Raw genomic sequence first — 60,948 nt, forward strand, 5'->3', positions numbered from 1 at the left:
TGAAAAGGGCCTTTCCATTTCTTGGCATTTCTGGTTATAGAAACTAGAAGATAGATGGGGTGTAGGAATGTAGAGGTACTTTATTTTCAGGACTTCAATAAAAGGTTTGATCAGATACATCCAACACAGTCTGAAAATGAACAGCATATCTATCATGGGAACTGAAAGGCATCCTTACATTTTTTATCTTCTCTCCTGCGTAGCTCAAGTTTAACTTGGCAGGATTTCCAGAGATAACCTGTCACTGGGAAAGTTTACAGCCACACGCCTTACTTCTGCTCCGCAGCACCTAAAGAGGAAAAGGAGGTGGCTGAATTCATCTCTGTGTTATTTGGCTGCACTGAGAGCGGTTAGCAGAGAGAGCAAACCTGACCCATGGTTTTCTGTATCTGATGTTAGCTAAATCTGATCAGATGTGATCCAACTCCAGGCTTTGCAACTGCATAGGAAAAAAAGAAGTAAAATTGCATATAGGCATCCCAGGAATGAAGGGCAGAGCTGAGAAAGAGAGTCTTGCAGAAGAAACCTTGGAGAGCTGGATTTGCAGCTCCTCCTACTGCCAGGCAGGCGCTCTGAGAATCTGGCAGAAGCTGAACACACAGGGACCCATGCCTTGCTGCCAGCAGACCTCTCCCCATCACACTCACTGAGAGTGCTGTTCCAGCTATCGATTTGCCTTATGACTGGACTTAAGTGCCTGCAGCTTGAAACCATGATGTCCTTGCTCACTGCTTCCCTGCTTTGAATAGCTCTGTCAGCATGCAGCCACAGGGGCCATAGTTTATGCTGAACTGCTACAGTCAATAACAGAGACCCACCCACACCCTATGCTCTTTGAGCTCATTCTTGCAGTAGTTTTTTTTGGATGTAGCATAAAAGTGATTGCAACCTAAAGGCTTGTTACAGTGGGAGAAAATGCAGGAGATGCTCAGGAGGGAACATAGGCTGAGGACACGCAACGTTGCCTGTCAAGGAGAGCAAGCCCGGGAGACAGCAGCTCTGCTGCTAAAAGATGTGGCTGCCTGGAAAGCCTGCCAAAGCACAGCTCAGATACCTTAAGTCATGAACATCAGATAAGGCTTGTCATTTTAAATAGATACGGTAGGCTCCTGGAGCACTCTGCATTGAGAATAACCATGCAGCCCGTGCTCTTGGTTGCAATCCAAAACCAAACTGCCTCTTTATGCATGAGTCATGAGGCTGTGGACTTGTTCCATGGCCCCACACTATTTCTTCATCGCTTCACACACATTTAGGAAACCAGTGCATAATCCTTACAGCTGTATATTTGCACACACACACAAAAATTCACCCGCTGGTTTGTTAGGCTCTCCTTCCACACACATGTATACTCATAGATAGGCCATGCCAAATTTGCAAGAGCAAATCACAGACATTGCTTGCAATTAGCATACAAAACGCTCAAGAGCTGCAGCATGACAAACAACTGCCCATTGGTCAGGTACAGCACAGGGACAGAACCTGTCTGGATTTTCACACGGAAAGAAGCTGTGAGATGTTTCTGGGGAGGAAATACATCACTCATTCCAGGAAGCTGTTATCAGAAAGATGTTCGGAACCTCACTAACCTCTGGTCTCTATTATTCCCCTTCCTCTGACATCTCCAAGTTATTATTATCCATTTACCACAGATTTAAACCATAGCAAAGAAAACAGAATAGAATCAATATCTCTCTTTGCAGGTAGGAGGACAAAAATGTTCAGCTTCCCGGTGAGGAAAAATGGCCCTTTCTTTCTTTCTTCCTTTCTTCCTTTCTAATTTTAAACTTCACTTAAGGTTTAGTGATTGAACAAAAGCAGACAAAAAATATTGCAGTTATCTGACGTACAGAAGTGTAACACGAAGTCTGCTCATTATGGATAATATTTATGGCAGATCATAACATTAAATTACAACTCAGCCGCCTCAGCCAGAAATTTGTAACACCACACATGTGCTTCTAATTAAGGGCTTTTGAAGTTGCCCTGGATATTTATTTTCGGGGGATTTAGTGCACAGAACGATTAAAGTTTGCTCTTGTTAGGAGTTCTGCAATCTGAAAAAAAAAAGGAGAAAAACTGCAAACGGACCTCAAACTAATATATATGTTCATTTTCGCATGAGTGTGTATGTGTGCTTGTGTTTATATCTATAAAAAATAAAAATGTGTGTGTTAACATAGATAAAATAATATATTAAAAAGTGGGAGACAAAGGGTCCTTTATTTCAAATGTGGTCCAAGTCCAAAATTTGTGGCCGTAATTTTGTTTATAGGAAATCCTTTATAATGCTAGTTTAGTGTTTCCATATGGAATTCTCATAGGACTCTTTTTTCTCCCCTCCCTTTTTTATTTGGATAAGGCAAGAGAAAAGTGAATGTACATTCCAAAGATGCATAGTCATTCCGGATCAAATTCAATGGATTCTGGCAAGAGTTGAAAAACACAGATGCAGTGTTTTAGGTCTCCTGCTGTGCAGCCTCCAGCCGTGAGTGTCTGGTTGAAGCACTTTGTAAAATCATGAAAACCCTATTAAATTCATGAAATTTGATATACTGCATTTTCAAGCTAACTTTCCATTGAACTGTCCATGAAGATGGAATTTAACTGGCTTGCTTATACAGCGAGTGTGCACAAACACACTTAACCATCTGCACATGAGCAGCAGGAGTTGCAGCAGTCCTTTACAGGGGTCTTTTCCCTCCACTTCTACAGCTGAATGTTCCTCTCCAAACAGCAGAAACTAAACCCAACCTTGGGAGACATTTCCTATCAAGCTTGCTCTAACTTTTCTACCACCCAGCTCACCCAACAGCCTTCACACAATTAAAGGGCTGAAGAGGTCCCAATGTTTAGGTGAAGGGAAGCTGACCTCCGACACAGCTGCCTTCTTACAAGTGAAAACAAAATCCCTTGCTAGGAAACTACCCAAATGAAAGCAGGCTGATATTCTTACTTCATTTCCTATTGGATTTCACATAATAAAGCCATCATATGTTTAAGCTTGGGTTTCTTTTCTCCTTTTTTAAATAAGAAGTGAGAGTGGTCCCCTGAGGTGAATGGTCTTGCTGTTAAAATTGTCCTTGAGACACAGGCAATTGCAACCCCTTGCATGCCTGTCAAGGTGCAAGATGAATGTATTTTAGTAAAACCAATCTGGCCTTGCCAGATTGTCTAGGCACCCACTTGGCTGAAAGCTGTAACAGGTTCAATAAAATATGTGTGTACCTGAGTTCACTACACGACTGCGTGAGGTTTTCTCTACCTCTGCATGAGGCAAATGGGGCTTTCCTGTAAAATACGTTGTACTTCCAATTGTGCCTTTTATTCAAGGATCTGCAGGTACTTTAGAAACACTGAAATTCATAAAGATTCAGACCAGAAGGAACGTTTCAACATTCAACCCGTTTTATACAGGCTGTAAATTTTATCCTGTAGATGTTATATTGAGTGTAGTAGTGTTGACTTCCAGTGTTGAGATGAAAACTTCCAAGAAAAGTGGAATCCACTACTTTTCCTGATAGTTTGCTCCAAAAGCTAACCCGCCCTTCTTTTAAAAAAACATCATCCACAATAAATAAGCCCCAGGGTTTAAGACAGCATTGATAATTATTATAATTAAGATTGTCCAGAGGAGACTTACTTCCAACCTTTTTGAGCAAAACCAATGAAAATTTGCCTTCTTTTCTCTTCCTGGTCTCTATCAGTTCTGTTGCATCCCATCCTTCTAACAATTAGGATTTTGTGGAGAAATGCACAGCGTTGATGGCACATGAATATATCATCATAATTTTGGAACAATCTTTCCCCTTTCTGCTGTCTAAGCTTTGCATCAGCATGGGTTTGCAGCTTATTAAATAGGTTCGCACCTTTTGATGAAAGGTACTATTACTAGTAATACAGAAATTCAGAATTGGAAGTTCTTTGCAAAAGAAATATCCAGAAGTTTGTTGATTTATTTAAAAATCACAGAACCCTCTGGTTTGGAAATAAAGTCTTACATTTCAGGACCACAGTGCATATTTGACACATTTTCTGGCCTCGGATATGCCAAAACAGAGACAATAGGCTGTTTGCTGTTTCCCATTCAAAATAAGAAAGGCAAAGAAATTCCACAAGTCCCTTAGGTACTCACTTTTTTTATAAATAAAGTTCTAAACTTGAGCTTGTTTCAACGCTGATGTTTTTGTAAGAGTTAGACGTGAATTCTCTTAAGTTTGATCAGGTGAATTACTTTCTGGAGCTACCTGCTTATCTCTAGTGACCAAAAAGGAAGTCTAGTGCATCTCATTCAGACTTTTATGCCTTTTTAGATGTTTATTCTGGGTGATTTGCTCCTTTACAAAACACATTCAAATGAAGAAAATTGCCAAAGTCTTACATTTGCTGTGATTGTTCAGAAACGTAAGCACACAAACAGCAGAGATATGTTTTTTTTTATATTGGAGGATGGCATATTCCTGCTCTATGTGCCACTAGTGTCAAAGAGTAAGCTAAGCTATTTTACATGCCTTCAAATGATATTGATATAATGATCCGTAATACAATACTCTGTGGTCTTCCAATTTCCTTTAAAACACTGAATCATTCATTTGCAGATGCAAGGAACGTTAATTAATGAGGTTTATGTTAACAGACATCTTGAGAGGATTAACATGCAAAAATTAGATAACTGAGTGCAAGTCATTTAGGCTTAAAGTGCAACTCCTGCTGTGCTGTGTGAAAATTTTATGCAGAAAAGTACCTGTATTCTCCATGGTGCAACAAGCTAATGGGGGACGTATTAAGCTTTACTAATTCAATACACAAATCTTAATATGTGCCCCAAAGCTATGAGAGTCATGTATTTACTATTCTCTGCATTTTAGCAGGGAAGGCTGTCCAAAGAAGAAGAAAAAACAGTCTGAGAATATTGTGCTGGACATGCAGTAAGAAAAGAGAATCTGGGAGATTCTTGTCTTCATCCTGGCCTCTTCACTCCTATCCCAGCCCTTTCTGCCATCAACACGGGGTAACAGGGACACATCTGTGGACACATCTTATGTGGGACTCCCTTTGATCCCTGTTCTTTTGTGCCTTGTTCTTCCAAAGCCTCCTGAAATTTGGATTGATGCCTTTTTGTCAAACCATGATCCTATTTACCCCTGCGATTTATGATCGTTTTGTCCTTCGTCCCAATCACTGAAGTGATTGGAGAGATACGTCCTTTTGTAGTCTCATTCTCTCTGTCAGGTTGCCATCTCGTCAGGACCAGCAGATGACCATGTTCCTCACACATCCAGAGCTTTTATTCTTGAAAAGAGACTATTCTTTACTTGACTAGTATTTTCAAATGAGTAGAAAATATTGTAGATTTAACAGGTCTTTATAGTTTTCCCTATAACTCTCTTTTTTAAAATTTCAGACTACTACAAAAGCAAAAAATACAGAAGCAAAGCACTGCCACATTCAAAGCAGAGCTCAAAGTTAATAACTAAGGCTAATAACTTCAAAACAAGATTCATAAACCACTTTTCTCACTTGAACCCCTAATGTATTTAACTTGGACCACTGGACTGTCTGCAGACCACTTCCCTTGTAAGTCTCCTATCTAGCTGCACATTGCCACATATAGTCTCCAGCCTTATTGCATTTGAACTGTAAATTTTTTGGAGCAAAAATGACCATTTGTGCAGTCTCTTCCAGAGCATCCAACTCCCTGATCAACACCAAATGCCACCACTGCACAAGTAATACTACCTGGTGAAATACTCATCATCAGGCTTGGGAGCAACAGCCAAAGGCTCCATAAATTCACACTACCACAGCTATTCATTACCTCAAACAGTGTTTTGGATATCAATCTTCCTTCTCCCTCTCCAACAACAATAACATCTTTTAAAAAGGAGCACTGTGCTCATTGCTTAAATGTAATGAAATGTTTTGTCCACCACACAAGAAGCTAGGTCTCAAAGCCTTCTCTGTTTCCTCAGGCAAAACTCCAATAAGACAATTCAAAATGACCACACCATTACTAGCATTCTACTTAATAGGCACTGGGGGTTTCACTGAGGAGTAGCAGAGATGGACACAGTTCAACAATTCCTAAAAATCCAATTTAGAAGTCTGGAAATACAAATCTGTTGAAATACAGCTCTCCTGTCCTCTTGCAAATTCCAATGGGGGGGGGGGGGGGGGGGGGGGGGGGGGGGGAACCTTTAAATGAATGTTAATGTTTCTCTTGCTTGTGGAATTCTATTTTTAGATATAGGATTTGTATTAGATGTTCTATGACAAGCTTAGTTATCTTGCCTATTTTTATTCTTATTATTGTTCATATTGTGTTCTTTATGGAAGCCTTTATCTACCAGGAAAGATGTTATACATACCCCTCCCCCCCAAAAAAGATGGCTCTTCTCTAAAGAATGTTTGGATTAAGACATGAAGCAAAAGAAAAATTGATATAGACAAATAGATGGGAATCCATGAGCACAATACAAGGCAATACCAGTCAGACGAATACACAAGATCTCAATATGCCAGAAGCCTGATCATTACCAAATTCTACATTTCACTGCTCACTGGTTTATTTTTGTGCAACTCACTTCTAATCAGGTAATTTGTTTCCTTAGCACCAAGTCATTTTCCTAGTAGGCCTGGAGAGGACTGGCAGATAGATGGAAGCAGAGAAAATAGGAAGGAATGATTGATAGCAAGTCTGACAAAGCTCTAGGAGAGCCTTTATATGGAAATACCAGGGGAAAAAACCTGCCTAGTTCTCAGTTCCCCAAAGATGAGTCTGTATATGGAGTCATAGGATGGGTTGTGTGGTGGCAACTGTAAGACTGATTTTGATGACTTACTGATGGATTAATGATACTTCTGAAATACCAAAGTGAATTATGGGGCCCCATCTCATTAGCTTAGGAGGTACAAACTTCAGTTTACCTTGGAGATTTCCTTCACTTTACAGATAAGAGAAGCCCACATTTCCAAGAGACTGAGCCTGCTTGTGACCCAAGATGAGGCCAGAGGAGAGAGGTAGAAACATTGTGTTTCCCTGAAGGTATCATTAAAGGAGAACTGCAGCTTGAATGCATCTTAAACGCACCAGAAATATGACTCCTTTCTGGTGAAAAATTTCATACTTCCTGGAGTATATAGTAGCCTCTAGAAATAAATCAAAGTAACAGAATTAAAGCAAACCACAACCTCAGTCAACACCAGCACTCATGAAACTATAAAGCCAAGTCAGCCAAGACAGCCAGCACAACTTTGCCATGGGCAGATCATCCCCAACCTACCCAGTAGCCTTCTGTGATGGAATGACAGCATCAGTGGACAAAGGAAGGGCAATTGATGTCATCTAGCTAGACATTTGACAAGGCCTTTGACATGGTCCCACATCACATCCCTACATCTAAACTGATGAGATACGAATTTGAAGGGTGATCTATTTGGTAGATAAAAAAATTGGTTGGATGGTCACAGCTAAAGAGTTGTGGTCAGTGGCTCTATGTCCAGACCAATGACTAGTGCTGTTTCCCAGAGGTCAGTCTTGGGACAGTTGCTCTTTAAAATCTTTATCAGTCACATAGACAGTGAGGCTGAGTACATCCTCAGCAAGTTTGCGGATGACACCAAGCTGAGTTGAGACATTAGAAGGAGGAAGCTCCATTCAGAGGAACCTGGACAGTCTTGAAAACTGGTTCCACATGAACCTAACGAGATTCAGTAAGGCCAAGGTGTTGCACTGGGGTTGCAGAAATCCCAGGTAATTGAACAGCCTTGTGGAGAAAGACTGGGCAACCTGATCTAGTGTCTGATTTAATGGTTGACAGCCCAACATACAGGAGGAGATTTAGGACTGGACCAGCTTTTCAGAAGCTTCTAACTCAAGCCATTCTATGATTATATCATACTATGATTCCATCATTCGATGATTAATCAAGAGTACAATAGCAACCAGTTCACAGAGTTATTACAAATACTTCTGTCTTCATCATGTCTTTCTCTATAGCCAGGGATTATTTTCATAATAGGAGCAACAATAAATATCCATAGTTGTTTGATCAGGCACAGAATTCCATAATGCTGACATATGTGACAGTATTAGGACAGTTGAGCTAAATCTGTGTTTCCATTTACACAGTGGCCATCTGGTTGCTGAGTGTTTCCATTTTTTCCTCCCATCACTTTGGCTTGATGGTTTGTGTATTCAGATCTATTTTGTTCCATGACAGCCCTTTTCAACCACAGGTCTCACACGCATCAGTCCAGTTCCACAGTGGACAACCATTGGCTGAAATCTGCACAGCACTTAAGAGTGCCATGTACACTGTGGTAACGAAGGTCCTCGTCAAGAATGTATTGGAGCCAAGAGACTTTTAACTGACTTCAGTAATCTTTGTATCTAGCTTGTGAGGATTCAGTTTCTGAGGCTGTTGATCTGTCGCCTTTCATGAGCACTAATTTAACTAATGCATTTTTCAACGCAGCTCAACTATCTCTTGGATAATTTCAAATGTGCAAAGTCAGATGCGTGTGCTGTATGGCATGGTCCATAAAAATGAAAGGTCAGCTACCAATTGTCTTCAATTGAAGCTTAGTGACTTCAGAAAAGTCCCTTTCACAGCCATGATAATTTATGGGCAGATATATTTCCACCTATTTCTTCCAACAACAAAATTCTCTGGTTTGCGGCCATTGATTTTATAAAAGAGATAATAAAAGTGTAATGAGTATGGAGATGCAAAAGTGGAAATGACACTGAGAAAGTAATAAACATTAAAATGAATATATAAACAAGTCTATAAACGAAACCCTCGAGACATTTGCCATGTGTAATGTAACTTTTATACCTCTTACTTCATAATGCATAACTTTCAAAGAAAATTAATTTAATTCCTTCGCTAACCTTACCCAACCCCAATCAAGCAATAGGTAGCAGGAAAAACAATTATGTGCACACACAGTAAACTTTCATTTAGTTCAAATGGTGATTCAAGTATTTTGATTGCATAATAAAGATCTGAAATCCATTTTACCAATAGCAACACTGAAATTCCAGCAATTTCATTCTTTACATGAGACTGCTCGGATGCTTTAACCCCACTTAAACTTCTAAAGCGAGGCTTTATGGGATACTTATCAACGTTTGCCTATGTGCATTTCATCAGCTACTTTTCTGTGTTTCAGAAATACTCTGTAAATACAGGAGCAGCCTTGCGGTAGGCTGAAATTTACTCAAATGTGTATGGCTTGATTTTCCCTGCTGCTAAGCCTCCCTGCCTTCTGCTGACTTCGACGGACTTTAAACCACACATACAAACATCATAAAATCACAGTGACAGTTAAGATGCTCAATTACAAATATTTCCACAATCACAGGCAAACATGCCAGTCTTAAATGGTCCTACTCTCAGGTTTCCCTCCTGTAAAACAGAAAACAAAAGCATCTTATTAGGCCTTTCTAAGGCTAGGATAGGACTGTTTCTAGAGCCAGCTGATGCCTAAGGCACGGGATGAATAAGCATGATCAAAAAGCCCAAAGATATGAAAAGCTGGAAAAAAAATCACTCTGTGTTAATAAATGTCTGAAAGTTTTGCTGCTCTTCAGTTTTTGTGTCACAGATGAGAAATCTACAGACACATAAAGGCTGCAATTCTGTACGTGATTTCATTAATTGCCAAAGGCAAGGTGTACAAACCCACTATTATCATGATTCATATCAATTTGTTTTTAAAACTGATAAAAATCCAAAAGCTCCAGTTCAGTACATGGCCCGTTCCAGTAGCTGTCAGAGGACATCAGAGCAACCCATACTTCCTCTGACTTCACTGGAGTTTGGACAAGGACCCAGCATCTTTGAATCATGAGCAAATTCAGGAGCTTTGGACAGACCCTGAGTTTTATCCAACCCCAGGGTTCTTGAGTGCTCACGAAGACATGAATTAAATGCAGGCATGGTAACACTAGTGTCAACAACACCGTTTTTTCCTACATCTCAGCTCACTTAACAAACACGCAATTCTTCCATCTTTCATTGGAAAACAACAGAGGAGAACTATTTTCCAAGCAGACCTCATCCCAGGACAATGGCAGCCAGGAGCAGCTCAATCAGCTGCTGCAGTTGCCAGTGCCCCAGGACAGGAGAGCCGGGAAAGGCAGCTGCTAGGTTGGATGAACATCTGGGCAGCTGTATGCAGTCCAGAGCATGAGCATTTCTGGCCCCTGCCTGCCCTCTTCTTTGTGCAGGTCAATTAGTCAGAGGTTAAACATCTCTTGCCCCAAGTTTCAAGCAGGACATGACAGTATGGTGGGCATTGACATATTTACAAGTCCCCTCCAACCGTCCTTTGAATCTGGCTGTAAGTGGCTGCTGTACTTTTAAACTAATTCCTTTTTCCAGATTCTCAGCTTCTTAAGTATTTACAACTTAAAACACTTATCTCTCCCATTACCTCAACCAACTTGTCGATATGTCAGATGAGGAACATGTTGGCAAATTGGCCGCAAATGTTTTTTCTCCTTACCCTAGCATGTCCAAAACATACAAATTACGCCATCCTGAACTCACATAAACTCCCAACTGTGTTTATTTCAGAGCTGTAAAGTTGACTTGACTTTTCAAATTGATACAAGAAAACAGAAGCAAATCACTCTACAGCCTCCAAGTTGGCTTCTGCTGCCCAAACATCTTTCTTTTTGTGCCTCAGGTCTCAACAATTCTCTACCAAATGTCTGAGCTCCAGCCATGCAGATGAGTTCTTACATGTGTCTTTTAGGTCTTTTCACACAGAGAGGTTTCTTCTTCTTTTAACTTGCAAATGTCTGGTTTTCTTTAATCATTCACATACTTACTAAGAATCTTGCCAACGTCCATTTAAACCAAGCTTTCTTGAATGGTATTCAGTCACGCCATCCAAAGAGCTATCTTACAACTTCTACCTCTAGCATAATCTATAATGAGAACTGTGTGAATAATTGATTTTACTTTTTAATGCTTGAACTGACAAAAGTATGAGTAAAAAATAGCATTAGATGAGTCAGAAATTGTTTCGTTTCTCTCAAAGGGATGAAAACAAGCACAAAAACACAATAAATGTTTTATTGCAGCATATTTCTCCTTTGAAAAATTATCACTGAATTTAGCTAAAGTAGGCTTTAAAAAACAACCAAACCATAACAGTTTGATTTCCCCTCCCTGCATTTGATCTTCTTTGCTTTCTTCTGACAAATTACTCTGCTAAATACAGCTGTTAATGGTAGAAATTGAGTGACTGAAATGGCTTTTTTAACAATAAAGTGCATCTTTTTCTCTTCTATATCACAAGAAAGGGACAGAGCAGGAAATGAAACCTTTTCCTCTCTTTTCACAGCACAAAACAAAATGATACGTTGTTCTTTCATGAGCGTTGTAGACAAGATGCTCTAAATTCTTCACTAAAATCCCTCTGGTAGCTTGTGAGGTAGGAATTTTGATGGTATAAATGGATGAGTGGATTATGTGGCTTTGCCAGGGACACAGCAGAGGATGAAACTCACACTGCCCAGCCTAGAAAGCAGTATTTACTCAAGATGGGATATGAGGATCTGTCATGAGGTTTTGCTTATACCGTAGATGTGGAAAACATAATCTGTGGCTCAGAGATGACATAGCTGATGTCGAGTTCAACATTATTTATAGTGTGTTTCTTTCACTGGCGGTGTCAACCATAGCATTTCAGCTCTTCCTAGAAACACAGGAAGTCCCAGAGCAGCTTTTGGGAAAGGTATTTTGGTGCATAACAAGGACCCTTGGTACATCTTGACCCCAAATCTAACCCTGACTTTGGCTCCAGATGAAGCATTCAGACTAAGGGATTCAAACCAAGGGGAAGCAGCTCTCGGCTTTTTTTTCTGCAGCTGGCAAACTACAGCCAAACCCTTGGCTTTCCAATTCAACTTTTCATGACCCTCCAAACTAATCCCAACCTTTGTGCTGGCCTCAGTACAACTGGCAAATTTATATTATGAGACTCATTATGCATCCTTTAGTCTCACAACCCTCTATTACCTAAGCACTGGCTGTCAACAAGGCACTCAAGGCCACACAAGCCCAACAATATGGCAATTATATAAACTGACACTAGTTAGACATTTCCTCCAGACAACTGGAAGTCTTCATTGAAACAAAATGTGCATATCAAGCATTACAATAGAACCTAGCACTAAATCTAACCTTGGCTATAGAAAAGGCATATTCCTCCATGTGAAAATTCACTGCGAATAAAACAAGCTGATGCAAACTTTATATTTTCCTTCACAGTCATGCCAAAGTTCAGCTATAAGCTTGGATCTGCAGCGTTTCTTTCAAGTCCTATGAAAGTAACTTGAACAATAAGACACAGAAGGAAAAAGACATAAAGCACCACAGAAAAATTGAGCTTAATATCACATAGAGCTTAATACCAAATAAAGTGATACCAATATTCCCCAATTCTCAGAAGAAGCAAATTTGAAAATAACCGTAGCTGTGTAATCACCAGTTTCATAAAGGTTATCATCCCTTATCTAAGACCAGCCTCTGCTAGGAATATATATGGAGACCGAAATCAGAGTAAGGCAACCAAATCAACGGAGATAACAAAATTCAACTCTACTTCCCATTCTATGGCAATTCTTTTCACAGCTGTCACCCCACTTGTCTTCTTACAAGCACACAAAAAAAAGAACACAGAATTTTGTTTTTAAAAAGGTACAAATTCTGAAGAAATCTGCACTAAGCAATTTCTGAAATTTCAAATTGTATTTTAATTTGAAAAAAAAAAAAAAAAAGCAAACAACTTTAGCAAATAAATTTAGTTCCTAAACTCCCAATATCTGCATTTGTGTTCTTCCAGAGCTCTCCTATAGGAGCAACTAACCACAAATCTTAGACAATGCACGCTGCCTACCCCAAGGATGAGCCCCAAAATGTTGTACCCACTACAATGAGAGAGAAGTGGGCATTATTCACATAGGGTGAAGCTGGGAACACATCTCACTCAGGCACCAGTGCTGCATTTCCACCTATTTGCAAACGAATAACTGTGTATGAACCGTGTCATGGCTTTGTCTCTGCTTCCCTATTCACACACACCCTAACTCCTATTAGTAATCTGGATAGTCATACATCTTTCTTCTGGATGAGGCATACATCAACCTAATCCTAATCCTGGCTCTCCAGCCTTTCTTCTTTGGACATCCAACCCGAACATACCCGAACATCTATAAATGAAACTTAGGAGGAAGCTTGGCTAAATGCTCTTCTTTCTGTCCCATCCTTTTCCTCACAAGCATCGGTGTTTCAGCTAAAATATATCCCTGCACAAATCTTAGTTCAATTCTTCCCCTGTATCATGGGCACTCATCCCACTCCCAGTAGGAGTCACTCCTATGGGCCCCAGCTCCCACCACGGCCAAGACACTGTTAAAAACACCCAAAGAAAAATTTTCCTGGCATTTCTGCAAGGAGGGGAAATATTTCCTTTACCTCCTCCACAAATCCCCCATTTAAAAGCTTTGCTGTGGCAGAGTTCCTGGATCACATGCTCCACCCAAAGAAGAATTAAGATTAAACTAATTTGTGCGTTTGTCATCTGACCCTTTCAGCCCTCAAATTTAATTTAAAAACTTCTTGTATTTCTGAGAGATAATACTCACCTCTAATTAGAAACATCGTTTAATCAGGTTTCATGTGCTTTCAGCCTTACAAGATCCTCTGTGTGTGAATGGAGCATCCTACTTCAACACGAATACATTGGCAACCAAAATATGCCAGAGACATCTTCTGATGGTGTGATTTGATGTCTCAGTTATACGGAATTGCAGTTCTCACAGCAGAGTAACAAAGAACCAAGCAGGGAAAAAGAAAAATGTGGCCACAAAGCAAAGAACTCCACAGAAATGTGGAAATCTCAGGAGACAGAAATTCTCTCCTGAAAATCTCTAATGCTATTCAGCCCGCAGTGCACCATTTTCCCATTTTGAAACCACAGTTCATTTTATTTGTAACTTGATATTACAGATGCATCACATTTTTTTAGAGGATTAAAGCAAAATGAAAAATTTTGAAAACGAAATAATCATAACTTGTATTCTTCTTGTTAGGGGCTTTATAAAAGGAGGGGTTTGGACACCCCATTTTTAAATTCCTCAGCCCTTCTCAAAATGCCAGCCTTTCTTGAAACACTGAGACTCCAGGTGGATATGCCTCATAACAAAGATACAGAGTATAGATTCAGTCACAACATAAGGAGGTGCAGACATGCACTGATCCAGCAGCGCATACTTGCCTCCATCTGCTCTCAGTATACAACAACACAAACACAGAGCAGCTCCACTGGGGTTGATGGGTATGACCCTTCTCTCACTTATAGTAGTGTGATTCTATTAACTATCGAGGAATAAAACTCGAGATGAAAACCAGACAACATCCAGTAAACTCTGGACTTGAGTTGCTGCAATGTAAGGCAGACCATGGAGTGGTGCCAGGGTCTGCCAGGACCCTTGGCAGCTGCATTCAGCCCTTGCTCTTCTGCTTCCTCCGTCTTAGGGCCTGATGCAATGTCACTAACACTAAGGGAATCCTTCTGCTGAACTTTCAAAAGGTATAAGTCCACATTTCCAGGGCTCAAGTGCCATCCAACTGCCTCCCAAACAGCAAGATGGCTGCGTGGGATTGGGTACAAAGCCTTCTATCCTGTAATGCGCCCTATTTTTCCATTTTATTCTATTTGATAAGTTCCAGTGCTGTGAGCAACCTGGCAAATTTGGTCTGTCATCTATGATCTTTGAAGTGTAAACTTCAGACTCATGCAAAACAGTGAGCAGAATTGATGTCTGTATTTCCAGGTGAGCAAAGCTGCAGACTTCAAAGGTTCGGTATTAGACTATGAAGCTTCTTAAAGACTGTCACCTGAGCTCCTCAAAAGCTGGCTGAAAGTGCACCCATACATCCTGATAAATGTATTCTTTGATCTGAGTGATAAAAACAACTGTTTTTCTACATGTAAACTCCTTTTTTGTAAATGTTTATGAACTGTGGGAAATTATGTCTCTGCCAGAATTTAAAATAAAGCGATTCAATGGGTTTGCTTTGCATTTACCATTCATTATGCTCACTAACATTGCAGGAATCCCAGGGGAGTTTTCAGGGAGGGTTTGCAGTGTTGTAGTTACCTGGGAAACACACAATAAATTGTTGCTATCTAAAAAAGAAAATCCCTGCTAACTTTCTATTAAACACTAAGAGATGTGAAGTATATGGAGAAATGTCTTTACAGTTACCCTGTTAAAATGCTGCATATTTTGTTTCAAGTTTTAACCAAATGTTGGCCAAGTGCTGGCACTTTTATTCATTGAGAGCACATTACAAACTGTGGTTTACCACACGTTGTTAAAGACAGTCCAGTGTTCAGCTGGACTGGCCCAGCAATATCAGCAACCATGCAATTGTTTCTGCAGTTAAAATATTTACAGGCAAAGTTTTGCTGGAGAGAAGTCTGATTCTTTCATGCTTGCCAAAAAAACAGCAGCACATTTCGCAGAGTTCTTTTGCCATTCCTACTGACTCGTGCAGGTGATCTGATGCCAGCAGAAATGTTTACAGGTGTAGCAACTAGCCGCCTCTGGTCAGTTTATGTACAGCTTCTTAAAGATATATTCTGCACAAGCACTTTGAATTTCAGGCAGGTCAATGATCACTTAGGCCCAATAGGTCAGTGGTGAAGACCTAGATCCTCCAACTCCAGCATGCCATTGATGTTCCAGGGTTCACCATACAGTGTCACGTAAGTAGGCACAGAGATATCACAAAAGCCATCTGTACCTCAGGCAGTCCTGCTGCTGCAGATCAGCCTGGAGAAGAGAAAGCTGTGGGGTGACCTCATTGTAGCCTTTCAATACCTAAAAGGAGCCTATAAACAGGAGTGGAATCAACTCTTTACAAGATAACAGCAGGACAAGGGAAAATGATTTTAAGCAGAGGGAGGGAAGATTGAGGTTGGATGTTTGGGCGAAGTTCTTTACTATGAGAGTGGTGAAGTGCTGGAACAGCTGCCCAGAGAGGCTGTGGATGCCCCGTCCATCCCTGGAGGTGTTCAAGGCCAGGTTGGATGGGGCCCTGGGCAGCCTGGTTTAGTATTAGATATGGAGGTTGGCAGCCTTGCATGCAGCAGGGAGGTTGGAGATTCATGATCCTTGAGGTTCCTTCCAACCCAAGCTGTTCTATGATTCTGTGACAGCTTAAGAAGTCATCATCACTCTTATCCACCATCAATTATATAGGGCGATGTCCTCATAGCTCAGCATTCAGGACACAGCACAAAACTGCTCCAGCTTCACTGCAGCACAAAAAGACTTCCTAAGACCGCCTGGCACAGTGGCAAAACTAAATCTGTTTCTTCCACACTGAAATATCCTTAAAACATATTTCCTTCCTCACTCTTTCTTTCATTTTCATCGGTTGTAGCATCCCAGCCAGAAAAAAAGTATTCCCCCTTGAGACACCTAAGTTTTGTCCAGCCATATCCTGGGACTACTGGGTGACCCTGCTTGGGCAATGCGCTTTCATAAGATGTCCTCCAAAGATCTCTTCCAACCTCAATCAGTCTACATTTCTATGGTCCTTTAAAAATATTTATGGCAAAACTGAGTAAGCTTTACAGGTCAGCTGGGTGCAGAAATTAACATTTCCCCACTGGTGAGACAGAGCAATGACTGTTTCTGAGAGCAAAGCATTCAGTCAATGAGAAGGAGAAATACAGTGGACCACATCAAAGAGAAAGTTATTAAAATAGGGATACAAAAGGCAGGAATGACTGTCAAGACCAGACAGACAGATGTGCTAAATTAGAAATGCTACAAAGGGAGATGAGATGAGATGAGATCTCTAGCTTCTTGGGTGAAAAATAAAATAGGGCTTAGAAAGAAAGACATCATACAAAAAATATCTGCAGGATTTAGAGTGATGACAGAGAGTAGAAGGCAAAAAGATGGGAATGGGAAGCTGTAGTGAGCCCAGCAGCACGACTTTTCCTGAGCACGGACCCATTCCTACTCGAGGTCAGACAAGATGGAAAACATTTCAGACCATCCCGATCGGTTTTCCAGCTAAAGCTCAATGGGGCTGTCCCTTCCCTTCTAAGAAAAATCTGGCCCTGCTTAGGATCACATTTCTAAGGCCATCATCCCTTGAAAGAAGGCTGATCACAGCAAAATTGAGTTCTGTTTGAAGGCAGGGCACAGATCCAACCTGCCATCCAGCTCCAGGTCCCTCTTCTGGTCCCTCCAAACCCACCTCCTTGTGCACTGTGGCCTCATCACATAGGCATTTAACACTGCGCAGCTTCACACTGCAGTTTTCACCCTACCTTTAAATCAGTGTCATCACGATGTAAAATAATGGACCGAAAGCCTCGGTTAGCTAAATTTAAAAGTTGACCTGCTTGTTTTTCCTCTCTTTATGTTTATTTTCCTCGCCTGTTTCTTAAATTCATTCCTGAAACAAGCAGACCCTTTTTTGTTCCCACTCGCAAAGGATTTTTTAAAGAGAGGGAGGGAGAGACATAGACCCACAAAGCCAAAAAGAAACAGAGGATCCAAGTGGAGAGGTATGTGTTATTGGACAAGTGTTTAATTTATGGGACTTGGCCCGCAGAACAAGAGTTTGAATTGTACTTCAATAAGTGGAGCTCTTAGAATAAATGTGGCTTGTAAAGTTGTTTTACAGTCTGCTTTTGCAGAGCAGCCAACACCTCATGGAAACCTTTGAAAAACATTCTGTTTAGAAGCGATGGTGTTTATATTTCATATTTTCTCTATTTGTTTTCCCCTCTGGTTTTATAACTGAAACCATATGCAAGAAACCAGCATTTTTGTGTCTTAAAATATCTACCTGGTCTAACTACTTTTATTATTAGGGAAAAAAAGGAAAAAAAAAAAAAAAAGCTGTGTTTTGAAAATTCTTTATACACTAGACACTGGATTCAGATCTTAATGTATCCTTGTTTGATATCTCAAATTTCCCAAGTGACATTGGTATAGTCGCTTTGCTGAGATTCATCATCCCTCTCCCTCCACATATGCAGTGCAGCTGTTTGCACCTGAGCTGTCTGTCTTTCCCAAATGCTACAGAATTTACAATATCATTCACCTGTACAGGACAGGAGAGTGTGAATCATGCTCTAGATCCATATATTGACTAGCTAAAGGGAGACCAATTGAGCTGCTGAGATAGAGACTTATGCTGGAAATCTCCATGGTTAGCAACAGAGGCCCCACCTTAATCTCGCTGTATCACTGAAGGGATGAGATAGGTGTCTCTGAAAGGGAATTCACCTCTCCATATTGACTGTAGAAAAAGCAAAAAAAAGTAAGGTTTTACATGGTTAAAGAGAGTCAGGCGTTCCACTCTACTGGCATCATTTTGGAGCTCTGGAAGGCAGACCATCTTCCATAGTTACACATGCACACGTGTGTATTCGTACAAACCATGCACAAATGGTGCCACAGGCACTACTTACTCAGTATGATAGGACAATCCATTGACTCAACTTTGTCCTTTTGTTTGGCAGATTAGGAGACACCAAGCAAAAGAGGGAAAAGAGGAAGCAGTAAAGGATTGCCTTGGAGAGAAGGAAAGTATTGCATTTTATTCCATACAGAACCAGGAAAGAAAGATACAGAACGTCTACAAGACCACATCTTCAGATAAAAGCATCTAACCACAGATGTAAGAGTCATTTTACCCCATAAAACTATCCCGATTGCTAATTTTTTCATGGTGGTTGTGTTTGTACAGATATGACAGAACTGCTATGGAACATGGTTTTATTTAATGCCTGTGACAGGAAAAAAAAATTACCCTACTATTTTGGGTTGATCTGTTTGTTGTTTATTATTATTATTATTATTACCATTGCTGCTGATTTGTTTTATTTAGGTGTCTTGGATAAGAACATAGGATTTCTGTGCCTGTCTTACCTACCTGGTCTGACTGTCTGGTAATTTCACCCTGATGGGCAGCTAAACTCCACTGCACTGCTCTCACTCTCTCTCCTCTAAGCTGAAAAAGGGCAGCTTTTGTGCTCTGTTTACAGAGGCCAGCTTTGCAACACAGCTGCTACCAAAACCCAACACAGTGTTTTGTACCTGCTCTCTGCAAGCGTGTTACATTCAACCTCATGGCTGTTCTGAAATGCCCTGCTTTCTCCGTTTATTTCCAGTGTCACGGACTGATCTGTGGTTGAGCTTTGCTTAGTAAAGCCATTACAAGTCAGCCAAGCATTCTGTCACCATCCCAAAGTTTTGCCCTCTAGCTGTACATTCTATTTCCTTTCCATTTCTTTATGGCTTCTGCTGTGAGCAACACGCCTTTACAAACTGCTTCTTTTCAAAAACCCTTGTGAGGCCACATCCCTTGAAGTCAACACTTCTTTAGTCACCTCTATGTACTCAGCCCTCCCAGCTCCCCTACTGATTTCCTTTCATTTTGCACAGCTTGGAGGCAGGTGATACCGTGGGATTCAAGCCAGAAAGGATTGACATTTCTAGCCTGGGTGACTGCCTACCCAAGCTAGAAAGCATGACGACGAAAGATTTGCATCCTGATGGTGGACACACAAACTCAGTACTTGTTTAGAGCCAGGATTTTCATTCAGATGGGAGAGTTTACAGCACCTGCTCACCATACCAGTGAAGAAGGAAAGACCAGTTGCCCAGGTTTGGTCTCAGCTGCCTTAGCGTAATGCTCATCTCCCTGCAGTAATCAGAAATGAGCACACAATGTGCAGCTGAATCTCCAGGTGCATCTTGATCAGAAGGAGGTTTCAAATAATATGGGTTACTCACCCCCCCTGGATCACGAACCCTTCCACTGTTCACAGCCACCTTATACTATTATTTGTTTGCGGGTCTACTAAATATCTGCTGGCTTTGTGAGGGTGCAATACCATGAATATTTTCTCCAGTAGAAAAGCCCATGTTTACTCTAGGAAGCTTAAAAATGCAAAGCTCTATGCTATCATTGTCCTGCACCCCAAAAGCATGGTAGAACAGCAGTCTGCTTGGGAATGGATAGACACAGGTAGGTCCAGAGATGAATCACAACTGCTAGGCACAACCTTACGGCCTGACAGATGCTCCTGAGAAGAGGGATGTCTTTTAAGGACAGTGATGAATCAGTGTTTGCTGACAAAAGGCCTTTTTCTCAAGGAATTCCCCATCAGCAGTAGGTGTGCCATAAGTGATTCAGGCTCTCGTTAGCCCTAATTAGCTAACTGTTCAAACGATTTCTCTATTACTCCTGGAGGCTGTAGCACGAAGCACATGTCTGCTGCTTGACAGGTGCTCAATGCAAAGTATGTTTTTCCAGGATGAGTCTGCTGCAGGGATCACTGTGCCCATCACAGCCCTCTAGGACCTTCTCCATCCCTTTGGGCTGCACTGCTGCAAAGCCCTACAGCTCATTGTTGTGGCAGTGAGGATGATTTTAGTATCCTCCTATCTTTTTAGCACTGTTCCTTTTCCAAAAAATTTGGGAATTTCAGCCATCTCCTCCCAGGCTGCCTTCCCCCGTGAAGTGGATGAGCACGCTACCTTGCAAATAGAGGTTTAATTCCCCTCTGATATATAGAGAAATGAGAATCACATGACCAGAACTGTTTCCTAGCTCCTGAGCTTTGATGCAGATTGCAGGCATGTTGCAGATGGCCTGGTGATTTAAAGCACTGTCCTGGGACTGCAGATCCCTCTTCCATAAACATGATGGTTGACCTTGCAAAAATCTCCATGGCTGGAATTTCTCTCACCTAAAAATAGTCCTCGAAGTTCAGCAGCCAATTTCCCTCTGGCAATCTCCTGCCAGAGAGAGGCACCCCCTTATTCACATCTAATATAGGCATATGAGAAAAGTGACATGAATCACTCTCCTGAGGTACTAGCTTTCCTCTGCACTGATGGCAAAAGGCTCTCACATGACTGCTTTGCACTTAACCCCTAATAGTTAAATTATGTGAGAGAGGGAAAGAATTTTTAAAAACATCCAGGTCCCACATCTCAATTTCAGTGGGAACTGAGCAGTGCAGTCTTGTAAATCTGGACTTTATATGCTCTGCAGTGATGTTTCCCCTTTGTAAAAGCCAACTGTTTTTTGGATGGTGATGTTCAAAATGAACATGAGATACTCAGGTGCTGAGAAGGCAGACACGACTTCTCAGTACTTATTCTCCCTGATGGTTACAGCTGCGCTTTGTTGTTGGTTATGGATGTTGTTCATAGCTAAGGGGCCACTAACTTTGCTTTACTGATGCATCTTGTGACTTGGAGATCCTAAAAGTTGCTCCATGTGCTTCTTATAATCCTCTTTACCCATGGGATCAAGCAAACAGTGCTGTTTTTTTACATATACATGTTGAATCTACAGCCCCAGGCTGAGGCTTGTATTCAAAGGCCACTGCAAAGAGCTGTGCTGCCAGCAGAGAGAGCCAAAGCACAAGGAAGCAAGAACTGTAGGATGTATTTCCAGAGCTGCATGTAAATTTGTACTCCGTGAAAGAAAACATCTTCTGGTGGTCAAGGATCCTCTCCTGAGAGCATCCAGAACCGTGGATACTTTTACCATCGGCCTGTCAGGCACAACAGCTTTGCTCCCAGCTAGGCGTCCCTTCTCATTCTATTCTTCTGGTGCAGGCTGTGCACTGACAGCCACCTGCCAAAACCCAGGCTTCCACCAGAAGGTGGGGCCCATATTCCACAAAACATGGGGCAAGCTCTTGGTAGTATCACCTGCTCTTGGTCAGCATTTAGAGACCCAGACACACTGCTCCAAAATGATCAGAGCAAACTGGTCAGAATCTTTGCAGATGTCATCTACAGTGTAACTCCCTGGGGTGCAAAGCAGTGTGTTTTCTCTGAAGGGTTTATGTCTTAATGATCTTCTTAATGATCTGCTGTAGTACTTTGGAGTTTTATAAACAAATAGTCCTGCCTGGATATTCATCTGCTTATTAAAGAGCCCATAGCCCTGAGCCAAGGGGCTCATCTTCGCTCAGAGCCACATCTGGACACCAATTTCTGAGCAAGGCTTTGATGCTACCTCAGTTTGCTTTTGGTGGTCTATGAAAAGCAGATGTGGAATGAGGAGCCCTGGCTAGGATCCTGCAAGGCACACAAACCATGTCCAGTTTGCCCACTGCAGCTCTGCGCCACAACTCCATATCAGTATTAGATCATTTTATGGCCATCATCCCCAAAAGAAGAAAACTAGAGCAAGTTCTAGATGGAAGATTACATTGCTCTCATGGCAGCTCGTACTGTCCTCAGCAGTGGCTCAGGCAGGTGTCTAATCCACAAAACCTCCCTTATTTAAAAAATGATGTCACTGTGGGTCTCTAAACTACAGCAGAAGGTTGCCAGAGCACAAAACAAGAGGTTTACTAACACTTGGATTTTGTGATTTACAGTTTCCTCTTCTCACTACTCAAAAAAGATGGATCTTGGAGAAATTGTTGTGGCTGAAAGTCCGGCTGAGAGGAACCTATGTGCAGAGAAGCAGCCAAGAAGCCAGGACGTGCTGGGGAGAAGTGGAAAACAAATCCCCCAAGTTTTCAAGTATCTCACGGGAGAAATGAAAGAATATGGAGAGTGGATGAAAAGTAAGCACAGGGGTATGCTGGGGCTCTCTGGAAGAGCACGCTGGGAACATATACATCACCAACTAAACATCCTGGTCCACAAGACCACTTCACCTTCTAAGACATAGCAGAGAAGGCATGGCCTGAACTCAGTATGAACTTCTGGTGCTTTAGCCCAAATTGTGTTGTTCTTGAGAAAGAAACTTCACTGCCATTACCATGGCTGCACAAATAATTCAGCACAGGCAAAAGATGTCTTTTACACTTAATCAGTTATGTCATTAACATCATGTTCCTCATAGCAATGCCCAGAATCACACGTCAGAGCTGAGGATTTGGACTTGTCTGTAAGTGCCTTGGATCAGTAGCCATCTCCCTGTCCATGTGTGGGCTGGCAACGGGGACTTGACTTCTGACTGTACAGGCAAAGGCTTTGTATTTACCAGCCTTTGGGGAGTAATAAGCACCATGAGTGTTATGTTCCTATAAAGTACAAAGCAAGTACTGATCTCAAAAGTTTACTGTCCAGGCAGGAACAATACATCAGCAGATGTTCTGTGTTACCCAGAATTATTATGGAGTTTGAGCTTTGAGAGGCTATGCAAAATTGTGGCTCCTCTGTCAGGGCAAGGTTCATTAGCAGCACGGCTCCAACCAAGGGAGAGATGTAAGAGGAGGTGAGCTGAGTTACCTCCATTCAGGGAGCTCAGGAGAATGGCAGTTTCATAGAATCATAAATCACTGATGTTGAAAAGACCACTGAGATCATCTAGCCCAACCATCAACCCATGCCTGTGAACATTCAAGACCATTTAATTCAGTGCAGCATTCACCCTTCTTCAAAACCTGGGGATAGTGACTCCACCAGCTCACTGGGAAACCTGTTCCCCGTGGACCCAGATTGGTTCCTTAGAAAAAAAGGAATGTCTCCTCTTACTTTTTGTTAACTCCTTGCTACCTCTAGCTTGATAGACAGCTTTTATTACTTGGTATCCTGAAAATCTTCCTGCCCCTGCATGTTCATGATATTTGAATATAGTTAAAACTAGTGCCTAAACCCAAAAGCATTGCTGACATGCTTCATAGCTCAATACCAAGCATTAGTAAAAATTATCTCTAATTAGTCCAATCATTTTTCTCTAAAGAAGACACTCCCTGGTTGTAACCTCCTGGATCAACAGCAACATACTTCTAAAGGGATGCATGTGCAGTCACCCCTTAAGATACCCTGCAGCCTTTTGGGATGTCTTTCCCGGGGATGCTGGATAGATGTAGAGTTGTGTCGTTCCCTTGAGAGTTCCTCTTTTTGAGCTACCTCTATCTATCACAAAGCAGAACTTAAGACCCAACTGTAAATAAACAGAGAAGGGAAGTGGAAAAGAAGGGGGTGGTAGGAAGCTGTTACGAATAAGACATTGCCCAGATTCAAGAAGCAGCCTGGCACTTCACTCTGTGTCTAATTAACAGTATAAACTGAGTAACTGAATTAATTTCAAATATTTAAGAAAATGAAAGGCGCAGGCAGAGTTTCTTTTTCATGTTCTTACACTGTGTTTAATAACACACAGTATTACAGTGCCATTTCCACTTTGTCCTCAAGCCAATTTGTATAAGGGTCGGGAACACAGCTACTGCAGTGCTGCAAAACCCTCTTCTGTACATGGACTACTGCACAGAGGTGCCCTCAGACAACCTCATAACCCTCAAGTGGAATGAGTTAGAAGGTGGGAACTGGGGGAGCAATGTTCCTCCTGCTGTAAGAAAATCTCAAGCTCACAACCACTTGAGGAACCAGACTATAACTCTATGGGTCCTAACAAGATATATCGCACAGTTCTGAGGGAACTGGCCAGTGCAGACACCAAGTCACTCTCAATGATATTTCAAAATTCATGACAGTCCAGTGAAGTCCCTGGTGACTGGAAAAAACCAAAGGTAATATTGTGCCCTTTTTTAAGAAAGGTAGAAAAGAGAACCCAGGGACCTACTGATGAGCAAATCCTCCTGGAAGCTATGCTAAGGCACATGGAAAGGAAGGAAGTGATACAGGATAACCATAATGGCTTCACCAGGGGCAATATCTGCCTGAGCAATGTGGTGGCCTTCTGTGGTGGCATAATTGCATCAATGGACAAGGGAAGAGCCACTGATGTCATCTGTCTGGACTTCAGCAAGGCTCTTGACATGTTCCCCCATAACATTTTCTTCAAATTGGAAAGACGTGGATTTGATGGATGGACTACCTGCAGAGTATTGGTCAATGGTTCAATGCCAGATGATGGCTGGTGTCCCCTAGGGGTCTTTAATATCTTTATGTCAATGACATTGACATTGGGACTGAATGTAAGTTTTCAGGTGACACTGAGCTGTGTGGTGCAGTTGACGTGCCTGAGGGGACTGGATGCCATCCAGAGACCTAGACAGACTCGAGTAGAGGGTGAACACAGGAGAACCTCATGATGTTCAGCAAATACAAGCAGAAGTTCTTGCACCAGGGCTGCGGCAACCTCCACTATCAGTACAAGCTGGAGGATTGGGGTCAGCCATGCTGAAAAGAACTTGTGGGTACTGGTGGATGGCAAAATGGATCTGAGAGTGATGAGGTCTTCCTTGAGCCTTCTCTTCTCCAGACTAAACATTTCCGGCTCTCTCAGCCACTCTTTGTAAGACTTGTGTTCCAGACATTTCTCCATCTTCACTGACTTTCCTTGAACATGCTCCATCATCTCAGTGTCTTACTAGTAGTGAGGAGCCCAGAAATGAACATACCAGTTGAGGTTCAGCCCCTCTAGTGCCAAGTGCAGATATACAATCACTTCCCTGATGCTGGTGACTATATTATTATAAGCCAGGATTCCACTGACCTTCTTGGCCACCTGGGAACAGTGCTGGCTCGTATTAAGACATCTGTCGACTAGCATCTACAGATCATTTTCGGCCACACAGCTTTCCAGCCACTCTGCCCCAAGCCCATGGTGTCACATGGGCTTGCCCTAATTGGAGTACAGGACCAGGCACTTTATCTGGTTCGTACAAATGGTCTCAGCTCATCAATGCAGCCTATTCAGTTCTCTCCAAAGAGCTTTCCTACTCTCAGACAGATCAGCACTGCCTCTCAGCTTGGTGTCATTTGCAAGCTTACTGAGAGTGTAATCAATCCCCTCATCCAGACCATCAATAAAGATATTACACAGGACTGTCCACCACGTACTGAGTCTGAACATTACACCATGATGCAAGCAAGCATGCAAATTCCTGCTACCTCATATATCTGAGCACTGAGCCACCTCTGCTATGGGGACCTGCATCACACCCTGTCTCAACAGAATTTTACCACCTGACTTTTCCATGTTCTGGGTCACCAGCTTTCTCCATAAAACAGCAGAAGTGTTTCTTTTATATTTCCCTATCCAAACAAAAACTAGTTTCAGTCTTTGCCTCTGTCCCTCTCTGCATTTGAATTATGCACAGAAACGGGTCTATCTCCTTGTTAAATTTATAGCAGCATCTTCTGCAAAGACTTTTTTTTTAACCATCATAAATAAACCATTTTTTATTAATCCCTCCACAGACTCTATAGCAGTGCCCAGTCCCTGTTATTTCAAGTGCCAGATGCAAAAATATGCTCAGACAGCAATAAATCAGAGCCTGTTTTTATAGTCCTGTTGATACATCACCTCTATTCTGTGGCGAGAAAACAACTGTCAAGCTGAGTGTGCTTTGAAGGAGTCCCAGTGAAATGGTGCCTTATCACCAACATTTTCATTTTATCTCCTTCAGATAAACCCCTCATGTTTCAGCTGGTGGACTGGATCTTGCGAGGCACCTCTCAAGTGATGTTTGTCAACAACCCTCTCAGCGGGCTCATCATTTTAGTGGGGCTTTTCATCCAGAAGCCATGGTGGCTGCTGACGGGCTGTGTTGGAACTGTCACATCAACGTTAACTGCTCTGGCTCTCAGTCAGGAGAGGTATGTGGGATCTCTGAGATGATCATTATGATATCAGGAGCATGCTGATAGGTTGTAGTCCTGTTTTCAACCCTATTAGAGCCAGCAGACCCACTTTCCCCACTTGACTTGCAGGAAGTCAGGTAAGGACAGAGCTGTGGTTCAGGAGGTGGATAGTTGGCCACCATTGTGAGAATAATGTCACCTAACCCAAGTCCTGTTCTCTCCCTGATAGCCATTATGTTTTGCTATCACCACACCAATACAATTTGGATCACACAGAGCTTTCTGGATCATCATTCTTTACCAGAGGACTGAAACACCTCTCCTATGAGGAAAGATTGAGGGAACTGGGATTGTTTAGCTTGGAGAAGAGAAAGCTCCATGGAGACCTCATTGTGACCTTCCAGTACTTGAAGGGAGTGTATAAACAGGAGGGGGAACAGCTATTTGTGAGGGTGGATGGTGGTAGAACAAGGGAGAATGGATTTAAACTGAGACAAGGGAGGTTTAATTAAGCATTAAGAGGAAGTTTTTCACACAGAGTGTGGTGAGGCACTGGAACAGGTTGTCCAAGGAGGCTGTGGATGCCCCATCCCTGCAGGCATTCAAGGCCAGGCTGGATGTGGCTCTGGGCAGCCTGGTCTGCTGGTTGGTGACCCTGCACGTAGCAGGGGAGTTGAAACTAGATGATCATTGTGGTCCTTTTCAACCCAGGCCATTCTATGATTCTATGATTCTAATAATAGTTTAAAAAATCATGCATTCCACAGACCTCTGCAATGAAAGTTGGCAACTACCTCACTGCTTTTTCCATCCTGCCTCTACACTCCCTTCACCAGGAGCAGGATATTTTCAAGTTGCATTTCAGCAAGTCTCTGTGGCGGATCACCTTCTGCACAGCTTGCTGCTTTGCAAACATTTCTTTGTATCACAGATCAGCCATTGCATCAGGGCTGCATGGCTATAATGGGATCCTGGTGGGAGTGCTCATGGCTGTCTACTCGGATAAGGGAGATTACTACTGGTGGCTTCTTACCCCTGTGGCAGTTATATCCATGGCCTGGTAAGTGTCACGTCTCTCTTAGAGACAATTCTCAAAGAATGAGGAATTCTGCTATATGAATATTGTACACATTACAAGTCTCGTCTGCACAGTGCCCTACATCAGTAGCTCCAGACAAGGTAGCATTGGAGAAAGCTCTTTATTGAATAAAACACATTGGCAGGAAGTCAAATGAACCAACAAAATCAATCATACCTACTTCAGTGCACATTTATGGACCTCATCAGATCACACTGGGGTGGATGTCACTGTGCCCAGCACTCCTATGATGCTCCCTTATCCAGGTGCTGAACTGACCTGAAGCTCCTTCTTCAGGCTGAATTCCACCTCCCATCTCAGATGTGCGACCAGTCACAAATCAAATTTTTCCCTACAACTAGTTCCAAAAGCTAGACAGCATCCTTTCAGGACTATATTTACCATTTCTACATACAGACCTTAACAGCACTGCAGAATCTATTTAACAGCCTCAACAGAAATTAATTCAAAAGCCAGATTTTAATCACCATCAGTGACAAGATACAAATCATGACTGCATTTCACTGCTTTTGAAATCAGATTTTTCAATATTTTATTTCACTAGTCACTGTCGGCGAAGGTCATTTTGAGACACTCTTTCAAAATCCAGAACATGTTGCAAGAATGTTTAGTCTGTCTTGTCTGCCAGAATTCCCTGAGGCTTTTTATTCAAACATTTCCCTGTTTTTCTAGTTCACAGGGCTCGAGGGTAGAGCTGAAAGGTTTTAAAATTAGACTTTTCAGAGATTCTCTTTTTCAACCAGTAGCTTGAATCTCAGCTTTAGAAGTCGGAATTTCTTTAATTGTTTCTTTTTTTCCTGACAAGATGTATAGCTGGCAGAAGCTTTGTATTTCAACACAGAAACTGGGACACTGTTTTCACTGAAGTGGTGGGTATTTTCTACAGCAGTGAGCAAGGAAGCCTTTAAACTGCTCTGGAAACCAAATTCATCATAAAAGAATAGGCTTTATCTGAGGAAACAAAAGGAGAACAAAGCATTTTTTTCCATTGATAATATCTTCACAACAGGACACAATAAGTTGCTTTTGAAATCCCAAATAATTTATTTCTTTTGTTTTCTGGTTTGTTTTGCTGTTTTATTTTGTTTTGCTTTAGATTAGAACCAGTCTGATGTTCTTCTGGGACTTGAATCCAGCTTCTTGAAGAGTTCAGGTCTTTAAGTTGTATTTCTGTAAGCTGCGCAACGCCTACTGCAACTCTGAAGCTAACTGTAAGGGTGGCTCAGCCCGGTTGCATCATCAGAGTTCAGATAAAACCATCAAAATACAGCCAATTTCCATCAAGTACATGACCTTCACTCTCATTCACATATTTTCTGGGCCCCATTTAACCAAAAAAGACCAAAAAGTAACTTATGTGGTGAGAAGACTCCTCAACTATATGCTTACATCCACTAATGAGTGTGATAGTTGCTGTAAAAGGACAGACAGCATTCTCTAACTATTGGACTGATGCAATCTGCTATGTGAAGGAATTCACTGCCTAGTGTTTCCAAAGGAATACCACTGGCATCCACTTTCCATAGCTTATGACCAAAATGGTAGGATGAATCACTATTGTAAATATGATGAACAAGCTATACTTGTTTCTCTTTTCCTTTCATTCTTAGTCCAGTCCTGTCCAGTGCTTTGGGATCTATTTTCAGTAGATGGGACCTTCCTGTACTCACTCTGCCCTTCAATACTGCGGTGACTTTGTACTTGGCAGCCACAGGACACTACAACCTTTTTTTTCCTACAACCCTCATCAAGCCTGTAGCATCGGTGCCCAATATCACCTGGTCTGCAATCAATGTGCCTCTGGTAAGCTTCACCCCAACACGTTTATGTAGTTTCATTGAAAATGTGAGCAAGAAGACATTTATCTCTGGGTAGCAATTTCTCATATGCCCATTCTGAGCAGCATCCATTTCAGAAAAAAATGGCTTAGTTCATTTCATACAAGAGAGTGTCACATAGGCTCCAGGGGCAGTCCTGGCTAATCCAGCAGAGAAACTGATCAGATCTCAGAGATCCTGAACCTCTCACTCCATCCAAAGTTAGATTGCCCATAAACATGCCACAGCTGCTGTTATCACATGAGTATATCCAAATATGCACACTCACTGTCCAAATGTGGTCAACAGGATGTCAGCAGGACTGTCAGTGAAAACATGAAAAGAGGGAAGAAACATCATGATCTCACAGGGGCAGAAATTAATTTACACTAATTCTCCTCTGGCCAGCTTTAGCACTGGAAATTGTCTTGTTACATCCACACACTCAAAGAAATGGTAAGGGGAACAGATATGCTTCATCTTATATAAAAAACTCAAATCAGCCCTAATACGGGATTACTGCTCAGGAGAGTAACAGTTTTTCTCCTTCACTAAAGTCATTTACAACAAAACCACAACAAACACAAACTGATCATATTACCTCAGAACAAATAAAAGCCCATCTCGGACTGATGAGATTCAGACCAAACAAGAAACTAACTCTGGACTGAAGGACATAAGCACCTGTGTTCACTCAATAGACCTTCTCAGAGCCAGGGTTTCCTTTCTAATCAATACTTTGGACAAAATAACTGTTGTGTCCTCCACTCAGAGCTACAATAACATGTCCCCTCTCTACTGGCCATTGCAGCTCTTGCAGTCCATCCCAATTGGTGTTGGTCAAGTGTACGGCTGTGAAAACCCCTGGACTGGAGGCATCTTCCTTGTTGCTTTATTCATCTCTTCCCCACTTATTTGCTTACATGCTGCAATTGGATCTACAGTTGGGATGCTTGCAGGTAAGAAATATTCACCAACATTTTCTCAATTAAGAAAATATATTGATCCAAGCCAATATGAGATTCTGTCCAGCATTTACAGTTGCATGGGCTGAGGGAATGCACTCCTGTTTTTTGAAGGTGTCTTTGAATTTTAAAGGTCTTAATTTTAAAGGTCACTCAGCATGGTGAAGGGAAGAACAGAAGCAGGTTTTCTATAAGCTCTAAATTTGGAACTAAATTTGTAACTCTGGCAGGTAGTTTGTTCCATCTTGCTTAACCCATTGCCACTGGATGAACAGAACCCAGCACAGCCTCACTCCACTAACCAGAGAAACAATCCTAATTTAACAAAAATGAATGTGACCCCCGAATACAAACAACACCAGTGATTTATGTTAGCAAATTTAATGAAAAATATGGTAGAATTAGCATAGTCTGAGGCAACTACAAAGGCTGACAAAGGTTCAGACGTCCAACACACAGTTCTGATTTGTGCTCTGAAGTGCTTTTTACAAGATGTGACCCACCATGAGTTTGTGTTTTAAAGAAAATTATCTATAATTTATAGGGTTAAAAATATTTGACAAGTTTCACGCAGGTCTGACATTTAACTAGAAGAGAAGGGTCTGGAGAAAATATGTGGAAATATAAACAAGGTGATGAGGGACAGGAGACAGCTGAGGACATTACAGCAGGAAAAGTATTGCCCCTAAGAATAAGGTGTCTTGTGCAATACATAAGATGGTGCTGTTTTTAGTGATAGTCCCAATACATATGAGAAGTCCTGCAGAAGTACTTATGATGTCAGGCTTTTTTGCAAAACCTCAGCTCCCATCCCATTGGAAGATTTCCACAGCAGTGATGGAGGGACCAGAACACATTTAGCGTTTTGGCAAATTTTAGCATTTTAGCCATGAGGAAGAGATGGAAAATTATGCTTACTCCTACCAAAACTGTGCCTCCAATACTCAGGACATGAGAACATGTGAGATTTAAACAACACACGTGACCACAGCTTTCTGCAAGGAAGAAACCCAAGTGAGAAAGCCTTCACGCACTCTGGCTGAATCTCCCATCCAGATATCCTAGGGACTCGCTCGAGCAAATATGGGGCAAAGTAGGAAATTTTACCTGAAGAAGCATTTGACACTGAACCACTGCTGTTCTATCACAGCTCCAAAATAATGAGTTCCTTTAGAGTTCACCCTTTTTCTGCAAATGAACGCTGTGCAAGTGTGAACACTGTAAATTTGGCTGGATGTCATAGGGAAGAGACTGAATTTCCAACAGGTAAAATTTACTTCCTGCAAATACTTCCCATAGCTGACCTCAGCCCCCTGTTTTTTGTCTTGTAGCACTGAGTATTGCAGCGCCATTTGACAGCATCTACCTTGGCTTACACAATTACAATTGCGCTCTCGCATGCATTGCAATTGGAGGCATGTTCTATGCCCTGACCTGGCAGACTCATTTGCTGGCCCTTGCTTGTGGTATGTATCTTATATGATAAGGGAAGCCAAAAATTTTTGCATCTACGCAGTACATGAGCAGTACAGGACAGCTCTGAATCAATTTTGGGATTCTGATTTTCCAAGAGTTACTTCTGTCATGGCATCAGATTTGAGCTTGGAGGTGCAAACCACAAAGGCAGAAGTAAAGGCTTCTAGATAACAAGTCTTCTGATAAAGAGAAACATCTAGAAACAGTGGAAGGAGTATTCGTAAGGAGACAAGCTATGCCATGAACAGAAGTTTAACAAATTATCCACTCAGGAGATTCATAGAAGCCATTCCAAAATTGTAATTATCCTCAGAGGATTTGCTTCACAAGATGAGAGCTACTGTACAAGTTCAGTTTAAAATCCATTTAGCCAAAGACACCCACCTCCAGCAAAAGCCAAAAACAGATAATACAGGAAGTTTAAGAACAGTGTACAGTGTAGAAATTCCTAATGAAGGTTAACCCAGCCTCCAGCCATTTGTCATGTTTGATTTGAACATCCCTTCTCAGTTGCTCAGGGATCCCCACAACGCACAGGTCAAGTTGTGTAAATGGATAAGGAAATACCACCATCACCAGCTCTTGGCAAAACCATTTTCTTTCACCATTCACCGTTACAGAGCAGATAAGACCAATTGTAGACCACATGGCCAGAAATGATTTACTGTGCATTTGGATATTTTTATTATTTCTGATAATTTCCTTGGAAAGCTGAGCTATTCTTTGCCAATCCTGAACTCTTTGGTCTTCTTTTGTCAGCACTGTTTTGTGCCTACTCTGGAGCAGCTCTTGCTAATGCACTATCTGTGGTAAGTTTAAATATTTTCTGAGCTTTGTTTGTTTGTTTTAGCTGTGTTCTGATTTTCTCATGATACAATGCTGAGGAAATGCTCCAAAATTCTCCATCTTCTGACAGTACCAAAATGAGAGTGCTGCAGCCAGCAGCATTTCTTATAGATGGGGCATCAGCTGGACCATGCACCTGCAAACTCCACAGTTGACAATATGACTTCAAAAACCTCTTGAGCATATAATCCAGAATGGGAATTTGCACATAGATGTGCAAGTGCTTATGGTTTGAGATGCAATATTAAGCTGCAGCCAGCATTTTTAAACGAATCCCAGTGGTCTAAAATTTTCTTTGCTTTTCCTACTCTGCCCTCAAATTTTTGACTCAAGTTTGGTCTGGAAATGAGAACTATAATTATTTAAGATTTAAAAAAAAAAAAAAAAAAAAAAAAAGGCCATTGCTGTCTTAAATACAGAATCATTGTATCTGGGCAATTCAAGAAAGAAAAGAAGCTAGAAGTGCCAGGCTTTGTTTCTTCAAGATCTGAGAGAATAAAGCAAAACCACATTTTAATAAAATTGATTTAGTAACTTACAATGATCCAAAAAAAGAAAAAAAAAAAAGTTGAACAGCTTAAATGCATTAAATATACTCATGTGGCATTCTCTTAATACCATGTAGGCCTATGCAAAAGGCTGCTTTAAGCACACCTTTTGTTTTGGATATGGATTAGGGAAGAGGACAACTGGTTCTTCTCCCTGTAATCTTGGTTTCAGCATGCTGCAGGACAGGTGAGCAGTCTGGGTCCCAGAGCAGGACTGTTGGGCAGATGCAATGCCAGTAATTCATGGGCACTGAGGACTGAAGGTGTGTGAACAGTATTCTCAGAACAAGTTTTACAGGACCACGAGGGTAGGATTTTGGTCATTTCTTAGACAGTTGAAATGTCTACATGTGAGCTGGGTGCAAAAGAGGTTCCAAAACACACCTATCTGTCCACCTTCCTCTCCCAGCTTGGACTACCACTCTGTACCTGGCCTTTTTGCTTCTCGGCGCTTCTCTTTTTGCTGTTAACCTCAGACAACCCGGACATCTACAAAATCCCCCTCTGCAAAGTCACCTACCCAGAAGCAAACAGGATCTACTATCTGAGACTGAAGAGAATAGCATCAGAAAGCAGAAGAGAAGAGCAGAAGCAAAAGGAGCAGGAACCTTCTGGCGACTCAAGAATAAGCACAGGTGGCACTCCCTTGTGCACCCCCAAAAACAGTCGCAATCACTGATTTCAAATGCCCAGGAGTTAGCAGTTCCTGAGCAGTTGGTTGGATGCAGCAAATATCACCTTCAGCAGCAGCTTGTAAGCCAGGGATTCAGCACTGCCCTTTCTGGATGAAATACAATTTGCCCTTGAGGCAAGCTTTCCAAAAAGCACTCAGGTAACATAATAATGGCTGTCTTATCAATCCACATGTTGTTAACTTGAAAGCCACCTCTTATCAACAATAATTATAGGAATAGGCAGAAGAACATAAACACTGACAAGGAGCTGTATTTAATTTTAGATGTGTAATTTAACAAAATAAATATGCCGAGAGAGTGGTATCTAATAATAATAAATAATGTAAGAAGTACATTAAGTGCTGCACTTTAAATTAAGAACATATATATTTGAAAATAGAATAAACAGACTGATCTCTTCCTTTCCTGTGTCCCATCAGTGTCTTGCCTTCTTTCTGTATCTTAACAGTTACAGCACACACAGGTAAATATTTTTACAGAATGCATACTATTTTTTTGTGCCATCTCCTGATTCCCCATTAAGTGTCAAGACAATGAAAGTATGAATATACATGCTTTAATCATACTGCAGAAATGACTAGCTAGACATGATCAAAACATTTTTCTTTTCTTTGCATCATCTTCTGTCTTAGAAATAGAAGACCTGTCTCCTGCTGACTGCAGGATTGCAGGTCTGAATCGTGGCATGCATCCAGTGGAAAACATTTTACATAAAGAATGAGATAAACATTTACTGTTGGTAGCAATTACTGCAGTTCTTTCTCTCCCTTTCCCAGGGAAACGCTTCCTTTGAATTAAGCCACAAGCAATAAGCAAGTCAAATACTGCCCTTGTCTGCTGGGGGCTGGACTGGACTGGGGTCTTCTCCATGTTTTCAGCAGCTGTCCAAGAGAAATCTTGTGAAACACCATCGTCATCGTCATGGGAAATAGAGGGTGGATTTGCTGCTGTGTCACCCAGTGTGGTGGTTTCTAACAGGCATAAGATACAAGCGAAACACTGCTATTTTAAGCTTCCTCCAAGTCCTTTTAACAGGGAAGATCCAATTGCCCACAAGAGAGCTGTCTTTGGGAACCTTTCCAAAAGCCACTACAAAGCAAGCCTAGCAGAAAGGCTTCCACATTCTAAAGTCATTTCCTGTGATCAGTTCAAAAATTGTAGGCACAAAGGATCTTGAAGATTTAAGGTCAAAGTTCAAAGAAATATCAGTCACTGTTTAGATTAGATGCTGTCCTTTTTGCATCTTGGTGTGGGGTTGTTTTGCACGTTCATTTGAGTCTGTCTGAGCAAAGGGATGGAAGCAAGCTGTAGTGCTGTTTTTGAACTTTTCTTAAAAAAGATGTTCCTCAGTCCTACCCAAGAGAATTTCTGTCTTTATAAACACCAGATTTGCAGCACCAGAAGCTGAAGTCACTGTAAACAATCCTTAGGAGAACCATCCAGGATTGAATGGGAGACAATGGTGCAATTAGAAAATCTGAACATACTTAAAAAGGGAATTAAGTTTCTTCTTATTATTCTGTTTGGATTACAACAGATATGACATTCTACCTGGGAGGAAAGCCCCAGACATGCAGATAAGACCAAATTTTAGTAGACAAGATAATCCTGACATTGACTGTGCAGAGTTCCAGTGAATTTTTCAGTCTGTTCTACCCTTCAGACTTGAATACCTAGGTTACATCTCTATCCCATTTTAGACCTCGGGATAACCTCTGAGTCTGGCCATACAGAGGTCCTTCAGGAAAGCACTAAGGGAATGAGTGGGAATTCCTGCATACCATAAGTTTTCTTAGAGATTAATAAAAGAGCAAGAATCTGAACAGCCTATTCAGTACATTCAGTCATGGGACTTTTGTCTTGTTTAGATGTGTGGGACTGACCTTAGCTTGATATCTTGCCTACCTCTACAAGCAAAAGGAAGATCTGACCAATGTTCAACTGCAATAGGCAGAAAAGTAAATGCTTTACAGCAACCAAAGGCTCCCATGGAAATCCCAGGAACCTCCTGAAAAATATTCAGCTCAGACAAGAGGAAGGCATAGGTTACTTCTCTTCATCACACAGGTGAAGGGGAACCATTGATTTAGGAGAATGTTTGTTTGCAGAAACATTATCCAGGCATTGAACACAAGAAATAAAGCCTTCAAAATACCATAGAGGGCTGCTGCAGATGGTTCTACAATCTCAGACATGATTAAAGGACTTTTGTAGGCTGCCCATGCAGCTACTTATTCGTGTATGGTAACTGAGGGGAAAAAAAGTAATAGGGAACAAAGAAACCACCAGAAAAGTATCGGTAGACAGTGAAGAAAGCAGAGAACCACAGGAGAACAGGTTAGCAATCCATCCTTTATGCCACACAAAGAAAGAATGCCAGTGCCATTAAAACAGAAAAGTAAAAATAAAAACAGTCTTGTATGGACACAAGGTTCCAAATTCTGTAGTAAAACAAAGTCAGCTGCTCTCTTCATCTGCTCTACAGTTTAATTTACCTCGTAGACAACCTAGCTTCAGAGGAAGAGTTGAAATGAAGCAGCAGTTCGAAAAATTCTGTAATAGATTCAGCTGAAATAATGTTTCGGAAAACTCAACTGTGGTTAATTATGTCAAGCATATTATTTATTTTCTTTTTTAAAAAAAAAGAGTCGAGTCCAAGTACAATATGGCTACTGGAAAGAATTTGTCATGAAAGAGCCATTACAAACATTAACTTCTCAGCCACAAGCAAATCCATCCTGAAATCAATTAGCAAAGCTATTTCTAAGGTTGAAGACATCCATAAGGAATAGAGAATAAACAGGGTGGTTCTGTCCCCGGCTAACCAAAAGATTTGAGTAACTATAGCCAGTGCTAACAATTCTTGAAAACAGGCAAGATAAATATCAAATGTCTTCTAGATGGGAGCAGTAGACAATCAAATCACTGACTGAAGCTATCAGCAGCCACAACTCCAAATTTCAGTTGTTCCCAAAAGTGCCAGCGATCTAATATGAATTAAATGCGCCTATAAAAAAAGAATAGCCAAAAAACTAAACCTCTTCTATAGTTAGAGCAGTCATTCCAACCAGCTTACCTCTGCAGTAAATGAAATAAATACTCCTGTGCAAATAAATACTCAGCCTAGCACCAGTATATACAGAACAACTTCCTGAATGCCTGCCTTTGGCAACGAAAGAGTGCAAATGGGAACAGGCAATGCAACATGAATGAATTATAAGATGCCTCCCCCATGAGCAGAGAAACATCTATTTTGTTATAACTGGATAAGTACCACTACGTATTCCACATGACTCCAAGAAAAAATGCTTTCATTGTTTCTTCAAAGGTCATCTATTTGCCTCTAAACCCTCAGTTAAAAGAAGAAATATATCTTTATTCTTCGAGATGGCTCTTCCAGCTCTCCTCATATAGGCACAAGCACACGAGGTCCGTGCTTCAGATGTCCTCATCTGGGTGTTGATGACGGCAGAATGATCTAGGGAACCATGAAGGGGTGGAATTTGCTTTCCCAATGGACATTAGCTACAGCATAGGCCAGAGCCATACTGAGCATCTCATTGCCCACTAGGTCTCTTCACCTGGCAGCCCTTTTCCAAGGAGATTTATTAAACGTGGGACATGATGCAAGACCCAGGAGATCAGGCATCCAGTAGACCTGCAATCACAGGTGAAGCACACAAGCTGAATCCCTCTAGCCCTCCTCCAGCAAACTTAAGTTGCCAGATTGAAGCAAACCAAAGCCACCCATTTTTGGCCTTGTACTTATTTTCTTTTTTAACTTGAAGCAAGATTCAAGTTAAACGTGAGCACCTAAAACAGGGTGGCTGTGTTTTGTGGTTTTTTTATGCCATTTGTTGTTTGCAGGGGCTTAGATTGGAAATATTCCTTTCCTTTCTACTTTCATCAATAAGTTCAGCTGAAGCTAGGTCTCAGAGATTTGTTAGGATTGAATTTGTTAACTAGCCTCAGGAAGAATTTGACAAGTCAGGGGCACTGGTGGTTTGCGAAGACCTGACAGGAAGAAGAGATTTTTAGCCAAAGGCTATCAGAGACCTCTGTGAGACCCCTCTGTGGAAGGAAATTCTCTTGGAGCAGAGGTTTTGACAGCAGTCAATAGTGGAAACCGTGACGTGAGCGACCTGAAACCACTGAAGGCCTCTCTGGGACATGAGATGGAAACTCTACTAACAGAAATCATTACCTGTGGATACCTTTGAGATCAGTCGGGGCTTGGTCTGGGGCCACACACTTCTCTAGACACTTAGGCACAGAGCATGCTCAAATCCACCCAGCCAATGCATAAAGAAAAATGCATTTTATAAATGACTACCTCTCGCATCTTGTTGAATCTTAGCCCAAAGTTAAAACCAGGTATTTCAGACAAAGTCTGGCCGGCCATGGAGCAATATCCACTCACTGCACAGCACTAGTATCTCCATGTTAGCTGATAGATGGAGTGAGCGCTCACTGCTGGCACGGCAGGGCTTTATAACTCAAAAACAGTTCTGCAATATTTTAACAGTGTTTCATTGACCTGTGTTTGCTTTGGGCCTGCGGTGCACAGTGTGGCCATGGGTTTGAGTTCAGCCACAGAAATACTTAGGTCTGCAGATCTTGGATGATGAATCCAGTCTGTAGAGGCACCCGATGGTATTATCTGCAGGAGTGGCTGGATCTACCTTGCTCATCTAGGGAAAGAGAGTTACGGTTCCTGGTCTTCTACCTGTCTCATCAAGAGTCTGCTCAGGGTTTGTTGTCCGTGGGACATTCTCAGCCAGAAACAGCCATTGCTTTTTCCCCCAGATATTGTACAGACACGTTTCCATGAACCAGCAACACTCTGCTCTCTCTCTGAGATTCATACCCAATTGAACCCTTGTCAGAACATCACCACATACATGAAGGACATGAAGCAATTAGAGAGCATTTAGAGTGGGCTTACAAAGATGGCAAAGGATCTATGGGAGAGATGTGTGAGGTGTGGCTGAGGTCCTGTGGTCTGTTGGGCTCAAAGAAGAGGAGGCAGACAGGAGGTCTCATGGCAGTCTGCAGCTCCTTCAAGGACAACCATGACAGGTCAGAGTGAACACCAGGACGTATGATGAAATTCCAAAGGAGACAGGCAGAGAATAAGCAGCTTGGGAGATGTCCCACAGGCTGACATCTACTAGAATTTATTCTCATGCTGAGTTAAAGCTGAACATCCAGCAACCCCTCATGTACTAGTGGGGTCTGGTGTGGATTGAAGTAGCAGTACAGAGGGACGTCATTACAGAGGATGGTGACAGCTGCCCAGGAAGAGTACCTGAAGTTGTGAAGTTGGAAAACCTATGCTTGTTCTTTAAAATATCAATGGGGAGAAGTGCCTGGTAGGTTGTGCAGGAAGGGAAAGCCAGACAGAACAAGGTGGCTTAGTCTGCTCTCCCTGAGCAGGTTTTATTGCCACGCTGTCAGAGCTGCTCTGTAATAGAGCCCAAGGCACTTCCCCCCCAACTCCATTCAGTACTGCTGCAAGCTTAAAATAAATACTGTAATTCTTTCAGACACTGTCATAAAGCCCTTCAGCAATGCCAGCACCTCTTCTATCAACAGCCACAATTACAGACTGGTGTCTCAGTGCAAGCAGGAGTACCAAGTGATCAGACAGGGAGGGTAGGTGAACTAGCAGCCACCAGCAAATACTGAGAAAGGCTTTATGTTCCAAAGGGGCATTAAAGCAATACAGGATATCACCATGAGCTGAATAAAAACCAGAACTTTACTGCATGTCCAAGTATGATAAGCTCCTAAATTTTCCAGCTGCTGGGAAGTTGTTCTGTGCTTTGTCAATACCAGATATCCCCAGTCTGCAATGCTGTGTTGTATTCCCCAGCACAGGAGGCTGGTCTTTTTTGGTGAGCTTTGGGTTGTTGGTTTTTTGTTTTTTATTAACAGATCACATTTGCAAGGTAGCAGAAGTGCCACCACCCTTAGAGAGAGATCGGTTTGCCAAATCCTCTCCCCTCACTTCTCTTTAAACAGAAGTGCACGTTTTAATTTGGAAGTTGCAGAGTTCAAAAAGGGAACAAACTCTTGGTTGCAGATGATTTTTCAGTTCTCAGAGGGTCCTTTACAAACTCCTGCAGCTGTTGCAGCAGCAGGAATTCACACGTCCCAGTGGCAAGATGAGAAGACCAGGGACAGACCTGTGGAAAGCAAAGGTTTGTTTTACTACACTCTGCCTGGGAACAAGAACAGTTTGTGTTTGGGCATATCCAGATGCAGCTCAGAGCATTTAACAGCTGAAGCTGCCATGGATCTGCATTCTCACATCCTTCTCCAGGGACAACCCTTTGCACAAAATGTTGAGGTAGAGCTAAATCCGTGCTCCCAAAATACATAACTTCATTCAGAACAGAAGGAGTGAAGCACACAGACAGGTGAGAGCACTTCCAAAAACACTCAGATACTTCAACCATCAGAATGCCTAGACATAATGCACAGGCTGACTAGCACATCTCTGCAGCCACAGAACAAATTATGCACAAGGCCAAGACAGATGGAAAGATCCTTTCATTGCACAAATATCACTATGCACTTTCTCTCCCTCATTTTCCCTCATTTCAGGGCACCCTTGCCTGTGCTAAGTTTTGTTTTTCTGCTCTTATCTCATTTAACTCGGCACTGACAGCTCCTTCCTCTGCCATCCACAAACCTCTGCAAAACTACTCAGCCAGAAGTCAGGCAGATACTTCCTGGCTGCGGAGAAAAACAGAAAAGCAAAGATGATGACAAGCTATCAACCAGCTTTCTTACTGTAGCTGAGTGACTTTATTTCACTTGAGTAAATTAAGTCCTGTTCAGGGTATTTTCCATTTCCAGAAATTGAATTAGCCAGCAGCCATAACTTTTTTTTTTTTTTTTTTTCTATTATCTACTACAAAATATGAATCTTCACAGCAAATGAATATCTGTGTGCTTATGTGCATATATGAAAATGCTGCTGTGGATTTCTGCCTACAAAATCCCTCAAGCATTTACAGCCAGTGCAGCTACACCACTAAACATTACACTGATTATTAACTTTCTACTTCTTCCCACTGTCTGATGATCCAATTCCAGAAGCAACTGGTCCTCTCTGTTTAATTGATTAGACCTGCAACTCGTGCCATGCACAGTGGCTTCCACTTCTATTACAGCCTGCTTAGCAAGAAAATAGTAGCCACTGGGATTTATATATTAAAAGAGTTTCTTTCTGGAACCAAGTCAGTGTTCCACTCTTTGCTAAGGCCCAACAGCTGCCTGTCCTATAATGTACAGGCATGTGAGATTGGGTTATTTCCTTGAAAGCAGGGAGGGACTGAAATCCCCGTTATCAGGGACAAAGGAGAAAGGAAGACAAACTCAAAGTAAGCTGAGATCAGATGCAGGGGTGTTGAGTGAACTGCCTAGAACTGCAGAATTGGATGAAGCAGCAAAAAAACACTTTATCTTGCATCATAAAAATGAAGAAACTGTGGCCAGCTTTGACATTCTCATGAAGTTCAGGCTGTCTTGAGATAGATCTGGAAAATGAACCCCTTTGGATCTGGGCTATTTCTTGGAGCCAGAAACACAGGGCAGGGATTTGAAGGAGGGAAGATTTAGGTTGGATATCAGGGGGAAGTTGTTTACTATGAGAGTGGTGAAGTGTTAGAACAGCTGCCCAGAGAGGCTGTGGATGCTCCAGACCTGGAGATGTTCAAGGCCAGGTTGGATGGAGCCCTGGGAAGCCTGGTCAGGTTAAATGGTTTAATGCCCATTAAATGTGATGATTGATGGCCTTGTATGTGGCAGAGAGGTTGGAGCTTCATGATCCTTGAGGTCCCTTCCAGCCCAAGTCGTTCTACAATTCTATGAAGCTGAAATTAAGAATTGTTTGAGTTGCAGTTTCCACTCCTGAAGTCCCGAAACACAGTGATACGCTTAGCCTTGGCTTTCAAACTCTCTAGCATTTCAAGAGGTTTCAGTCTGGCTGATGCAGTCTACAAAGGAACAAGTGACACTGGAACCAAGAAGCCTCAAGATTCGGATGCACGGCATGAGGCAGAGAGCTTTGCTCACCACCAGCTCCTAGAACCTTGAGCAAAGAACAAACAGGATCACACCAAGTGCCAGCAGAACTGATTTTCCCTCCTCCAGGACAGATGTACACAACAGGGAAAGAGGAGAGGATATGAAGGTGTCTGAAGGTAAAAACAGCTGTACCAGAGATCATCGTCTTCCAGACAAACGCACAGGTTTCCAGGCCTGTGCCCAGAAGTGCCCACTGCTCATAAGAAAAGGGATGGTGCTGCCAGGAAAATGGAAAACAAATCCAAAAGGGGGGACTCAACCAGATAAATAAACTTAGTTCTTCTTTTACTTGTATTCCACCAGGCTTCCTGAGATACATCACTCAATTTTTTGGGTATCCTTCAAAGATATCTCCTGTAATCAATGCCACAGCCACCTCTGTGCTAGTAAATAGAATTGTGTTGGGGGGCAGCTCATCATTGCTACCTAGACAGCGAACCAAAAGCACAATTATTGTCAGGTGGGGCCTTGGGCTGCTCAAAGCTATTCTTCACTCCTGTTAGCAATATTTTAAATACACACCTTGGAAAATCCACAAATAAGTCACGGATTGCTTGCTAACCCAACACTCAGCACATTGGTCTGCAGGAAGAGTATGAACCTATGAGAGGGCCTCCAGAGCAAGTACATAGAATGCGTGTGCTATGAAACCTACTTAATATTTGGAGCATGCATCATCAGTAGTGTCCAGAGTCCCCAGAACCTGGGGAGCTAAGCCAGGGACAGGGAATTGATATTCACAGGGCTTCTGGAACTTGACAGAATATCTGCTGATTTTTATAGCTGTATACGCAGCAGTATCAGAGACATACCACAAGAGGGAGATGAACAACAGAGCTGGACGGCTCTCCTTGCCTGTATTCCTGATAGCAACTTGCTAGAGAAAGTACTGTGCAGCCATCGTGCTGAGGAATGTCAAATAACAGCTTTGTCCAGAGAATTTTTACAGGCCAAATTGAAGGGTCAGAAGATGCCTGCATTAGCATGGCTTTTGGTCCATTCTATGTAAACCCAAAACTATTTCGCTCAGCAAACAAATGCAAGATTATGACAGACTCCTTGCATGCTCTCTGCTGAAACAAAAATTTCCACTCTGTTTTTACTCATAAAAACAAGATGATAAAAGTAATTGGCCACGAATACTGATGGGAACAGGCTTGCTGGTGTTTCTCCAGATACCTGGCCTCCAGGATATCTCAGCCTTTACGATTTCTGCCTCCCCAGCCAGCATCCAAGCTGAGTATCACCTACCTATAGAAAAAAAAAGAGACTGGAGCAATCTGAGTTATTAGTTCAGTAAGTATTACAGCAGGAGGCTAGTCTAGGTGAGCTGCAGAGATGACTTATAACGTGTGTTATCCTACAGACTTAAATCACTGGAGCACTGTTTTGGGGGCTGTCTGCTGTAACATCTCCATAGAAAAGTTAATGAAGTGCTTAAGATAAGTGAGCAGAAAGGTGGGTTGAAAACTGCCTGAATGCTTGAACCCAAAGTGTTGTAATCAGAGGAACAAAATCAGATAGAGGCCAGTTAATAGTGTTGTTACCCAACAAAAATTCAAACATAGAATCAAAACAAAAATAGAATCATAGAATGGCATGGGTTGAAAAGGACCACAAAGATCATCTAGTTTCAACCCCCCTGCTATGTGCAGGGTTGCCAGACACCAGACCAGGCTGCCCAGAGCCACATCCAGCCTGGCCTTGGATACCTCCAGGGATGGGGCATCCACAACCTCCTTGGACAACCTGTTCCAGTGCCTCACCACCCTCTGCATGAAAAATTGGTTATTATCTTAATGATCTGGGATGTAGGGTAATTTGCAACGTCAGCAAACCCATGGAAGATACAGAACTCAGGGGAATGGCAAATACACCAAAGAGAGGGTCATAATGCCATGCAGATGAAACTCAGCAGGCTGGAGAAATGGGTCCACAGGGCACCCAGCTGGGAAGTACATGGGACTGAGGGAGATGAGACTGTTTCCCCTGGAGAAGAGAATGTTTGCCGGAATATTTATCGCTGTGTGCAAATATCTGATGAGAGAATAAAAAAAGGCAGTCAGACTCTTTTTAATGGTGTCCCATGACTGACCTGCACACCAGTGAGAGATAACCTGCAAATACCATCCACACTTCACAAACAGCCCAGCCTAGCAGAGTCAGGATATGTTCTGAGTTTTAGCAATCTGCAGAGCTGCATATGTGGATTTATGTCACTTCAGAGTACCTGTTGAGTCCAGGAGCTGCTGCAACTCCCTGTGAAGAACTGATCCATGCAGTGCAACTGGAGCCAAGGAACACAGCCAAAATCATCAGCATAATGGCAATCTGCTAAGTGATTTTCCCTCTTGAAGGCAACAGAGCCTTGAGAAAGGCACGGAAACAGAGCGTGTGAAGCTGGGTTAGGGCCATATGAGTGTTTCCTGGCAGAGCTGACACGTTCAAACAGTGTGCCCAGCTAGTTCAGCTCCTGCCTGATCATTCTGGCACTTCTCCAAATAGCTCAAGTACGAAGTCTGATTGGGATCCAGCCACCAAACTCTCTTCTGACAATGTCAACCACTGATCTCTGTCCAGGAGGACTTCTCAGAGCCTTCTCAAAGAATGGCCTCTTCCAGTCTTCCCTTGAAGCCCAAATCCCAAAAGATCAGAGCATGAAGACATACTTCATCAAGTATTTAGGTTGGCAGGTTGGCACCTAACTTGGCATAGGTTTAATTGCACACACATACAACATTTTCCAACATTCCCACTCTTCTGCACCAGTCCCACCCTTAGGCAATGCCTGGGCACAGAGCTGCAGGCAGGTCTTCCTGCAAGTGATTCCTGCACTCAGCCTGCTAGTAATGAGCCCAGTCCTTTTCAGAAGATAATGGTTGGAAACATATAGATTTCCTAACGCAGATGCTGCAGCAGTTAAGCCTTCCCCTTAGCTGGTTGTATCTACAATCCAGCGGCCCTGTCACAAGTCAGTGAATCTCATGTCTCCTATGCCTGCAGTTAACCAAGCAGGCTGTGTCAGAGACTTCATTCCTACACAGATATCAGCAGAATGTGATCTTGTTATTTATTACCCAGCTCATTGATTAAAAAAAGCTTTACTACAAGACATCCATCCCACACCTGCATCTCACATCGACTTCTTTAAAGCACCAGAACTGGACACAACAGCCTGAATCTTGCCTCTTGGAGGACATGAAAAACATGAAGTCTAAAATTCAAGCCCATCACACTTCATATGGGGATCTCCCGTGAGAGTTACCCATTGCATTTCTCTTCTTTTGAGTTGCATCTTACAAGACAGAGAGCAAAGGCAGCCCGAGGAGAAACAAATAGTGAAGGGGAAAAAATGTACTGAAGTGGAGCAGAGCATCTTCCTCAGCAGCACCTCCTTTCTTCATGCTACTTTTTCTGCTGGATACGAAGTCAGTGTCTGGCAGCATCTGACTGGTGCCTGTGAGATCAGAGAAGCACTTGCTCATGCAGCAGCATTAAACCAGCAGCCATCATCAGAAACCCTGCTCACTAGGGGAAAAAGAGAATCCGGTCTCCTGTTAAAAACATCTCCATCAAAAGAGATGCATCCTGGGAATTAACACAATGCAAACAACATCACTTCATTCACGGAACACACACTCTATTTCCCCTGAGCTGGGAGCAAAGTCATAAAGCTAGATGGGTTCTTATTCAACAACTCATTACTCTGGCAGTCAGATGAAGTTGCAGGGTTGCTTCTCTAAGCCATCACTCTTTTAGAGTCCTAAAGTGAATGTAGCTGTGGTTTAAATTAGCCTGACAGGTTCCTTAAGTTCACAAGATTTTTTGCTGCTGTTTCTCCTATTATTCACTCTTTCAAAACTCTCCTCTCCAGCTTCATCTCTGCCTTTCACAGATATTTCACAGTCTTATAAACTTCTCAAATATGCCACACTTGTGATAGTCCAGATTCCTCCAGCAGGCTAGGGAGGCAATGTTAAAAATGCAGAAGGGGGAAAAAAAAAAAAAAAAAAAAAAAAAAAGAGAGAGAAAAAAAATCCTCAACTGGTAAAAAAAAAAAAAAAAGAAAAATTAGACAGTGGAACCAAGTCTTCCATTCCAGTATGTTAACAGAATAGTGGCTCCAAATACTGCCCATAAATAGCTGAATCCAGCAGCCTGCATGTTATTCTGGTAGCTCTAAAACCTTCACAGCAGGAACATCAACACATCTGCAATCGAGTTTCCTCACCACCGTAAAAGCAACATTTTGGGAAGGAGGGGCGGATAGAAGGATGCTGAGAGGTCCTGGGTAACAGAGATCAACATTGGAGAGGTCCGGTGTAGGTATGCTTAGAGTCTGCTTGGAAGTTTGGAGTCCCTCTTAATTTTGGAGGAGAAAGGACAGAGTTAAAGGAGACTTAGTTCAAAAACAACAAAAAAAGCAGCAGGGAAGACGACATTTGGAGAGGCTTTTGGCAAGAGACCAAGGACAGAACAAGAGGAAAGGTGGGGAATTCAAGAGGCAACCTTCTTGACATTTGTTTGGAGCTCACAAAGTGGGAGGAGAGACCAACTAATTAGTAATATCAGAACAGGAGCCATGCTAGCCTATATAAACTGGTGGGGCATTTTCTTTTCTCCACTCTTAGCCCTGCTTTCCTTAGTAGCCAGCAAAGAGACAGCTGTCCCCGAGGTCATCCAAAAGGTAAGAGCACGTTGTTCCTTCCTTTTAATGCACAGCCAAAAAGATGCACCCTGTTAATGGTTTAGTGACCAACTTACCCAGGTCTTCCTCCCCAAAACATGAAACAAAAAGCTTTTAAAAGTCCTCAATGAGAGCAGCAGAGGCTCAACAGAGACATGGAGATTAGGGAATGTCACAGGAATTTCAATTATTGACAATTTTCTAGCAGGCTGAGGATTTATTAGGACTTCTTAGCACAGTTGGTTGAACATTGAGGGAAAAAAAAAAAAAAAAAAAAAAGCTGGGACTCTTTAACACCTCCTTTCACTGCCTTTCTCTTCTACAAAATGAAAAATGCCCAGATAGTAATAGTACGTGGTTAATGTGATAGCATCTCTGGATTTCTCTGTCCCAGAGACAGATCTCTGAAAATTGAATTGGAAATGGGCTTAATGAGCATTTGAATCTGAGGGATGAGCTTCCTTTTGAACAAATGCTTTGCAATCTATGGTCTGTGGGAAAACCTGAGCTAATTTTTTTTTTCAGTCAGGGTCAAGTTGCATTATAATCTCTCTGTTATGGGGTGTATGCTCATGCATGCGTGTGTTCGCATATATGTAACACAGCACTTAGCAGCTTTACTAAAACCCTGTTAACATTACAGAGTTCATGTAAGAATCTGGATTGCTGAGGATCTGGCCCTTTCCTCCTATTGTGCTTGGATGCAGGAATTCCTCTAAAAACTTGCTGCACATACTGAGCTGGCTGCCTGCACACTTCACAGCAACAATGTGGAGAATGCAAGATACAATGGCTGTAATTGTGTGGCAGCAATTCCTTGGGCAAACAAATACCAGCAGTACTTTCTATCCCTTTGATTTTGTAGCGAAATTCTATCAGGGAAAGGGAAAAAATGAGAAAGAAGAGGAAGTCCTAGGTAACTTTGCTGCATTTTCAGAGGTAAAACACAACACCGAGCATCACAGACACCAAGATGGGAATAACTATCACCTATGAGTACTGAACAATTAGCCATATAAAAGCCCTTTTCTTTTCCCAGCTGCAAGCACAGCACTGCTATTACTATGTATGTACATAATGACTGTATGCCAGGGCTTGCCTTAATTTTAGCAAGCGAATGAATACCTTCTTGCAGGCCAGATGTTGTAGGAGAGCAAGCAGCATGGAGTCTGCTCTGCTGCAGCTTTAATGAGGCATTGCTGAGATGCCATAGGTACGGCATGGCGTGGTCAAAATGTACATAAGTGGAAGAGAAATTGATTTAGGGAGACATGAGATTGTGTAACATCAGGGTTTTGCTGCAGGACATTTATTAACTCTGAAAAGATGACTAAGAAACCCGATATGTTGGCTTCCTGCCTCTGTGATGATTTCACTTTCGCGCAAGAGAAACATCTTACTTTTCTGCTCTTAGGAGCTTCTTTAACAGCTGATACAGAAGTATTTGGATACTTCTAGCAGCAGAACTCTCACTCTCGCTTGCATGTACATCCTCAGTGAGGACATCAGTGAGATCTGTACCTGGCAGCACAAAGACCTCCAGGCAAGGGGAGGCAGAAAAAGTCTGTAATCATTGCAGGAGAGCAGCAGTGCCCCAAAGCCAGCTTTCTGGCACAGTACACTATGGGGAAAAAAAGCTTTTGATTGTTACTCTGTGCTGACAGCAGACCACAAATCAGTACTTGCTGTTGCACACCAGCACTGCGTTTTACATACCACAGACAAATGGATTTAAGGAATTAAAAAAAGCAATTACAAAAATAAAAAAAAAAATAAAAAAATAAAAAAAATCAAGTACTCTGTACCTATAGAATAGCACTTTCAGAATTATTACCATTTTCCTTCTTTGTGCCCTAGGAAAAAGAGTGCTTTGACTGAAAGTGACACATTAACTCCACTTGAATGGCTGTTCAGAAGGCCTGCAGTAGAGCAGCCTTCTCACAATCCCCATCAGCAGGGACACTTTTCACCTAAATTAAAATTCAGACATCTCTATCCTGAAATTCTCTGAACATCTCTATTACTCTGGGATGAGGTGCCATTTGTCCTCTATCCTTTCTTAAAGAGCTGCCATTACCTATTCTGTATGGCAGGGTAATGTGCTCACAGACCTTTAGGATGAGTGTGCAGAGCAGCCACCACGTCTCTTAATTTCACAGGCTGTTTGAAGAGACCCACAGGTTCTCTTCTACCTCCGCTGCTGCCATTTTCCAAGTGGTTCACTGGTACTTCATACTTTTTCAGGATGACTGAGTAGCTATGTCCTCCATACTGTGGGTTTCTGGACAGAAAAGAGTTTCCAAGGGACAGAAATACCTATCACCACAGTCAGTGGCAGCTGAACCACTACACAGGAGGAAACCACCATGCAGCTTCTTGGGTGTGGTTCAGGGTGCCAGCAACAGAACTGGGTATGGACCTCCACTGTGTCACAAAAACCCAAAGTGTGTGTCTGGTTTAACCACCAGGCTGCTCTGCAAGTGCTGGGGTGTTTCATAATTACACCCTTCCACTGTAGCATGTGTTGTGTAATAGAAAAGTTGGACTGATGTCCATGTGATGTCCCTCCAGCAGCCCACCTTGGGAGACACATCACTTGACAGGCAGGGAAAAAATGACATGAATTTGACCAGGTGATGCCCATGATCAGCTCCAAAACATTCTCATTTAAAATATTCTGGAAGAACAGATATGCAAGGCTTTGACACAGCCTTCATCAGAGATGAAATTCAGACCAGAATAATGGAAGTGGCTCATCTGGCCTTTTTGCCATGCTAGTTCACTGAGATGACTTCGTTTCAGTCCGTTAAAATCCAGAGCAAATGAATTTATAGAATTGCTCAGGTTAGAAAAGACCTTAAAAATCATCAAGTCCAACCACAATCCAACTATACTACCCTAACTCTAACAATCCTCTGCTAAATCATGTCCCTGAGCACCATACCTAAACAGTTTTTAAACACATCCAGGGATGGTGACTGAACCACTTCCCTGGGGAGCCTATTCCACTGTTTAACAACCCTTTCTGTAAAGAAGTTTTTCCTGATATCCAACCTAAACTTACCCTGGTGCAACGCAGGTATTGGGTAATTCTCCAAGATTAGGCTTGCACTGTGCGGTGCTGCCTTCCAAAGTTTGTGCAAGCTGCACAGCACGCATCACAACCAAACTTATAGTTTGAGTTGGAAGAGGTCCATAAGGGCCATCTAATCTAACTTCCTGCTGCAGAGTACCCACAGTTCCATCAGGTGCTCAGCCTGACCTTGAACGTCTCCAGCATCTACCACACCTCTGGACAATCTGTGCCTCTGCCTCTCCACCCTTACTGTAAATCTTCTTATATCCAATCTAAAATAAAAGGGCTTGGCTTATGCAGTTATTACACACTGCAGGGTAAAAATGAGAAAGAAATGAAGCTCCATTTAGACACTCACTACAGAATCCCACTGTTCAAGTGGACCAGAAAGTGGCTCCAGCACTTTTCACTCCACATGGGAGAGCATCTCCATATCTCTGCACAGTAAAAGTATCTTCTCAGTAAAAGTATCTACTCAGGATGCAGGGAAACATGGACACAGAGCATCTCTTTGAAAGTACAATAGCAACAGCGTGTGGTTTTACGAGTTAGTGTCAGAGAGAGCCTAAGTTACCTAGGGAGAAAGACTCTTTAAATTGAAAATGTAAATGCACTTTCACCAAATGAAGAGCATTTATCTTGGCTGGAAATTTTGATTTAAGTGAAAGTGCATCCAATTCACTTATTCCATTATTTCAGAATAAAATATGGTAAAAGCGAAGGTTAATGAATCAAAGTAATGAATTATAACTGAGCCAGGAAAAAGCCCTCCAGCACTGAGACATTGTCCCTAACAATGCTCTCATCTTTTCATTTTTCCCTCTTCAAGCTAAGCTCCTTGCCCTTGTGTCCTACCCACAGGCAGATTCCACATTCTTCTACATACTTGTCCTGCCTTCAGCTAGTTTCATGTTGGTCTTATCCTTGAATTAGTTGGGAATTTCCCAAAGACATAAAATGTTCATTGTTATGTATAATATCTGCAGTAACAGGGAACTGGCCAGGATGTACATCTTCCACCCATCTGCAAGCATAATGCCCAGGAAGGAGGCTGCTTTAATTGTTTTTCACCCCTATTTCTGAAATACAGATTCTTTTCTTCAGCTGCCAAGAAGGCTTTTACTAAAGATGCAAGTGAGTTGAGCAAGTTGAGCACTAACTGCGATACTTACGTGCATCTATCACCTTACTTAAACTACTAACTCACAGCCAAAGTTCTTTACTTCTTGCACTAACTGGGGAGAACCAAGGCATCTCTGTTTCTATATTTATTCAACATTCTATCTCATCTCATCATCCAGAGAGTGGTGAGGCACTGAAACAGGTTGCCAAAGGAGGCTGTGGATGCCCCATCCCTGCCTGGAGGCATTCAAGGCCAGGCTGGATGTGGCTCTGGGCAGCCTGGTCTGCTGGTTGATGACCCTGCACATAGCAGGGGGGTTGGAACTGGGTGAGCATTGTGGTCCTTTTCAACCCAGGTCATTCCGTGGTCCTATGGTCCTATGGTTCTATGGTCCTATGGTTCTATGATTCTATGATCTTTGTCTTCTTTGTCTAAACAACGACCAACAATCAGTTCTTTTCCTCCTCAAAAAACTGAGCACACTCCAGGGCAAGGTTTGGATGCTTTTAACTTGCTGAGTTCATGTTGAGAACTGGCCCTTAAAACAAGTAACAAATCAGCTATGAGGCATTTTTTATAAGCAGTTTTTACAGTTAGGTGCAATCCTCTGAGCCATGTGACTGAATGAAGTTGTCTAGAGCTGTGTGAGGTGTATGGAATAATTGAAGCAGTTTCTTAAGTGTGATAGAAACTCTTAACAAGTTGGGTTTTGAGGTGAACTTCAACTTGTGTGAAGCCAGTGTCTGTCAATGCCACCTTGCTCTGCTTAAAGTCACCTTTTAAATTAGAACTGCTTGATTTCTGAAGAAAAAAAAAAGTAATACAGTTGATCAGGGCGTTAAGATCAGGTGAAATAACACTGACATAATGGCAGTGGTTCCTTTGAGTGTTCAAATCCATGGCTGTATGAATGTCTGGAAAGTCCCAAGTGAGCATGAAGAGAGAAACCATGCGCAAGGAAACCTGGGAATCAGGTGTTCAGACGAAGGGTTTTCCTCTTTCAGCTCCAGAAAAAAAAACATTTCTTTAGCAGGACAGTGGTGAGGTGCTGGAACAGCTGTCCAGAGAGGTTGTGGATGCCCTGACCCAGGAGGTGTTCAAGGCCAGATTGGATGAGGCTCTGGGCAGCCTGGTCTGGTATTAAATAGGGAGGCTGTTGGCCCTGAATGCAGCAGGGAGGTTGGAACTTGGTGATCCTTGAGGTTCCTTCCAGCCCAAGCCATTCTATGATTCTATGATGATTCTATGATTCTATTTGAGAAATATCATGTAGAAAAAAGGACAAGCAGACACCAGTAAGAGTCATTGCAATGAATTGCATGTTATTTGTTTTTCCTTGGATTCTACCAAAGGCTCAGATCCTCACCATGGAAAACAGCGTTGATGTCAAGATAGAAACCAGGGGGGAAAGAAAGCCAAGAAAGCAAAGTCAGTTAAGTAAAGGCGGAAAGAGAGTCTGCAGAGCTGTTGGGTACATCACAGGAGACATGAAGGAATTTGGTGCCTGGCTGAAAGGTAAAGCTATTATTTCACCATAACTAATTGGGGGAGTCCAAAGAAGAATTATATTAAAAGAGTAATAACTAACTTCTCAGTAACAGGATTCAAGCTGGAGCAGAACAGAAATGATATCTGCCCTGAATTATTTCTGTGCTATGGGAAAAATGCAGCTTTGTGCAGAGAGCCACATCTGCTGCTTAAATCTTGAGGATGGCTGAGGTGACATTTACCTCCTGACATGCCACGGACAAAATGAATGTAGTCCCAAAGAACACAGGCTAGGATGGTTATTCTGTGCCCTGCCATTCTTCAGAATATTCCCTCCCCTACCAGCTGATCCATTTCTATCAAGCCTAACGCCACTGTGAAGCCAAATTACACATAGGTAAGTGTCTTTGGTCCCCATAATAAATCAGCAATTGGCTACACGTACAATTTGCCATCTGAGGCACAGGCCTTATAAATTAGCCAGTGTATATGAAACTGGTCCAGGATACTCTTCAGCACGGGACTCTGGCAACCACTCTGCTCGTCTCAGCTTTCCAGATGCAAGACTTCAATACAGACCATAATCATTCTCAGTCAGGTTTTAGAGTCTTTTTGATTCATTGCTTCGGTCATGCTGCCAAAGTCACTCTGCCAAAACTGTTTATGAGTTTAAAAATAAATAACCTATCCCAAATCAGTCTCATCCGTGTGCTTTTAGTTATTCGTATTACTTAATTTGATCTCTTCCAGATAAGCCCATCGTGATCCAGTTTGTTGACTGGGTGCTGCGTGGGATCTCCCAGGTGATGTTTGTCAATAATCCCTTCAGTGGTCTGATCGTAGTCGCTGGTTTCCTGGTGCAGAACCCATGGTGGACACTCACAGGCTGCTTAGGAACAGTTGTCTCAACCTTAACAGCACTTATTCTGGGTCAAGACAGGTAAGACTACCACATAGTGTCAAACTGTATTAGACTTTCGCATACGTGTGAAATAAGAATCATGGATGAAAGGAGCAATTATCCTTAGTTGAAACTGTTAGGGCTAGACTGATCTTCTCAACAACACCAGCTACAACTGGTCTGCGAGGACACTGAATAAGAACGATGGAAAGAGTAGGGGGTGCTTAAAGGATTCAAGTGTGTGCTCAGGTGTGTGAAGCTGAAGGTCAGTACACAAGCCTTGGCAGGTCAGCATCAGAGAGTCTTGATTATATGGGATAGGAAGGGATGATGCAGGTGAAGCACCTGCAGGGAAAAGATTTCAAGACAGTTGTTTGTTGTGCTTTTTTTTCTCTTCAGATCGGCCATAGCAGCAGGCTTGTATGGCTATAATGGGGTCTTGGTGGGATTGCTCATAGCAGTCTTCTCTGCTAAGGGAGATTACCATTGGTGGCTTCTACTGCCGGTGGCACTGGTGTCAGTGACATGGTAAGTGAGACATCTCTGCTTCTTACTCCAGCCCCAGGGTTTCCTAACTGAAGGAATGGTTGAGCCATTGTGTCTTTATGTGCTATGCACTCTACAATGGAAAAGAAACATGACTGGCACGTATGTGCTTCTAAATCTTGGGTTACAATTTATACTTTTAAACAGGTGTAGTACTCCCATAATCATAAATAAATCAAACGAGTAAAAGGAAAATTGATGGCAGGTCCTATGTAATTCACATAGTCCTAAACGTTAGCCATGTGATGCATCAGTTCATTCTTGTCTCAGGTGAAATTAGATGACCGCTGTGGTCCCTTTCAACCCAGGCCATTCTATGATTCCATGATTCTGTGATTCCCTGCCATCATCAACCACAAGCATTTCATCTTTTTAAGTTGCTGTGTAAAAGTGCCGTGAAAATTTACCTCACCAAGCACAAAGGCTGCTCAGTGGTCACAAGATACGATGTTTGATGCTTATGGAAACAAAGAGCTAATAATACTTTACTGATATATATGGCACCATAGTCTGCCAGGTGTTTGGATAATGAAAATATTGAAAGCTGGCCTTTGGTCCCCAGATATCTAGTTGGAGATTTTTAGATCCCATATATTATCCATCTGCCAGAAGTTTATGTAGTGTTATACTCACCTTAATAAGTATGCCTTTGATATCTGCCTTCTGATGGACCCAATCCCTAAGGTTGAACAAAGGCACACAGCCTTCTTTCCAGGTCAGTTAGACCTGGCATTAGTACCCTCTACAGAATCCATATCAGGTATTTCAGAAAATAAAAATTAAATAAAAAACTAAGCACAGCTATTGATCTGGGGAATAACTCCACACCAGTGGAGGACCAGAGGACCCTAGTCCCCTCAGGTTCACCAAATTCACCATGTACCATATTGCATAGCACAGCAGGAATCTATACATTGCTAAGTGACCTGTGGAAGGCAGGGAATTTGCTGATCTCCTAGTGAGACCATTTTGTTCTTCTTTCAGCCCTGTTTTCACCAGCGCTTTAGGTTCAGTCTTCTCTAAGTGGGATCTGCCTGTTCTCACCTTGCCTTTCAACTTGGCCTTGACCCTCTATCTGGCTGCATCAGGACCCCATAACCTCTTCTTCCCTACAACCGTCATTCAGCCTGCAACAACAACACCAAACATCACCTGGACAGACGCTGACATGTCAATGGTAGAATGCCCTAAACAGCTTTCTCCATTAAAAGCATTATGGAACCGTCTTATCCCCCTTTACATCACCATAATAAGGCCTGGCAATACATTTACACTGCACTTACAAAATAGGTCTTATCCAATACATAAGGCTTTACTCCAGGAACTGAGATTTCTGATATCCTGAAAACAAGAAGAGAATTTTTGGGGATATAGTATCATTTCTTTGCAGTTGAATCTAAATATTTATAGTACAGTCTTCAAAGGCTGTCTGCAACATATTTATCCATTACTGTGCAGGTACTGATGACCACCTCATAGCAAAGGTTATGCTAAGGGTCAGTTAACTCATAAGTCATTTTTAGCTTTCCACTCAGAGTACTTGTAAAAATGCATCAGAAAGCAGTCTTTCTGAGAAGGCATGATAAAGCAGATATTACTAAGACAGAAATGTTACAAACTTTTTTAGTTAATAATCAAGTGGGACCTTTCCAAAGAAGCATTTTATTCTGCTGCATAGCACAGTAAACAGCAGACAGAAGAGTTAGCACTTTCCCCTAAGGCTCAGTGGTCTATTTTAAGGGGTTCCCAGGGAGTGATTAAGGAAGTTAATTGGCACTAAATAGCAAACCACACAGGTTGCATTTCCAAAAGAACCTTTACCGTGACACATAATTTTATGGGTACTATAAATGAACCATTCCACGCTGATGGAACAGAGCAGTTTGAAGGAAATTTTCTCTAAACCATCTCTATACCTGCAGCCAATCTGGGTTCTTCTCTCCTGTCCAAAGCAGGGGAACATCCACTCCTTTGGGAATGGTCCATCATTTTCTTCCCATCCAAGCCACCATTTTCATAAAACCTCCTGAAACAAACAGAATTTCTACCACTCAGCCAAACTAGGTTGAAAGCGACCACCTAAACTAGGTTTGGCTTGATTTTGTTGGCTTTCTGGTGGTTTTTTTTTTTTGTTTTTTGTTGTTTTTTTTTGGGGGGGGAAAACAAAGCAACAAAGAGGATTAAGAAAAAAAAAGATGTCTTTTTTTTTCTCTTTCATTCACTCAGCTGCTGCAATCTATTCCAATTGGGGTGGGCCAGGTTTATGGCTGTGATAATCCCTGGACTGGGGGAATTTTCCTGCTTGCTCTATTTATCTCATCTCCACTCATCTGCCTGCATGCAGCAATCGGATCAGCAGTGGGGATGTTGGCAGGTAAGGACTTTATTTGATCCACAGGTATATACAGAGAATAAAAGAGGAAGAAGAGTGGCTGGACCATTTATAGTCGCAAATGTGTTTTCCACTGGAGAAATATTGCTCGAAAAAAAAACGAGCTCTTCTGTTTTAAGAATTCTTTTGATTGACTTCCACATTCTCTTACCCCATTTTACGATGGTGGAAATCTTCGGAAGCAAGTAATGCACTTTTGGCTGAAATGGCTTTCTATCCTGAAATACTTCATTTCTGGATATATCCTGATGTTTTTAGGAGCAGCTTAATAAAAGTCATTGCCACGAGTCTGACTGTGCAGGCCTTAGGGACTCGTTCACAGTTTAAATGTGCACTCGCTGACTAATATATCTGCTGCTGCAACTGTAAGGCCAAATTCAGTTCAGCAGTACCAGGGTAAATCCACAGCAACTACATTAGTCTGAAGTGTCTTTAGTCTTGGACTGTCACAACATGGCAACAAACCAGAATTCAGCATAGACATGCAGGCTTGAGCTCCCAAAAACAGAGTTTGGGCTATTTCTCAGCTGTTTGGCTAAGAAATGATATATTTTTGACTTTTTTTTTTTTGCAGCACTGAGCTTAGCAACACCTTTTAGCACGATCTACTCTGGTTTATGGAGCTACAACAGCTCCCTCTCATGCATTGCCATTGGGGGCATGTTCTACGCATTCACCTGGCAGACACATTTGCTGGCAATTGCCTGTGGTATGTACCCTATGGATTTTCATTACTAACATGACTTCCTTTTGAAACAAGACAAGATGCACTGATACTAGAGGTGGACTAGTATCCACCTCTATGGATAGAGGTGGATAGCCTCTCATAGCCACTTTTGGACAGACATGGGCTAGACAGACAGACGGTGGAGGTGGATGTTAGAGCTGTTGCTCTAATGCACTCTGACAAGATAAAAACAGTGTGTTGACTTGCAGCTAAGAGCTGTGTTCAAAACAAAAGAAGCAATCAGTAGATTAACTAACATCTTTGAAATCAGATGCTTCATTTTGAGACTAATTATGTACACTAAGAAAACTGGAGCTCAAGATCAGTCTGCATCTGGAATTAGGCAGCATAATTTTCCCAGTCTACTGAAATGGATACCAGAGGCATGAGCTAAGCAACACAGAATGATTGAAGAATTATTTATAAGGCAATTCAGTATGAAATTTCAATATCACAGTGAGCTGGGAGTTAAACTATTGCTCATTCAGTGTGCATATAAAAAAGATTTAGCTTTGTATCTCATTGACCCACCTTCTAGCCCTAGAGGCAGGAGAAATGGAAGGGTTATTTTCCCATTTAACTCCATCCATCAACCTATTTCCATGTCAGTGCATGTTTCAGAAGATTCTATTTCCATATTCACACTTTTTATCACTCCAAGTCTTCTTTGTTTTGCCCTTTCCACAGGAGGTTGGAGGGCATGCTGCAAAGGAAAGATTTTTAAGAGAGGGCTTCCCAGCCATTTTCATAAGCACTGGTTGAGCTACCCAAGGCAGCGTGAGAGATGTTTCTTCCTGCTGGTCTCCTCCATGCTATGAGCAACCAAACTCACCTGAAATTATCTTTTTTTTTCACAGCACTCTTCAGTGCCTATCTGGGAGCGACAATGACGAATATGTTGTCTGTGGTAAGTAGTTTATTAGCTAGGTTTCGTTTCCAAAAACAGGTTTAAACACATACTATATTTTCCTGACTTCTGAGGTGAAACATGAAGATCCAAAAAGCAATTCAGCCGAAGGCAGAACAGATCTGAATGAGGAATCATGGGCTATCCAGGGGATGGTGTTCCCACTTAAATTTACCATTTTTCTTCCTAGAAGCTTGTATGATCTTCCACAGGCCATACTTTCTGCCTGAAGTAGTTGAGAAAAGGTTTGTCCACGTGTGTAAAAAAGACCTTAAATTCAGTTTAGTTCCTTTGACCAAGTACAAAAAGTCAGCCAGTAGAACAGCACAAAGTTAAGGTAAATGAACGTTTCTGTGTGCACTCCTATCTTCACAGAATCACAGAATGGCCAGGGTTGGAAGGGACCTCAAGGATCATGAAGTTCCAATCCCCCCTGCCACAGGCAGGGCCACCAACCTCCACCAATTTAATACCAATCTCCTCCATTTAATAGCAGCCCAGGCTGCCCAGGGCCCCATCCAACCTGGCCTTCAACACCTCCAGGGATGGACGGGGCATCCACAGCCTCTCTGGGCAGCTGTTCCAGCACCTCACCACTCTCATAGCAAAGAACTTCCCCTTGACATCCAACCAGAATCTTCCCTCCCTCAACTTCAAACCATTTCCCCTTGTCCTGCAGTTATCTATCCTTTCAAAGAGTTGATTCCCCTCCTGTTTGCAGGCTCCCTTTAGGCACTAAAAGGCTGCCATGAGGTCACCCCACAGCCTTCTTTTCTCCATGCTGAACAAGCCCAGCTCCCTCAGCCTGTCCTCGTAGTGGAGGTGCTCCAGTCCCCTGATCATCTCTGTGGCTCCTCTGGACCCTCTCCAACAGCTCCCTGTCTTTCTTGTGCTGGGGGCTCCAGACCTGGACACAGCACTGCAGATGGGGCCTCACAGGAGCAGAGCAGAGGGGGACAATCACCTCCCTGTCCCTGCTGGCCACCCCTCTGCTGATGGAGCCCAGGATGCCATTTGGTTTCCGAGCTGCAATAGCACACTGCTGGCTCATGTTCAGCTTTTCATCTATCAGGACCCCCAGGTCCTTCTCTGCAGGGCTGCTCTCAAGGACCGCTCCTTCCAGTCTGCATGGATGCCTGGGATTCCTCCGGCCCAAGTGCAAAACCTTGCACTGTGCTGTGTAGAACCTCATCAGGTTCACATGGGCCCACCTTTCCAGCCTGTTGAGGTGCCTTGAATGGCATCCCTTCCTTCCACCGTGTCAACCGCACCACTCAGTCTGGTGTTGTCAGCAAACTTGCTGAGGGTGCACTCGATTCCGTCATCGATGTCACTGATAAAGATGTCAAAGAGCACCAGTCCCAAGACAGAGCCCTGGGGGACGCCGCTTGTTACCGGCCTCCATCTGGACACAGGGCCATTGATGACCACCCTCTGTCTGTGGCCTTTCAACCAGTTTCTTATCTGTCGAGTGATCCACCCATCAGATCCACACTTCCCCAATTTGGAGATAAGGATGTGGTGGGGGACCATGTCAAAGACCTTGCTCAAGTCCAGGTAAATGACATCAGTCACCTTTCCCTTGTCCATGCTGTCACTCTAAAGTAGAAGGCGACCAGATTGGAAGGGCATGATCTTGCCCTAATGAAGCCAATGTCTTAGGTCCTATCTTAGGTCCATCCATAGCCTCTGCAGGTGCACAGAGAAATCATCCTTCTCACCAAAGCTAATAGATGCTAAAGGCCAGTGAACAACATCAAAATCTCATACAGAAAGTCTACATTGCCACAGAGATCTTCCGTACAAAGCCAAGCCAAGATTTCCTTGAAAAAACTTATTCCAACTTATTCCTGTGACAGAGAGGCCAAATGAAAGACAAACAGACAGTAAAATATGTGTTTTGTGTTTTTCTGTGCAGTTCGGGGTGCCACCAGGAACCTGGTCTTTCTGTTTATCCGCGCTGACCTTTCTGTTAATGACCACAAATCACTCAGCCATCTACAAGCTTCCACTCTCCAAAGTCACCTATCCAGAAGCCAATCGAGCATATTATCTGAAGATGAAGAAACATCAGATGTCTTGCTGTGACGTATAAAGACGGAATAAGAGACATCCCTCACAGATTGTAAGGCAGGAGCACAAGGTTCCCTCCTAAAAAGAATAAATAAATAAATAAATAAATAAATAAATATTTATGTGCTCTAAAGTAAAAAAAGACCAAAAGCCCCAAAAGCCCCATCATCTTTGAACAGGGAGACTTTTTCCATCACAATTTTTTGTTCTGTCCTGATTAGATAGAAAATTGCTGTGCTGGAAGGATTTTCATAAGACCAACCTGTCACAGTTTAGAAGCACATATGCCTGGAAAGACACTTGAGTTTCAAAAAGTGGGGAAATGACTCAGAGGTGGCAAAGAAAATTCTATTTGTGAAATCTGAGTCACTGTAATCAGATGTAAAGTAACAAAGAGCAGAGCATATCTCAGCTCGTTATTAGGAGTACTATTTAAAGGCTTAAAGACCAGCTTACTACAGCAATAGGATTCACCTTAGAGAGCTTCATAGTGGCAGAGAACTGGAACAAAGAGTACCATTTGCTAAGTAGGAAATAGGAAATTAAGAAATCTTCCTGGAGCATTTTCAAGCCCAGTGGAGAAAGCTGTGAATTAATAACCATCACACATGATGGACACAGATGAATTGCAAGCAGCTTTGCTAATACTTGCAAGTCTTGTGATGAAAGTCAAAATAAGGAGAAAGAAGGAATTGCCTATAAGCCCCAGATTTGAGGTGTTCTAGTTTGTACTAGATTACAACAGTTCGTGAAAAAAATTGTTTCAATTCTATCCTGTTGCACAGAAAATTCAAGGCCAAGAATGTAGATGCCAGTAAAAAGAACGTTTTTCTATAACAATAAGTGCAATGATTTTATGTTTATATCAGCATTTCACTTAATACTCAAACTT

General features: G+C 42.3%; 1 protein-coding gene across 1 annotated transcript; it reads left to right on the forward strand.

Moving 5' to 3' along the window:
- Positions 1-19,957: 19,957 nt before the first annotated feature.
- Positions 19,958-60,078, forward strand: SLC14A2 (solute carrier family 14 member 2; the record flags this gene model as incomplete). Its single annotated transcript, XM_079548334.1, has 16 exons — positions 19,958-20,090; positions 22,468-22,659; positions 26,419-26,608; positions 27,525-27,653; positions 29,303-29,495; positions 30,321-30,468; positions 31,806-31,940; positions 32,710-32,759; positions 33,754-33,979; positions 53,261-53,450; positions 53,811-53,939; positions 54,942-55,134; positions 56,184-56,331; positions 56,924-57,058; positions 57,934-57,983; positions 59,902-60,078. The coding sequence occupies 16 exons, from the start codon at positions 19,958-19,960 to the stop codon at positions 60,076-60,078; spliced, it is 2,418 nt and encodes an 805-aa protein (XP_079404460.1).
- Positions 60,079-60,948: the final 870 nt, after the last annotated feature.

Source organism: Tetrao urogallus, assembly GCF_951394365.1.
Source record: "Tetrao urogallus genome assembly, chromosome: Z".
Classification (NCBI taxonomy): domain Eukaryota; kingdom Metazoa; phylum Chordata; class Aves; order Galliformes; family Phasianidae; genus Tetrao; species Tetrao urogallus.